The sequence below is a fragment of the Amblyomma americanum genome, chromosome 3, assembly GCF_052857255.1.
Source record: "Amblyomma americanum isolate KBUSLIRL-KWMA chromosome 3, ASM5285725v1, whole genome shotgun sequence".
NCBI classification, from domain to species: Eukaryota; Metazoa; Arthropoda; class Arachnida; order Ixodida; family Ixodidae; genus Amblyomma; species Amblyomma americanum.
In genome coordinates, this window is record NC_135499.1 from 65973954 (window position 1) to 66046042 (window position 72089).

A 72089-nucleotide genomic window follows, 5' to 3' on the forward strand; every position below is an offset into this window, starting at 1 on the left:
CGCGATTCTGAACTGATTCGAGGGTGTTTGAAAGGTTAGATTGATGAGGGTCCCAGACTGAGCATGCGTACTCCAACTTCGGCCGGACAAATGTGAGGTATGTTAACGTTTTAATAGAAGCAGAAGCGAGTCGCAAGTTCCTACGGAGGAAGCCAAGAGTGCGATTGGCTTCGTTTGTTATGTTTGTTATGTGCGCTGACCAATTAAGTGTGTTAGAAAATGTCATGCCGAGATATTTATACGATTGAACAGATGCTATTTCAGATGCACTAATTTCGTACTTGAAGGGTTGATAGTTTTGACGCCGATGGAAAGAAAGCAATGACGTTTTGTTAGTGTTTAAGGACATTAACCAAGCGTTGCACCAGGCTTCAACACGTTTAAGGTCGTCTTGAAGTAAGCGAGAGTCCGAGGTGTTATGGATGGGGCGGTAGATTACACAGTCGTCTGCAAATAGGCGGATATGAGAAGTGATATTATTAGGCAGGTCGTTAATATAGATTAGAAAAAGCAAAGGCCCAAGCACAGTGCCTTGGGGGACACCGGAAAGGACCGGGGAGCAAGATGACGAAAGTTTATTAGCATACACAAATTGTTTCCGGTTAGTGAGAAAATTGCGTATCCAATCTAATACAAGGAGGTTAATGTGTAAGCTTGAAAGTTTAAGTAGAAGTCTTTGATGGGGAACCATGTCAAATGCCTTTTCAAAATCCAAAAAGAGAGCGTCCACCGGAATGTTTAAATCGAGATTAGAGCTTATGTCGTTAATGAATAAAGCGAGTTGAGTATCACATGATAGCCCTTTGCGAAACCCATGCTGATTAGGATGAAAAAAAGTGACAGATATCAGGAATTTTACTATGTGAGAGTAAAGCACATGCTCCATTAGTTTTGAACAAACGCTAGTTAGTGAAATGGGACGATAACTAGAACATAAAGATGGAGGACCTTTTTTCGGGACTGGAACAACCTTGCCTACTCTCCAATCTTCCGGCACCACTCCTGATGACAATGATTGCTGGAAAATATGGCATAAAATCACACTGACAGTGTTTTTCGTATGTTTTAGTACCTTGGTGTTAATGCCATCGACACCTGCAGAAGATGAAAGCCTTAATGAGTCAATGATTTTCACAATACCGGGAGGATTAAAAGTGATCTCAGGCACAACAGTGTGATCGTAATGGGGAAAATCTGGAATTGTTAGCAGGTTCTTGTGTGAAAACAGAAGTGAATGCACGGTTTAGTTCTTCGGCTGTTTGACTTGCAGGAATCGGGCGATTGCAGTGATCGTGTAATTGTAATGGTTGCGAGCGTTTAGGGTTTATAGTGCTCCAAAATTTTTTAGGGTCATTTTTTAACATGGCTGGCAAAACTGATGAATAGAAAATACGCTTTGTTTTGTTAGCAAGTGACTCAAACTCCTTTTCCGCAGTGTAATACTTTTTCCATGAGCATTCGTTGTTAATTCGTTTAGCAGTGCGAAAGAGTCTTTTCTTTATGTTGTTGAGATGTTTCAGCGTGCGGTTGAACCATGGCGATGATTGTTTATCGGTTACAGTGATAGTGGGTATGTACGTCTTTATCAGCTCATGCATTTTATCCTTAAAAAGTAACCAGTTAGTCTCAGCGGAACGTTTAGAAAGGTCCTCAAGAAGCCAGACGGAAAATTCCTCAAGTGCAGTATTGATTGCGGAATAGTTTCCTTTGTCATATAATGTTATTGTTTTCATTATTGTTGTTGTACCCGGTAGATGGCAATGAAACGAACCGTGCATGATGGAATGGTCACTAAGACCTGGTAAAGATGTGAGCGAAGAGAGCTTATCGGAGTCAGAGGTAAGGATCAGATCGAGTGTATTAGACGAATTGCTGCTATGACGTGTTGGTTGGGCGACTACTTGCGTTAGTCCAAAGGTTAGACACGTGTTTACGAAGTCACTTTCAATGTTATTCTTTGATAGTGTTTTAGCGAGATTAGACCACGTAATAGCAGGAAAGTTAAAGTCTCCGAACAGCAGAATAGGTGACTGACGGTGCGTTGCAGTTACGCATTGAAGAACTGCGTGGAATTCGGCGACAAAAGAAGCGTTGGCGTCGGGGGGGGGCGATAACAGGCGCCGAATATTATAGGCGGGTAAGAGGCATTGGAAATAACAAATATAATTTTTAGGGGCGATGATATTTTTAATTCGATGCATTGGAGATTTCGGTGGGCTGCTATCAGTACGCCACCCCCACGCTTGTCGGTTCGATCCCGCCGGAAAATATTTAAGTCGGAAGAAAGCGAGAGAATTTCAGAGTCGGTGATTTATGATGTGAGCCACGTCTCGGTAAGAACAACAAGGTTAGACTCTGTTGTGTGAATTATATTGCTGAGAGGATCAAGTTTAGGCAAAAGGCTTCTGATATTAGTATATATAAAGGATAAGTAAGAACGGCTAGGTTTCAGACAAGTGTTTCCTACGTGTGTAAAGGGTGGGGGACAACCATCTGATTACTGCGGTCGAAAGTGTAAGTTTTCTTTCCGATGGTTACTTTGTCATGTCTGAGTTTGAATTTAGTTTCTTCCTGTGCCTTCGCGAATTCCACAAGGCGCTTTCTAGCGCCTTGTGGAATTCCTCAGAAATACTGTAACTTGTGCCTTTCAGTTTTTTGGCACATGAAAGAACCTTTTCTTTAACCTTAAAATGCGCAAATTTAACAATTATTGGTCGGTTTCGGTGCGCCCCAAACTTTCCCATCCTGTGAGCTCTCTCGATATCTAGGGGAGCAAGAGTGGTGTCGAACTGCTCGCTGCAGTGTTGGATAATAAGGGCCTCTGACTGCGCCCACGTTTCCCGTTCGTCATCTTTATGGCAAAAAAAAAAACAGGTTTGATCTGCGCGACCTGTCGTCCGAATCATCAAGTCTGCTTTTAATAGCAGCAACCTGCTCAGAGTTCTGTTCGGAGAGCGCCTGTACTTCGTTCACTTGTTTCTTTACAGCTGTTATCGATGAACAGTCGGCTTCAATTTTTGCCAGTCGGTTTTTAATTTCTTCAAATGCTTTGTCACTTTGGGAAAGCCTGACGCGGATAGCCTTCATTTCTGCGAGAAGTGAGGCTTGGCCGGCTCGGATTTCGTCCAGTGCTTCGAAAATGCCATTTTCACCGGAACGAAGGGTGGGGGGACCGGGGTTTAGCTCAATATCGCCTGATAAGATTAGTAACTGCTTTATGACATGGTAACAATCAGAGGCAATATGAATGCAACACATTGGACTTGGCAGCACCAGTAAACCAGCATACCGCGTGCGTCGCGCAAATAAGCAGTATTGAGAATTTACCTGCAGCAAGAACAAGCGTCGAAGGTGAGAAGCGGTCGTCATGGTTGGGGTGCTGCCAAGCCCATAGAGCGCGGCGGTGGCTAGTGTCGCGATTATACATCGGTCAGGTGGGGAGGAGGTTGATCGCTGGCGAATCATCATCGGAAGTAGCGGTGATAGACAGGGGGCGTTTCCATCCGGTGGTGGTGCCGGGCACTGCCGCAACGCTGTCGCTGACGTGGGGGTGGCGGGCGTGATGCAGTGCTGCCGCACATGTTGGGCACCGCGCCGTTCCGGCGTCCAGGCCGGCATCCATGAGGGCCTTCCGGCATCCTTCCAGTCGTCGCAGTGGGCGTCGCACCGTAAAAGGCAGATGGACACCTGCAGCAAGAACAAGCGTCGAAGGTGAGAAGCGGTCGTCATGGTTGGGGTGCTGCCAAGCCCATAGAGCGCGGCGGTGGCTAGTGTCGCGATTATACATCGGTCAGGTGGGGAGGAGTTTGATCGCTGGCGAATCATCATCGGAAGTAGCGGTGATAGACAGGGGGCGTTTCCATCCGGTGGTGGTGCCGGGCACTGGCGCAACGCTGTCGCTGACGTGGGGGTGGCGGGCGTGATGCAATGCTGCCGCACATGTTGGGCACCGCGCCGTTCCGGCGTCTAGGCCGGCATCCATGAGGGCCTTCCGGCATCCTTCCAGTCGTCGCAGTGGGCGTCGCACCGTAAAAGGCAGATGGACACCTGCAGCAAGAACAAGCGCCGAAGGTGAGAAGCGGTCGTCATGGTTGGGGTGCTGCCAAGCCCATAGAGCGCGGCGGTGGCTAGTGTCGCGTTTATACATCGGTCAGGTGGGGAGGAGGTTGATCGCTGGCGAATCATAATCGGAAGTAGCGGTGATAGACAGGGGGCGTTTCCATCCGGTGGTGGTGCCGGGCACTGGCGCAACGCTGTCGCTGACGTGGGGGTGGCGGGCGTGATGCAGTGCTGCCGCACATGTTGGGCACCGCGCCGTTCCGGCGTCCAGGCCGGCATCCATGAGGGCCTTCCGGCATCCTTCCAGTCGTCGCAGTGGGCGTCGCACCGTAAAAGTCAGATGGACACCTGCAGCAAGAACAAGCGTCGAAGGTGAGAAGCCGTCGTCATGGTTGGGGTGCTGCCAAGCCGAAAAAACATATTCGACCGAAAAAACCGAAAAACATATTCCGAAATATATACCGAAAAAACATATTCGACGTACGCACTTGTGTAGCAGTGCTTGCTACATACCCCTGCGCGCTTCGTCGGCCGCCACGGTGATTCATCTGTATTTTCCCGACGAACAGCAGCAACCCACTGTATCCTGCGAAGCTTGTGGCACTTTTCCGACGGGAAGCGGAAAAACCCTGAGCTTACTCACGCGTTCACGCTGTCTTTGGCTGCCGACCGAACAGCACGTTTCCGGCGTACCGTATGTCTTACTGTATACGAGAGCTTGCACCTACGCAGTCCAAGTTTTACCACAACAGTGTAGAGCACAACGTGACTGAGCTCGTTTGTTGCATCGTTGGGAAACGAAGCGCTGAACATACGCACACACGTAGCCAAGCAAGTGCAGCGTCTTATCCCCGCAAAACTGGCGTCGAACGTTAATCTTTTTTTTAATGTGTTATGCTTATCAGTGGGATAATAATACATAGATTAATAAATCGCTTAAATAAAATTACTTATAAAGCAGCAGAAAAAACAACCGCCGCTATGGTCGAGGATGGCGCTGGTGAACACTCTCAAGGCTCGTTTACACCCAGTAAACATAAATACCCACGAGAGCAGCAGATTGGACAGCCGTCGCCGTAGCTCAGTTGGTAAGAGCACCGGACGCGATATTCGGAGGTCGTGGGTCCGGATCCCACCGGCGGCATGGTTGTTTTTTCTGCTGCTTTATAAGTAATTTTCTTTAAGCGATTTATTAATCTAAGTATTATTATCCCACTGATAAGCATAACACATTAAGAAAAAGATTAACGCTCCTCTATGCACCTTTGATTTCGGTGACTGTTGGCTTCCTTCATAAATTTGTCAAACGGGCCCCTCATTTCCTTTAACTTGTCTGCGAATATATATATATATATATATATATATATATATATATATATATATATATATATATATATATATATATATATATATATATATATATATATATATATATCCGCCGCTATGGTCGAGGGTGGCGCTGGTGAATACTCTCAAGGTTCGCGTGCACTAAATAAACATAAATACCACATAAATAAACATAAATAAGCACAGCACATTAAAACAAAAAAATAACGTTCCCCTATGCGCCTTGGTTTCGGTGACTGTTGGCTTAATTCATAAGTGTGTGTGTATATATATATCCGCCACTGCTATCCGTCAACCGGAATGTTTCCCTCACCACGTTCGTGTACTTATAAGAGCTGTGCCTTTCGCCTGTATCATAAGGCCAGACCTTGGTCGAAATACTAGAATAATGATCGCTACTTTTTCCACCATGTGCCAACTCTATTCAAACGATATATATATATATATATATATATATATATATATATATATATATATATATATATATATATATATATATATATATATATATATACATAGGTCCCCTAGTCGCTCTCCTCTTTTTTACCTTCCTCTCTGGATACTTGTTCGCTCTTCTCTGTGGCAGTTCATTGTCTTTTGTGAATAAATTAATGTGCACAGAAGATTTGCGGTGTACGCATAGCTTATCTTCACCACTCGGCTGGTCCAGACCTGGCCCCCACGCGTTCAATCTCGAACTGGAAGTTCCCAGAACTAAATCTGCGGGCGTCTGAACGGGCCGACCGTGAGGTGATTACGCACGCTTGTGCCCAGCGATGACCAGCGGTCCCAAACAGTGCTTGTTTCTCTTGACACGGCGGCTATCGCTCTTCGTCAGCAGCCTCGAAACAGTGACACGAGCTTGGAGCGTGTTCCAGTGCGCTGTGGTCGGTGGTCGATAGTTGCCACAAGTGTCATGCGCTGGGCAGAAGAAAACAAAACAAACCGATACCTTCGTTAAGCTCCGGCTCCCTCCTGTTTTGTATCTATTTCTCCTTTTATTTTCTTCTCGGACAGACCCCTTAAATTTAAAAAGAGACATTTCCGCAACGCCACCGACGCAGGATTGCTTTTTGTGCCAAAGGAAGCTCCTTCCCAAGCGAAGGAGCTCTCTTCTTTATGGCTAAAATATATTCGGGCACTGAGGAGAGCGAATTCACCAGAGCTCGGGAATTTAGCGAACAGGCCTGTTTTAGAGAAAGGGGTGGCAAATGCATGACGCCTGCTCAGCCTGCGCATTGCAGCCCCTTTCTACAAGAACTCCTCTGCAATCAGAAACTGGAGAATCAGGCGCGAGATAAAGATGCTGAATTATCTGACATTTAAGGCACCGTAGCTAGCGGACAGAATAACATAGACCATGCTTCGGTGGTCCATATGTTCTCATGCGTTATATAGTGCAAATCAAGGGATATTTTAATTTACACAAATAAATGTTGCATGTGCGCCTGCGCATAAATTTTATAAAACCGTTTCATTTTACTTGCTCAACTCGAGGGCAGAGATTGAACAACGAAGCGTGCTCTCTCTCATTTTTTCTCTGATTGTACGTGCATTAGGAATTCGTCTTTACGATCTTTAGTAAGAAATAAAACATTGGAAGCACTTAAATTATACTATTAGGATTTTTGGTTCTTTTTGTGTGAGGACTCTCTCACTCTGTTTTCTTAAACTAAGCTTGCGCACATGCCTTTTTATCCAGGGGCGTTGAGCCACGTATTTCTTTGCGGATCAGGATAGCATCCTGTTGGGCTAGTTGGTGCTGCATGATGTGAAGAAGTCAGTGCAAAAACTAGACGAGGGACCGAAGAGAAACGCCGGTGAGTCTAATATGTCTTCTCTTCTGTCCCTCTCCTAGTTTTCGCGCTGTGCCGATATACATGTATGTCTGCGCTGTTTTCAGTAAAGATACATACGGCGACCTCCGTGCAGTCGTTTTTTCGGCGTCGGTCTGAGCTCTTTCGCGGCAGCTATAGGTTGTGCCAAAACTATGGCCCCCATTGCGTCATGGCGAAGCTCCGTCAAATGAATTACAACTTCCAGTCCGTTTCTGTGGCTTTGTTTGTGTAGGCACTGACCGGCCGCGTGAGATTTAAAATATTTATTTCTGATTCATCATCAGCCTTACTACACCCACTGCAGGGCAAAGGCCTCTCCCATGTCTCTCCAATTAACCCTATCCTTTGCCAGCTGCATCCACCCTTTGCCTGCAAACTTCTTAATCTCATCCGCCCATCTAACCTTCTGCCGCCCCCTGCTACGCTTACTTTCTCTTGGAACCCACTCCGTTACCCTTAAAGACCAGCGGTTATCTTGCCTTCGCATTACATGCCCTGCCCAAGCCCATTTCTTTGTCTTGATTTCGACTAGGATGTCATTAACCCGTGTTTGTTCCCTCACCCACTCTGCCCGCTTCCGATCTCTTAACGTTACACCTATCATTTTTCTTTCCATGGCTCGTTGCGTTGTCCTTAACTTAAGCTGAACTCTTTTCGTTAGCCTCCACGTTTCTGCCCCCTTGGTGAGTACCGGTAAGATTATGCTGTTGTACACTTTCCTCTTGAGGGAAATTGGTAAACTGCCACTCATGATCTGCGAGAATTTGCCATATGCGCTCCACCCCATTCTTATCCTTCTAGTTATCTCCCTCTCATGATCCGGATCAGCTGTCACTACCTGTCCTAAGTAGACGTATTCCGGCACAATTTCTAGGCTCTCGCTGCCAATTGTGAACTGTTGTTCCCTTGCTAGGCTGTTGAACATTACCTTGGTTTTCTGCATGTTAATTTTTAGACCCATCGATCTGCTCTGCCTGTCTAACTCGTTGATCATGATTTGCAGTTCACCTCCTGAGTGACTCAGCAAGGCAATGTGATCAGCAAATCTCAGATTATTTAGGTATTCTCCATTTATTCTTATTCCCAACTGTTCCCAATTCAGGCCTCGAAATACCTCCTGCAAACATGCGGTGAACAGCATTGGCGAGATCGTGTCTCCTTGCCTGACGCCCTTCCTTATTGGAATTTTATTGCTGACTTTATGGAGGACTATAGTAGCTGTGCAGTTGCTATATATATCTTCCAGTATTTTGACATAAGGCTCTTCTACTCCCTGATTACGCAATGCCTGTATGACTGCTGAGGTTTCCACTGAGTCGAATGCTTTCTCGTAATCAATGAAAGCTATATATAGAGGTTGGTTATATTCTGCGCATTTCTCTATCACCTGATTGATAGTGTGAATATGATCTATTGTGGAATATCCTTTACGAAAGCCTGCCTGATCATTTGGTTGATTAAAGTGTAACGTTGCCCTGACTCTATTAGCGACTACCTTAGTAAACACTTTGTAGGCAACGGATAGTAAGCTGATCGGCCTGTAATTTTTCAAGTCCTTGGCGTCTCCCTTCTTATGAATTAAGATGATGTTTGCATTCTTCCAAGCTTCTGGTACAGTCGAGGTCATAAGGCATTGCGTATACAGGGTGGCTAGCTTTTCTAGCACGATGTCCCCTCCGTCCTTCAACAGATCTGCTGTTACCTGATCCTCCCCAGCTGCTTTTCCCCTTTTCATTGCTTCTAAGGCTTTCTTTACTTCATCTTTCGTTACTGGCGGGATGACGCATTGCTGTGCACTGCTGTCTTTATCATTAGCGCTCTGATTACATTGGCTACTGTACAGGTCTGTGTAGAACTCTTCGGCTACGTTAACTATCTTATCCATATTGCTAATGACATTGCCCTGCTTGTCTCTTAATGCATACATCTGGTTTTTACCTAAGCCTAGTTTCCTGTTCACTGTTTTTAGGCTACCCCCGTTCTTTAATGCATGCTCGATTCTCTCCATATTAAACTTCCTTATGTCGGCTACCTTGCGCTTATTTATTAACTTTGATAGCTCCGTTATTTCTATTCTATCGGTAGTGTTAGATGCCTTCATGCTTTGGCGCTTCTTAATCAGATCTTTCGTCACCTGAGATAGCTTCCCTGTATCTTTTCGAACTGTCCTACCGCCTACTTCTACTGCGCACTCCGTAATTATTGATGTCAGGTTATCGTGCACTGAATGAACATCAAGATCATCTTCCTCAGTTAAAGCCGAGTATCTGTTTTGCAGCGCTATCCTAAACTCCTGTGCCTTCCCTCTTACGGCTAACTCGTTAATGGTCTTCTTCGCTAGCTTCTTCCGTTCTCTCTTCAAGTCTAAGCTAATTCTAGACCTTACCATTCTACGGTCGCTGCAACGCACCCTTCCGAGGACGGCCACATCCTGAATGATGCCAGGTTTAGCGCATAGTATGAAGTCGATTCCATTTTTAATCTCACCATTGGGGCTCTTCCAGGTCCACTTCCTGTTTTCTCGTTTGCGGAAGAAGGTATTCATGATCCGTAAATTATTTCTATCCGCGAATTCGACTAATAACTCTCCCCTGCTATTTCTAGAGCCTATCCTATAGTCACCTACCGCGTGGTCGTCAGCCTGCTTCTTGCCCACCTTCGCATTGAAGTCGCCCATCAGTACAGTGTACTGCGATTTTACTCTATTCATTGCTGATTCTACGTCCTCATAGAAGCTTTCAACGGTCTGGTCATCATGGCTGGATGTGGGTGCGTAGGCCTGCACCACTTTCAGCTTGTACCTCCTATTCAGCCTAATTACTATAACTGCTACCCTCTCGTTAATACTGTAGAACTCCTCTACGTTGCCAGCTATATCCTTATTAATGAGGAAACCCACACCTAGTTCTCGTCTATCCTCTAACCCGCGATAGCACAGTATGTGTCCGTCCTTTAGTACTGTATACGCCTCACCTGTCCTCCTAACTTCGCTAAGCCCTATCACATCCCATTTAATTCCCGCTAGTTCCTCGAACAGCACTGCTAGGCTAGCCTCACTAGCTAAAGTTCTCGCGTTAAACGTTGCCAGGTTCAGATTCCAATGGCGGCCTGTCCGGAGCCAGAGATTCTTAGCACCCTCCGCTGCGTCACAGGTCTGACCGCCGCCGTGGTCAGTTGCTCTGCAGCCGCTGGGGACTGAGGGCCGAGGGTTAATTGGTTTGATCATAGAAGGTTGTGGCCAAGTACTACACCAGGGTGGCCAAATCCTGCTCTGGTGAGAGAGTGCGTTGTCGGTTCTGGTCACCGAGTTAAGGCCGCACTCCAGGCCTGGTTATGCAATTCCATCGACACGCGGATTTTTTATTATTTTTTTTAAACCCGGTGGAGAATTACGCGGCACCAGGATTTGAACCCCGGTCCTCTTGCACGCGAGGCGGATGTTCTACCTCTACGCCATCGCAGCTGCCTTTATTTCTGATTAAGCTCACGCAACTTACAGAATAGTACGTTGAGCTGCTTTCAATTGCAGCAACTCTGCCAAAACGGTGTTGTATTTGCTGTACCGTGCGACAGAGAGCGGCGAAAGCAGTGGGCCGTTGCTATTCGCCAGCAGACAGCTGACGACAAGCTGTTGATGCTCACCGACCACTCTCGGCATTGCTCCGAACATTTCTTTAGTGGTACATATTTGAGTTTTTTGCCGAAGCAATGCATTTTGGTTAGATGGGTTCTGGCCTTTTCTTCCACTTCAGGAGCATTAAGTGTTGACCCGAACAACATCTGTCATGAGCCTCAGTTTCTTAATCGACTAGCGACGCCAGCACAGCTCGGGCGTTTCGCGTCTTGAAAAGGTTGGCACAAATGCGGTATTGGATCTCCATCACTGCAGCGTTTAGAAACGTTATACTCCTTTAAATACTGTTTTTGATCAGTCGCCTGCGTTAGAACCAGGCTGGTGCAGTTTGGAACCAGCATATGGGGATTATGCCGCCACTACCGGCAGCTGCAGGAACTCCAACACTAGGCACGGCGTGGTTAGCAGCAGACTGCTCAGCCAGCACTAGCAGTGTGGCAGTACCGGAACAGGGTACTGCAGAGGAAATTGGCGGCCCGCTCGAGGGTTTTTAGATTAACTGTGCTACTGGAGGCAGGCTGAGTTATCCATAGAAAAGGCCTTGCACTTTATTTCCAGTATTAGGCAACTTTAATTGGATCCAAAAGAAATTATTCATCTGGATATCAATGGCTTGTTGAGACCCTGATTAAATACGATTGATTTCTATACTAATTTAGAAATAAATTCATTTGAGTTAGAGCACATAGATGCACTGAACTCATATTTTTACAACACTGAAAACTTTTAGCTGCGCTTTTGACATAAGTTTCAAGTTCCCGTTGACATTTTGTGTGTGGCTGCATTATTAACTCTGTTTTCTGTTTTAACAACTGAGACCGGGGCTGCCCTTTGCACTATTTGCAACGAGGTAAGCTCTGAATGTGAGAAACTGAGAAAATGGCTATCTGCTTTGAGCAGAGCGAAACATGCGGCTAATGTAGCAAGAGGCCACGGATGGACACGTGGCGGCAATGACCGAGGCTAAGGTTACATATTACACCGGCATGTGTACGGTTTTTTCCTAATAAATGTGTTTCCGCACATTTATGTGCACAATGTGCCAGCTTCTACATTGCCATGGTATGAGCCTTAAAGCATAAAATCATACACAGATGATTCTAAATTAGAATATTATGCGTAAATGCAACTCTCATCTCGGCTTCGAACCAGTTAATGTCGTGGCGTTGCACACTATTGCTGAAAATAATTTTATTCCATCTTTTCTGCAGTGTAATAGGGCATTTATAGTTTCCCACTTCGTATCTGCTGCGGCAGGCCGGCCTCGTTGCGATATAACGGTGCCACAAAGAACTCAGCTATATACATCGTCATGCATGTGAGGGAAACATTTCCTACACAGGACCTGGCCTATCGTTTCTACTTGTCCCGCAGTGCTGTGACAGCACTTTTAAAGCTCTGGCGCAGACCTTCCGAGGCCTGACAGTTGTTCCTAGGGCTGACTGTAGCTCAGTCATGGCTGGTGGCTAAGGAACGACACTCCTTGCCCAAGCTGCAGTACATCAATAACTGCACAGAAGTTGCATGCACTGTGAAGGTACGGCCTTTTCACCAAGCACTTCCAAATTTTCAAGAGCGCTCTGTAACTGGTTTGCTGACTTAGTGGCTAGTACTGGAACAAGTTTTTTGCTTACAGGCCATTCAGACTGAACCCACAAAAAGAAGTGGGGAGCAGTTGCAAACAAAATTCAACAGTGATATTTCTTGTTTGTGTCAATCTGAGTGGTACAGTTCGGTCCTTACCTCGGTGTACGAAGGGAGAGTGACAGGCAAGCAGGTCGCACTAAAAAGTGGCAAGAGATTATTTTTGTGATCATTTCCATGCTTTAAAGAAACTTTAGTCATCAAAGTTAAAATTTAAACAGCAGCAGTTTATCCCCTTTATTTGTACAGCACATATCAACGTCGACATATCAGGCAGGTGGTATTGAATGGAATTATTTCTGTGAACCGAAACCTTTGAAAATTCTCGTTTTTGAACTTCGCATGAGCTGAACATTAACATGACGTAAATTAATAGCTTCATTTGGATTGTTTGTGTGACGCACTGCGTGCTTGTGAATGGGTGTATTGCTTAGACGAAGTTAGTTCGACATTCTCATTTCAAAGGTCTGCTGGACATGCTTCTATAAGAGACCACGCGCAGGCCGACAGGGGTTCCTTTCAGGAAAAGTAGAAAGCAGTTCTTAGAGATGGAGGTGACCAAGTCAAGGCGTGTATCCTCGTCGAGACCATCCTCGAGAAACCCAACTGGAAAAGTTGAAAATGCTATAGAGAACCTTCCCGTACAATATTGCCCTAATCTTTGAGGACGTCGTAACCATCACTGCTGGTCTGACAAAGACAGCCCCATCCCTAGCAGAAAAGATGTGTACCTTTTGTAAGACGGGGGTGTATTGAAAGGAGCTGGGAGGACGGGAGCAGCGCTGAAAACAGTCCGAGTTCAGACAGGTGGAGAACAGACATTCGTGGCGATAGAAATACGGCTTAAACGCAGAGCAATCTTCGTCTTGGTAAAGAGTGTGCGCCTTCTTCTTTACACTTTATTTATTTGGATTTGTACATACGTGTGGCGGCTAGAAACTGCACAGCATCGGCACACTAATCTTGCAAAAAAATTGGTACGGTTAAGCATAGCGGCTTCGCACATAATCAGCGTGAGCTGCTTGACATTAGCGGTCGAAATGACTTGAGTGGTACAAGTTTCCGGTACGGCCGCCTCAGGGTTTTCCGCAGCTATGCCGGGAGCACAGATGGCGGCTTTGCCCTGTTTTTCCTCACGCGGTTTTCGGGGGCCAGTGCTCTCACGCAGAGCACTGCACCTAAAACAGTGTTGCTGAAAGCGCCAGCAGTGCGGTGTGGCTGTCCAAGCAGCTCGGGTCAGGACCCCGGTCGACGGATTCGAAGGTCCCGGTGCGACCGAATACCAACCCTCTCCAACCTCAAGAAAGGTGGCCCTTCTCCGCTCTCCGGCGACTGGCCAAAGATGCAGCGGGGCAGAACGCATGTTCCGGAAAGGTTTCGTGGCGACGCAGCCACTCGCAGGCGGCCGCGTCACGGCGTCGTGGGACATAACAGTGGTCGGCAGGCAGAGCGCGCGCATTGGAAGCACCTCTCCTTCTCCCCCGCCCCCTGGGGAGGAGAGGTGTCCTCCGAAAAAGGGCTAAAGAGCTCCTGAGACAAAGTGTTTATGAAATATTACTTCTCACTTCCGCAACCAGCGGTTCCAATTTCCAGCCGTGCTAACAGTTAGAGAAACTTGCCTTTCGCCGTTCCCAATAAGACTTCAGACATGAAAAGGAAGGATTGTTGGGCCAGTTGGTTCATGATTCAATACTGAAAACGGCGCGAAAAACGGGACAAGGTAAAGAGAAGCAACACACACAGCACCAACATCAATAGCTTCAACTGCTTTGTTTGCTCTCGTTGTTTTTCTCGTTCCTGGCTTTCTGTGCCTCTTGTGGAGCGAGTACCGAAGCTCTGCTGCAGGATTTGGATCCAGTTGATCAAGAGTTCATGCGACAAGTTGCGAAGTGCAGCGCTTTCATAAAAAAGCTTGAATAAGGGTAACTCACTGGAAGCTCATATTTTGCCTATGCACAAGCGAGGAATAAGTTGGCAATTTTTCTGTATTTACACATAGAAGCATTTCTACCCTTTTCAGCTGAGGTGCCACCGTTGCCTTTGGACTTCTGCACGCGCAGTGGTGGGCTGCTCGTTATCCCTTAACTACGCTTGCTATTCCAAGCACACAGCACGGCAATGATTGCAGGCTTTGCTCTCTTTTGAGGAGGAGCAAGACAGGCATCGCATATTTTCAAGAATCAGCTACAAGCATTATGAAGCACCATTGCGCGAGATAGAGATCTTAAACTAAATAGTCGTGGCCCCTTCTTCCCTGCAGAATTAAACATGCAGCAAGTAGCGTCCGGAAATCAAGCACAGCAATTAATACTTCAGGTCGGATGCAATTACACACTTTTGGCATGCGATGTCCCACACCGCATGCTGATCGTGATACTTAAGTTTCAGTGCATGACTGTGCGTGGTTAATTTCATGTATATAGTGAATCTCTAGCTGTTTATACAGCCAGTGAAACGCTGTTACATAGCATTTCTATGCTTTGAACTGCAACCTTCTTTCCCTGTGCACTATAGTTCATAAATCAAGTTTGCCTGAAAGCTATGCAAAAATATGAACTATGTAGAGAGGGGGCTACGGCAGTTGTAGTTCGTTTCTGTAGTGTGGCTTGTCATAGTTTGTCCTCTCCTCTGTCATTGAATCGTTTGATTAAGTGTCAGAGGGGCGGAAAAAGAAACTAACAGAATTTCTTTTAAATCTCTAAATTCGCTTGCTGCTAAAGCTGACGTGCTATCGAAAGAGTATTGTATCTGAAGTTTAAGGCACCATTTCTTATGTATTCAGTCAGCGGGGATTTAATGACGGTTGCCCTGGTCTGCCTTCTTAAAGTTGTATTCCGGGTGCTTTATTTGGCATTGCATGAGGATGAAATTTCTTCCATGTGTGCGCCACAGCTTTCCGGATATTTTCAGCGTGTAAGTCATGATATTCGCCACATGGCGTACAATTTCTTCTTCCATTACAGCCCTCTCATTGCACACTGTTTTCAAAAAACCTTGTCCTCCGCACAAAATGGAGTGGTGTGTGACAGACTGCGACATTGTTCTTTCATTGGAGCTTTATTAGTAATCATACCATCAGTGCAGTTTCATAAGACTCCTTTGATGCTGGGATATAGTGACATGGCTGTTTATTTTGGTTCTAAGGAGTGTGTGAATATGACACATATGCGACTTGTAGATAGTCTTTCTTTGTTTTGAGTGATGTGAAGCTGCAGTGATGATTGACCCGTGTGTTAGGAAAGTGCTTTGTTATGGTTTAGGTTAGTCTACTTGGCTATGATTCAAATTGTAGATAAGTGTTCGTGCCTCGGTGTGATTTTAGTGTAGAACTTTTTTAATCAGGAACATTAGGCACTTAAAGAGTGTAGTGTGGAGAATGGTGCTAGTTTATTGCTCTGGTGGCGTGGTGAAGACTTGCGCTTGCGGTTCCGTCAGCAGTGGGATCCAAAAATGAAACGGCAGTTTTTTTGGAAATAAACGCTTAACTGGGAATCAGCTGTCAAGAGACAGTTGGCAAGGCTTGGCAGAGTAATAAAAAAGATACGGAAGAAGCCAAATTATACAAATAGCCAGAAGAGCAATATAAATATAAAAGAAAATTTGAGGAGGAGGAGGAGGAACAACTTTATTTACGTCATGGCCTAATGGCATCATGACCTAATGGCGCCGTGACGGGGGCCCAGGCGGCAACTCAGCGGAGGATCTGAGGCCTTTGTCGCTCAAGAGCCGCCGAGACCTGCTGGACGGCCCAGGTTTGCACGTCACGGTCAGAGCATTCCGCCGCAGCCGCGAGTCGCGGCCACAGAAAAAGTGGAATGTCCAACAGAAATAAAAAAACAATTGCTATAGAAAGATGTGTACGTAGCAGCGGTGCATAATTTTGTAGTCATGGTTAACGAGGCTGCAAGCTGGATTCATTGCCTCCCTCCCGAGACCACACGACTGCGCATGGACACCACCAGCTGCTGCTTTGTTCGTGTTGCGCACGGCACACCACTCGTCAATGCCTTTGGAATCGAGCGTGCTTAATTGGAGTGATATAGGAGAGGCCTTTGCTCTACGGTGGGTGAAGCAATGCTGATGCTGATAATAGCGATGGTGATGTCTTCTCGTGCATTGCCAGCTTTACGACGGGTCAACGCAGATGGAGCGTGTAACTTATGCAGATGTATAAGGTACCTTTCCTTCTTAAAGGGCAGTTATGTATCAATTTGACATCTTCGGCATCTACGACCACGCTGATGAGCTTAGAGAAGCTGGTTTTGCGGTTTTAGGAGATAATGGATATTACTGAGATGACTTTTATATTTGTGCCTGTGTATTCAGACCCTCTTATGAAGTACTTTGTTTTATACCCAGCTGCCTAGCTCACTCTACTTCTCTCGTGCAAAACGTTACGAACTCGGAAAGATCGGCAATTTGAACTGCATCACATATCTTAATCTTTTGCACACTCTGCTTATTTCTCTGTCAGTGACAGGCTAAAATATAGCTTCTTGTCAACGTTTTTAAGTTTCATACATCTGGGTGCTATTCACGTCACAAGTGCGAAAGGCGTCCCCTGATTGCTCCTGGAGCCACCGATTGGTTTCCGAAATTGCTCAACCTGACTCTAGATAAAACTGCTTGCATACAATGTGGTTCTATTCACATAAACATATGACCAATTTGATTATATTTCCTCACTGTATTCCTGAAAAATGTAAACACAGCATCATGGACTCAAGTTTCTTCTTGGCATTTGCGTAGAATACTTTGGTCTTCGAGGCGTGTTCTGAAACAGTGAAAAAACTTCGTGTTGATCGTTTGACGCTTGTGGCATCCCGGAAAATTTTTACCTACATCTATAATCTTTCTTCTTTTTACCTGAGGAAGTTATCTTAGCACTTTTAATGGTATTGAACCAAAGTAGTACGAGAGAATTTCGTTACGAGCAATTAAAGTCATGAAGCGATTTCGCTCCTTCTTGATCTCATTCTGCCCACATATAAATGCTACAAGGCGCTCCAATGCCTTGGTGCACATTAGTACAGTATTTAAGCTCTGTAGCTACGTGCACGGACAGCTTTTATTATTTATAATTGTTGATTAAACGGAAAAGTTTACCTGATGCCCAAATCTCTTAAATCAATGACCACGAGTACGGTATTAGGAAATCGTCTAGAGAGGAAGCTCTGTGCTGGCAGCGTGAAAAGTGGCCTTGTAATGGAGGACGCGGTTTTTGTGTCCGTTTGCTCGCATGAATAGAAATGAAAACAGGATATTTAGTATGTCATACTCACCGAAGCCAGGTACGTGCGGTACTTGGGAAAATGCTTTAAGCTGAAATTTTTGAGCATTTCAGGAAACCTGACCTTAAAATTGAATTTAGCACTGACACTGAACAAAATTGCCTCTCACGATAGGGTTAACAGGAAACAAAGGAAAGGCCTCTGTCCTTGAGTGGGCGTATTTAAGCTCATGAGAGCTATGGTGCAAGAGTTTCCAAAATTTATGGTCAGCTCGATCGCAGCGAACTGTAATAATGTAGTTGCCACGATTAAGCAATACTTACACTTTGTTTTATCAGATAGCCACGTTTCTCTTAGTAGAGTTACTTCAGGGCCGTTAATGAGTGCGTGGAGACTGTCCTTGCAGAGACTGCGAATTCTATAGTATAAATCGATCGCGTACGACGCTGGTCCTCTGGATTAAAAAAAAGACAAGCGTTGCAGGGAGCGGAAAAATGTTAGGTGGACGGATTAGATCAGAATGTTTGTGAGGGTAAGGTGGCTTCACCCCACTCACAGCCGTCTTAATTGGAGTGATATCGGAGAGGCCTTTGCTCTACGGTGGGCGAAGTAATGCTGATGATGATAATAATGATGGTGATATTTCCTCGTGCATTGCCAGCTTTACGACGGGTAAACGCGGTTGGAGCGTGTAGCCTTTGCAGATGTGCAGTTATCTTTTAGTGTTTAGTTTCTGGGTGGCGTCTTGTTAATGGCTTGATCAAGTGAATCCAAATGTAACATCTGCCACCTGCAAGAAGCTTCCTGTAGCCTAGGTTGTATTTACTATTGAGAGATTTCCCGTACTCATATAGATTAGGTAAAGCTTGGCGGGCAGCCACACAAAAATTATTGCTTATGCTGACGTCACTACCATGATAACCGGACCGCTTGGAAAGAAAACAATCGCTGTTACGTAACCTGGAAAACTGGCGATAAATGGCCATTTGCTTCGCGATGTGAATCGACCAGTTATATTAGCAAGCGCTGCCGCACCTGTCGTCAGATGGGGTCAAATGTCCGCAAAAAGAGAAAAAAAATGTCTCTGCGATCTTGCAGTGTTTCATAACTATAACAGTTTTTGCCAACAAGCTGAGACTACGTGGTGGGAGAGACAGAGAGAGAAAAAACTTTATTGGTGCCAAATATTGGTCGATTCAGCGGGACCCGGGTGTCTTGATGTTGAAGTTCCGAGTCTTCCAGGGGTGGTTCCCTTATTCCAGGGCCCCACTGAGTCTTGCTACCTCATACGCATGCTGGACCAGTCCTTTTTGGACCGCCAGCACGCTGCTGGTGAGCAGGCTCTCCCACTGTTCCGCATTGGGCTCTTTTAGTTTATGGAATGAATAATTGTTTTCACACTCCCATGTAATATGGTATAAAGTGGAGGTGGCTCCACACCACTTGCATGTGTCCGCGCACTGGTTCGGAAACATTTTGTGAAGTATATGTAAGTTATGAAAGCTTCTTGTTTGCAGTCTACGCCAACCGACTGCCTCGTATTGCGTTAATAGCTGGTGTGGTGGATGATACGCTATCCTCTGTCCTCTGTAGTGATTTAGGATTTCCGCGTACGATGGTTCCATCGTTGTGGTGGGCTCAGGGTCACTTGATGTATCTGCTCGTTTGGTAAGCTCGCGAGCTAGATCGTCGGCCCTCTGATTCCCAGTCACCCCGGTGTGCCCCGGCACCCAGAAAATTTTTTGCTGAATTTCTTTGTTCGGGGCTCCCGCATGGAGGATGATGCGTAGCGCTCCCTTGCTGATCCTACCATTAGTGTAGTGCCTGCATGCTTCTTTGGAGTCAGTGATTATTGTGAGCGATTTATTTCTGCGGTATCCTTCAGCTACTGCTAGCGCAACAGCAGCTTCTCCCCCCTCGGATACTTTGCAGCCGCTCTGTGATATACTGGTGACAAGGTCCCCTTGATGGTTTACCACCACCGATACTACTCTGTGTTCCTTCGTGTTTCTGTTCCATCGATGCAAAGCCGCATCTGCGTATACTACATTTGCTTTTCACCTAAGGGCTTTTCTACCCTTCCACCTTGGTGTGACGTGGAGTAACGTGGTGTGGTGGCACATTCGTGCGACAGTCCTACGCCTGGTTTTTTCTGCGCCTGGCTTTGCAAGCCACTGACAAGAAAGATATCGAAGAACATTAATACATTATTGTTTGCTGCCCATCTTTTGCCGGATGAGGTCGCCACGGGTCCTGTTGACCTGCAAGCTATAAAAGGGATCATCGAGGACGCGCCCATCACACCGGCAGCAGCGGCAGCGGCAAGCAGTTTGAACGATCAAAGCTCGCGCTTCAGTACTGTTGCAGGCGGCACGCTGGTGTGACGTGGAGTAACGTGGTGTGGTGGCACGTTCGTGTGACAGTTCTACGCCTGGTTCTTTCTGCGCCTGGCTTTGCAAGCCACTGAGAAGAAAGAGATCGAAGAACATTAATACATTAATGTTAGCTGCCCGTCTTTTGCCGGATGATGCCACCACGGGCCCTGTTTGCCTGCAGGCTATAGAAGGGATCATCGAGGACGCGCCCATCAAACCGGCAGCAGCGGCAGCAGCATGAAGTTTCAACACTCCAAGCTCGCGCTTCTTTTCTGTTGCAGGTCAGTAACTACATGATTGGGTAAATTTTTACCTTTGCTATTTGCTGCTGTTGCAGCTGGCACGGTGTGACATGTCTCCAGTAGAGCAATGCAAAGTGTGGGAAAATGGATGTACCGATCCCGTGAAATCAATAACATGCAGTGAATGTGGTTGCAGGTACCATACCGGAAGGTGTGCTGGCATTTCTGATGCCACAGTAAAATCTAAGGGTGAAGCGTATAAACAAGCATGGCGATGCACGACATGCCGGCGTTCTAAGCCTCGCTAACAGTAACAAAATGTGGTGAAAGTGCCTGAGGCGCAGGACGACGTACGCGTGTGGTTGAAAGTAATTAACAATAAGCTGGACCTGTTTCTACCACTGAAAGAAACAGTTGAGGGTCTAGAGGACGCAGTTAACTTCATGAGCGGACAATATGATCATCTCCTGGCACATACTGAAAAGAATGAGCGCGATGTCGCCGATATGAAGAGCAGACTGGGTATGCTTGAACCACGGGATGAGGTCACACAACTGAAAGCTGATGTTGACAATTTGGAATGGCAAAGCCGTAAGCTAAACCTGGAATTCCACGGAATTCAAGACATAGAGAACGAATATTTACTGGAAAAATAAACGTGCTAGCAGCTAAGGCCCAACTTCCACAACTCCTGCAAGATAACGTTGTAACGATCCACCGACTTCCAGCAAAGAAACACAAAACGCCAGGCATAATTTGCCGTTTTGCGAAAGATATAAAGCGAAGTGAATGGTGCCAGAACAGGAAAAAGCTGAGCAGTGTGCATGATCAGGTGTATTTGCAGGAAAATATAACAAAGCTAACACGTGCTCTTGTTTTCGCAGTGAAAAATTGGGCTAAGATCAATGGTTTCAAGTTGGTGTGGCACCACAATGGACGGGTCCTTGTGCGAAAAGCTGAGGGAGAGTCAGCGACGGTCGTTTCAAGTGTTTGTGACTTGGATAAGCTACAGTATGAACCACGGCATTTTTAACAGATGACTAAGCTGATAGTCATGGCTGGAGCCGATGGTGAACGTTACGTACTGCCACACGGACTTCAAAGGCACCTAGGTCAAGCATATATGAAACCTTTGAAATGTGTTCACCTCAACAAACGATCAGTAAAGCATAAAGAATCTGAACTTGGCCTCTTTTTTGAGCAACATGATAACTTGTTTGATGTGATAATGCTCACAGAAACATGGTACAGAGATGATACAAATGTTTTTAGTTTACCTTCCTACCAGACATTTTACGTATATAGGGCAACTGGTCGCGGTGGTGGAGTGTGCCTCTTGGTAAAAAATGATTTCCCATAATAATAATAATAATAATTGGTTTTTGGGGAAAGGAAATGGAGCAGTATCTGTCATATATCGTTGGACACCTGAACCGCGCCGTATGGCAAGGGATAAGGGAGGGAGTGAAAGAAGAAAGGAAGAAATAGTTGCCGTAGTGGAGGGCTCCGGAATAATTTCGACCACCTGGGGATCTTTAACGTGCACTGACATCGCACAGCACACGGGCGCTTCAGCGTTTTTCCTCCTTAAAAACGCAGCCGCCGCGGTCGGGTTCGAACCCGGGAACTCCGGCTCAATAGTCGAGCGCCCTAACCACTGAGCCACCGCGGCGGGTCTGTGAACTACTCGAAACTTTCTTTACAAGTGACTGTGAATTTATGGCACTGAAATTACAAAACACTGTACTTGCCATTGGTTATCGACCTCCGAATGGAGTGGTGACCCCGTTTTTAAATTACTTAAAAATTTTTTGAATTTTTAACAATTCTCACTTTGACCTCATTTTTGATGGCGACGTGAATATAAACATGTTAAGCAATGATTCATGAAAACAGAAACTGGATGGTCTGTTAAGGGCGAATGGTGTTACAATTGTCACAAATCTCCCAACAAGAGTGACACTAAATACTTCAACATTAATACATATTTTCGTTACAAATTTAACTCCGGAGAGAATCAGAGCAGGAGTAATTATGGTTAAGTTGAGTGATCATTTGCCTATTTTTTGTGCTGTACCAAAAAGGTCAACACAAAGAAAAAATCGCCTGCAAGTTTAATACAGCGTATTTCACAAGAAAACCTTTACACATTTCAGGAAAAAGATTCAATCGCATCGTGGGATAGTGTGTACAAAAAAAAAACAGATGCTAGCGCAGCTTACGAAGAACTGCTTAATAACCTCTGTATGCAGATATTTTCCTTTTGTGCGATTGCAAGTTAACACAAAAATCCGTAAACCATGGATAACCCCCGACCTGGAGGCGAAAATACGTGAGAAAAATACACTGTTTAGTAGGTTTATCAACAACAAGGATCCAGACGCATTGAAGAAGCTTAGAACTTACCGCAATCGTTTAGATAAAGAGCTGAAAAGAGCACGAAAACAGCATTTTAACAACTTATTCACTTCTCTTTCTGGATGCACACAGGCTCTGCGGAAGAACCTGCGTTGAGTATTAAACTATAATGTTAAGAATGACTCAGTTCGTAAAAGAACATACAATGGTACCGAGTTGTCAGGCAAAGCCTTAGCCAATTCCTTCAATAACCACATTGTGAATACTGCTGGTCAAATCACAGTGAATAATAATCTACACTATGTTCATTGCAATAGTAGTTAAGTTTTTCTTGATCCAGTTAGCGAAGCCAAAGTGACGGAAGTAATAAAAAGCCTTAAAAACAGCACAGCTATTGATATTGTTTGGATGCAAGTGAAACCTTTGAAACACGTAATCTGTTTTCTTGCTCCCTGAATAAGTTACGTGTTCAACTTCTGCCTTGAAAAAGCAGTATTTACACACCAAATGCGTTTCTCGCGCGAAGGTATTGTACAAGAAAGGCGATAAGAATGATATGGGGAATTATCGGCTTGTTTTCATATTACCTGTCCTATAAAAGGCATATGAAAAAATCGTTCGGAAGCAAGTTTCAAAATTTGAAGAGAAACATAACCTGATAGCTGATTGCCAGTATGGCTTCCGAAAGGAAGTTAGCATCGCGTCGGCACTTCTTGCCCAAAAAAAGTACACTTTAGACCATATTGAAGAAGAAAACGTAATATTAGGCATATTTATAGATTTTTCAAGGGCCTTTGACCCCATAAATCATCAGCTACTCATCGGGAAGCTAGAAAGAAATGTTTTATTAGGGTGTCGCTGCTTCGTTAATCTGATCATATTTATACAATAGGAAGCAAATTGTAGATATAAAAGGAGCTTGTTCGGACTCGCTGGCAGTTCATCGTGGCATGCCGCAAGGCAGTATTTTGGGGTCATTCCTTTTCAATCTCTACGTGAATGACATAGTAAGCGTTAGTCCAGCTACAAAATTCATCATTTACGCAGACGATACGTGTCTATTCTTTTCAGCAAATGATACTGATGAAGTAATTCGCCATGCCAATGAAAGCCTAGCTAAGCTAGAGAAATGGACTGAAGAAAACCTTTTAAGAATAAACATACAAAAAACAAAGGCAGTTTTATTTCACGCCAGAAATAAACCTATAACAACTAGCCAAACTGCCTTGCTCAAATCAAATGGTGCCTTGTTTTAAAATATTAGGTGTTATATTGCACGAGACCTTATCTTGGGATGCACATATTAATTCCTTAAGAATAAAACTGTCGCAAGTAGTCGGCCTCGTATACCGAAATGCAAGTGTACTACCGCGTAATGTAATGATGCTACTGTATAATGCCTTGTTTTGTTCAAGACTTAATTATTGCCATTTAGTTTGGGCCTCTACGACGCAAAACAATAAACACAAGATTCATGTTATGCAAACAAAGTTTCTACGTGCCGTTGCAAGTGTCCCCATGTGCTATCTCTCAGAACGATTATTTCTCATGTATAACGTGATGCCTGTTACGAAGACTTATGATTATCGTCTGTGCAAACAATACAAACAACAGATAAAAATGGAACTTGTTTCTTGCGCCAGATAGCCAACCTAAGAAATCATCCCAACACATACAACATAAAACACGCGAAAATTTGAAAGATGGGAAGTTGAAACATGTAGTACAACTTGTGGCTAGGAATGTCAAAAAAGCGGTTACCAAGACTTTTAAATACGTTGCATAAGAAGAAAATACAACCCAATATGATGACTGCGTAAGTGCTCCGTCAATTCTGCTCTCACAAAAAGAGATGTCCTATCTTTTATCGTTCAAGTGTGACGCTCGATGACTGTCATCTATATTTCACTACTCTGTGGTAATGCCTTGCAGGCATTATCGAGAGTATAAAATTCTGTTTCTTGTATGTAATAAAGATCAGTTGGAAGTGAGCGCTCGTGTTGTGTGTCTTATTCTACGTCCTTGTTTTTTGCGCTTTTACGTTAGGTAGGTAACATACCAACCCGAGAATATTAATTTCAAGAAACTTCGTCACCACTTTAGGAACTAAAACAATCATCAAAACAACAAAATAGTCTAGCAACATTCTATCTCAAACCATCACTTTCGTTTGATATGTCGTCTTTTATATCTCCGGCGATGAGATTTGTTGAAATTGTGTGCCCTCTTGTTACAGTCAGGTTTTGTGGAAATTTACTTTTTTGAATGTATTAACTTTTGCTTGCTGTTTCACACTTTGTTGTATATATTTGTTCATGACTGCTGACCGCTACGTGTAGTTGCCAGTTCGGGGGCCTGCGGCATTGTCAAGCTGCCTTAATGACAGCTTTTTCTGCAGGCTTCCGGCATCATGTGCGTTTGATGCAAATTATGTTATTATTATTATTATTATTATTATTATTATTATTAATATTGTTATTATTATTATTATTATTATTATTATTAGACTGCAAAGCCAAGGGGAGGGAAGCCACCGAGGCTACGTGCAACCCGTTGAGAGCAGATACCCATGGGAAATCCCAGCATGCGGCATAATGCGCCTTTACCCAAGATCGCCCAAAGGAAACCGCTACTTATTAGTGGTGACGGACCATTTCTCGAGATGGGTAGAATTGTACCCGCTGCGGAAACTGGACGCAAAAATAATCTCGGATAAGCTGTTAGACACATTCACTCGTTCTAGTTTCTCTGCACAACCTATCAGGGACAACGCGACTTATTTTACCGGCAGGGTATTCGCTGATTCCTGTGAGGCTTTAGGCCTCCAGCACAAAACAAAAACGGCGTCCTACGATCCTCAAGCCAACATCACTGAGAATGTCAATAGAAATCCTAAGAAGATGCTGGTGGCGTTCCCGGAACGTCATAAGGACTAGGATGCGCGGATCCAGGAAATGACCTTTGCCTCAAGGACAACGATCAACCGGTCCACTGTTTTTACGCCTGCAGTTATGCTTCTACAGATTGCGAACAACCGAAGAAAAATACCTACTCGAGTTTTGCACAGTCCTGCCTACCTAACAATGCTAAGACGGTTGAGAGCTGTAGAGCACTGGTAGCAGGACTTCTTATCTATTGAGTACTTAAGTAATGGGCAAATATTCGTACATAAGAGTTTCAAACTTGTAAAGACTGCCAAAACTGCGGGAACGCTCTAGAGAACGTATTGTTTAAGCTAGACCTTCGTTTTCTAGACCCTCTCCTAGGCCGTTTCGGCAAGGAACTTTTCTTTAAATACTAGCCATAATTTGGTGATACAGTGCCCCACATGGACGTTCCTTTGAATTATGGAATTGCGTACGGCGCCAGCTGTGTTATCGTCTCGTCTATCATTCGGTCACACGCTCTCTTTGTGAACCTCCCTCTGCCAGAAAATCAGTTGTGCTTTCCGCTTTCTCTGTCCGTTCCACACAGCTCGCGTACGTTTGCGTAATCTATATCACAGGCATGCGCAGGGTGCGTGTACTCACCCTAGCAACGAAGTAATAGGCACGCGTTGCGCAATGGTAGCTTTTTCTCATTTTAGTGCGGAATCACTGTTCCGATGGGTAAACCCCGACCAAGATCTCGCGGTGTCTGTATGTTTAGGTATGTGCGTTTGTGCCAAGTGACATAAAAATAAATATCCGCGGCAGGCATTCGAACCCGCGGTGGCATAAACAGATCAGCTTTGCTGACCACTGCGGGAAAGCACTGGGCTATGGCCGCTTTTTAATTTTATCATTTTTTTTGCAGCCGAACACGCCTTGTGTTAAAGTGGGATGCGTTCTCGCGCTATGCATTACACATTGTCTTCTTCATCAACTTATACTGCCATCCAACTAACATTCGAGCTTTGAGCTATGTGGTGGTAGTGACAGAGCGACGTGGTCTGCACACGTTGCCGTTGAGAATGTTGGGACAGAAACACTGCACTAGACCAATACGCGGTGGCGTTGACAGCACTGCTACATAAAGGCGGCACTGGAGCATTGGGCACCTGCGTACAATGGGTAATTTGGCATAGACGATGAAAAAGTTGAAGGCGCGTATTCCTGGCTCCCTGGGTCAGTGGACAGACACATCATCGTGCTTTCAGGTACTACGTGGCGGCGGCGTCCGTCTGAAAAAAGCTGTGGTTTCGCACAATATCTCGTGCTTAGCAATGCTAAATCACCAGGCATTTTTACCGGGCTTTCTTCCCTTTTCTGTGGCTGCTTCTATGTTCTTTGGCACTCCTCAATAAAGGGTACCCACGTGATAACGCGCGCCACCAAATATTTTGGTGGGTGGTCCAAGTGCTTTCGTCGTGATATCAGCAACTTTTTTTTCTATCTTCCCCTTGCCCTTACGTTCCAATCGCAGAAAAATGTTGCACTGTATTAAACCCGTAGTAATTAGGCACGCTCAGCCGGCATGCGCTTAAAACACAATGAAAGCTTTCAGGCCAGTTGGAACAGGAGGATATCGATTGCGTCAAGTGAGTGAGCTTATCTCTTATCAAGAAGTGTGGACACTCTTTCACTTGGAAAATGTGCGAGGTAGGGTGCGAGAAAAAGTGCGAGGTGGAGTGGAACTTGCGTTTACGCTTCCATGTATAAAGTACCCATTCATGAGGTAGAGGGATAAAACTTGGGCAGCGTTCATTACACCGGTCGTCACATCAAAGCCCGTCGGATGTGAGGAAATTCCCCGATTTCGAAATGGCGCTCAACACTTAAGATGGCGGGAAAAGTTGTATATAACGGCAGCGCGGCGGTACGAGCGGCAGTGGCATGCTGCTCTCTCTCGGTCGAGCGAAGACGTGTCACAGCTTATTGCGGAACAGCCCCATAACAAAGCGGGTTCCTTCGCTTACAAAAGAATAATGGCACTAGAGTCGCTTCCAAGTGGGACGACGACTGCAAGGGCACCTGAAGAGAATTCTGCACCCTCTACTGCACCTACAGGCGGGGGCAAAAATGTCGGGGATGGCCTAGGGTGCACGCTGTCGTTGAAGCACTAAGTCAAAGGCGACGCTTTAATGCTATCGTATTTCTTCCTAAGGACTCCTTGAGTGGCGCCGTAGTTTTTTCTTTGCTTCTGTTCTCCGCAGGTGGACCTTAGAAGATATGTTAATGGCGCAGATATCCATAAAGCCGTTCTTTATATGATACCCTTGTGCGCGCCCAACCGTGAGCACTGTTTTTTCTCATGTTTCTTGGAGCACGTGTTTGACCATGTGAATAACCCTGCCTACCCTAAAAATTAAAGCGCCTATTCAGCTCTTCTGTTTACTGCTTAGAAGCGTTTGAGAACGAACCTTTATAGCAGTGCTATTGTGGGTGTTTGTCGCAGATGCGTCAACTTTTGACTATGTCGGCCGCAAACCGATATCGAAGCGGAAAATACCATTAAATGGGCCTTCTAGCCAATGACATGACAAGATTATTATGAAATTGTCTTTAATGTTTAAATAAGTTCCTTGAACCTGCCAGCTCCCGCGATCGTGCGCTAGCTGATGCAGGAGATGAACCAGGACAATCCGTCGATTGCATAGGCTGGAGGGCTTCCTTTGAGGGGCAACAGACTGTTTGTCTGCCACTGCCGCAGCCGCTGCAGTGTAGCTCGAGAGTCGTAGTTTTAAGTGCAATGCGGTATTCTGGAATTTAAATGCCTGATAATTATGTCAGTGCCGTTATGAACACTACCGGCGCGTAGTTATAGCCTCGATCGCTACGCCTTCAATATTACACCTATATTTTGGGGAAGCGAGAAAACAAATTTTCGCGATATCATTTCATGACGCGAAGCCTGCGATCTTTACTGAAGGGAACGCTGAACGTTCAGTACTACATCAGTGAGCGTACTATGCTTCTGGACTTTAAACCGGAAATGCTTTCCCACGCAACGGCCGATGAGGAAACGCTTCAACTATTCGGTTATTTGGGTGTCTTGTTTCCACCGCACATTTAAGAACAAAGCTTGCGGCCCAGATATTCTTCAATTTATTTCTGTTCAAGTGCACCTTAACGTCAAGGTCTATGGCGCAGATATCAAAAAAACTTTTGTTGGTCCACAGAAACAAAAGCAGACAAGCGCGCTGAGAGCTCCGGTTAAAAGCACCATCAAGTAAGCTTGAACGGAAGAAAAAGAGAAGCAAAAATGTACTCACGGAGAAACTTGTCTTGAGAAGTTCACCCTAAGAAGGAAGTTAATATTTTATTGGTGCGCATATCGAGGGATTGCGTTGTTCTGTCTAAAAAAAAAACAATAATCTATTCATTTTTTAAACGTCACGCTTTGATCCACACCGCTCCATGAGCCAGATATACGCCGAAATTTTGTGACTAATTGGAACAAGACACGTCCAGACTCGAAACTTCACATCTGCTTATAAATTTTCTCGGAATTATTACGCGCAAGTAACAAACATAGCAAATTAAAAATGTCCGTCGGAATGCAGGAATTTATGCAATTTAAGGAAATGTCATTGGCCGGGTGTCATACCTGCAGGGCTCTGAATGTGAATAATGCATGCTTCCACAACGCCTGTTTTGGCGGACGAAAGAAAGCGGTCGGTTCTGCGCTGGTTTTAAATTTACAAGAATTTCCTGAATTCACTAGAAAAGAAAAGAGGCTAAAGTTCTCCTTGCGCACCCAGTATTCTGCGGCTTGATAGCTAAGCGGTAATCGTGGTTGTAGACCTAAATTTTTCTCGTCCCCTCTTAGGAACACAAAATCAATGCACAATGTTCGACACCATTGGGCGTTCTTCCTCTTTGAATGTTGAATGCATTTACTAGTAAAACATCCGTGGGTTCAAATTAATTTCGCAGTTATTTTTATCTAATTATTCATAAATACTTGGGACCGCTGTTAAGAAATTACTAAGCAGCCGATGTACCATGGAATACTTGTCTGGCTGAATCAAAAAATGTATTTATTGCCATGAGCTTCATTTGAACCCCCACAACCTGCATAGCTGTGAAACACAGAACTCGTACTATTTCTGTAGCCATTATTTGCTATATGAAATCTTTTCCCCAACATAGTTCAATTTGAAAGAGTCAGATGTCGGAAAGAGTGGCGTTAGATTTGAGAAGATTACTTTCTCTGCAACTAGAAAACTGTTAAAAACTATAAAAACTAGTTTGCTTTTGCTTTGTAAATTTATTGACTTAAAAGCTTTCTCTGTGCATTGCCCTTTACACGTTTGTTTTATTCAGGGGCTCTGCATAAAGAAAAAAAAATTCAGAGATAATTTAAAAGTGCTTTTTTAAGTTTAGTATCGGTACACACACAAGATACTCTGCAATAGACCATATATACAGAATCAGTCAGGAGATCGCGAAAGGCGCAGGATATAACCAATTCCTATATATAGCCTTCAATGATTACGAGAAAGCATTTGACTTAATGGAAACCTCAGCACTCATACAGGGAATACGGAGTCAGGGTGTAGAAGTGTCTTATGTGAAAATACTGCAAGATATTAGTAAACGAGTGCACAACTGCCATAGTCCTCCACAAAGTCAGCAATGAAATTCAGCCAAGGAAGGCTGTCAGGCAGGGAGACTCGATCTCGCCAATGCTATTCATCGCCTTTTTACAGGAGGTATTTCGAGGCATGGATTGGGAACAGTTGGAGATAAAAGTTAAGCCATTAAGGACCATCGCACTTTAAAAAGTACTGTTAAATTTGGAAAGATTTCAAAACCAAAGACTGAGTGTTGCTTTTCAAGCGGGTCATGCTTTTTTCGCCGGAGGGTACGCCGACTACCTTTAACTATATATGAAGGTGCGTTCCCTGCCCTTCAGAATGTCCTCTCTCCACAGAGCAAGTTCAGGATAGTCGTTTTGCGCCAAGTACAGCGCTGGTCGCTTGCTTATGTTTTCTTGTGAGTTTATGTACATGTTATGCTAGTCTTAAGTATACAGCAGCCCGAAAGACAACAGCAAATAGGGGTGCTTTGAATTTCCCCCATCTTTCACTTCATTTGCGCTATGATGAAGTATATGCTGCTGTAGTTTTTGTAGAATGCTGGGTCTTCCTAAGGCCACAAAGGCGACTATCTATTCCAGGTCGTTGATCTTACGGTTGCTTCCAATTTTTTTAAAGAAACAAATCTGTCTCCCAAGGAGGCCTGAGAGCTTGTTTTACTTGTCGCTAGCTACCCTGATTACCACGTTGATGTAGTGTTATTAGTTATAATAAAGTTTAGGTTATAAGAACTGCATGTGGTGCAGTGTAAACGGTTATTATTCATATGACAAACACACCGTGGAAAGTTCTCGAGTTCAGTAAAGAAATTTCTAGAAGCGCGCGTTCTATCGTTGGCTGAGGTGGTTTATTAATTAATTAATTAATTAATTAATTAATTTATTTATTTATTTATTTATTTATTTATTTATTTATTTATTTATTTATTTATTTATTTATTTATTTATTTATTTATTATCTATTACAGTACCCTCAGGGCCCGCAGGGCGTTATAGAGGGGGTGGGTGAAAAAAAGAAAAAATGCATAGTAAAAAGTACAGGTTAAAGGCCAAAAAAGGCAAAAATCTTGATGCCAATGTTTGTTCGATGATATACTTGGTGATAAGTGGTTTGAAGGATGACCGGTCTTCAGTGCATGCGATATGGGGTGGAAGGTGGCTCCACTCAGTGGTAGTCTTCGGTAGGAAAGAATTAAAAAGCACATTCGTTTCGCAGGTTGGGATGGCAACTTTATGCGGATGATCAACACGTGATGATACGTATGATGATATAGAAGAGAAAAAATCTCCTGTTTTAGTATCTTGTTATGAAAGAAAATGCTGTAGAAAAGACTGGGGCGTGACATATTTCTACGAACTGCGAGATCAGTCACACCAAGTTTAGATTTCTTTAAAGAAACAATAGCCGTGCAAGAATAATTGGAAAAAATGAAGCGAGCTGACAGATTCTGAACAGATTGTATAGCATCGATTAAGGTGATTTGTGCGGGGTCCCATATTTACGATGCGTATTCTAGCTTTGGCCGTATTAGTGTTTGATGCAAAAGTAATTTCATATGGGATTGAGTATGAAAGAAGTTTGTGTATGAAACCAAGGGCACGGCTTGCATTGTTAATAACATAATCTATGTGTATGACTCAGGAAAAGTTGTTAGTGATGTGAACACCCAGATATTTATAAGGCAATACGTTCTCTAATTAAACTGCATCAATCTTGTAATCGAACGTTTTAGAAGGGTTAAATTGGCGTGAGACGGACATAATTTTGCACTTTGATGGATTGAGAACTATAGACCATCTTTGATACCAAATTAAGACATTATTAAGATCGGACTGAAGGAGGGAACTGTCGTAAACATTATGTATCACACGAAAAAGAATGCAGTCGTCAGCAAAAAGGTTAAGGGAAGAGTTAATGCCAATCGGAAGGTCATTTATATATATCAAGAAGAGTAATAATAATAGACCCAGAACCCGGACCCAGAAGGACCCAGAACCGAACCTTGGGGAACAACAGATGTTATGGCACATGGGTATGATAGAAAGTCGTTAGCTGATACAAACTGGGTGCGGTTAGTCAAAAAACATTCAATCCACTTAAGACGGCTAGGGTCAATGTTCAGGGAAGTCATTTAAGAAGGAGTAAGTGATGCGATACCTTATCGAAGTCAAGAAAGATGCAGTCGGTTAGTCAACCACTATTCTAAAGACAACGCTACGATATTAGTGAAAGAAAAAAGATGAGTCACGCAAGAAATTTCTTTCCGGAACCCGCGCTTTGAGGAGCTTATGAAAGAGCTACTTTCCAAAAAAGAGGTGAGGTCAGAATATAAAATACGCTCCAGAAGTTTAAAAGGAATGCTTGTTAATGAAATATGTCTGTAGTAAAGGAGAGAATTCTGATTACCTTGCTTGAAGAGTGGAACCACCCTCGCTACCTTCCATTCACCTGGCATTGTGGCGTGTTCGACAGACTGGGTGAAAAGGTGCGCTAAATATATGCTGGAGTATGCAGAAGTGTTCTTCAAAAGCTCGGAATTAATGCTGTCGACACCGCAACTGGATGATAACTTGAGGCTCTGGATTAACGTCACAATGGCAGCAAAATAGATGACAATGGGGTTCATCAGAAAGAAATCGTACTTAAGCACTTGTGGAGCGACATCGAAGGAACAACCGGAAAATGATTTTGCAAAGGCAAGGTTTAAGGCAGTACAACATTCTTCACTTGGCACTGCATTCCCAGCACTAGCAGAAAGTTGAATGACTGTTCGTTCTTTGGGCCTGATAATGTTCCAGAACTTAGATGGTTTAGTAGAAAGGAGTGATGGCAGTGTGGTATTTAGGAACAAGCGCTTGGCTTCTTTGATAGCTAGTCGGCAAGTCGGCAAGAGAACACCACCGTATGCCGACCAACGGTCCGCAGCGTTTACACGTTTTGCAAGGCGAAAGAAGCGATCTTATTGAAAACTCGTTTCATGGCGACGGCGAATCACTGTGATCGGGATTTTTTTTTAATTTGGCGCATTGGGACGTACTTACCGACTAGCAACGAGACTGTATTCTGAAACAAAGCTAAATTTTGGTCAACAGGTCTCTCTCGAAGAAGGTAGGCATGCAGTTATCTATGAAGAGTGCTAGTTCCCTGTTAATTGATGTGTATTCACCCCTGGAATAGTCTCTAATTGTCCTGATGCTACTGACATTTTGAGTAGTAAGCGCCGTTATTTCGACGTGAATAAGACAATGATCACACAAAACGGGCATGTAGGTTACACGGTGTAGAAGATCAGGTGCAGTGGTAAGAATTAAGTCTAATAGGTTAGATGTACCAGAACCAAACCTTGTAGGCTCTGAAACAAGCTGTGTAAGGTTAAACTGCATGCATATGTTCAAAAAGGATTGGCTGACTGCGGAAGTATCTCTGACAATTTGAAACAGACCGGACCAATCTATTTGGGGAAAATTAAAATCTCCTAACAGAAATAAAGGCAGCGAAGTGGATTGTATGACCGAAACATTCAATACATCGTGTAAGTCATCACAAAAAGATAGTGCCGCATTCGGCGGCCAATAGCACACACAGAATAATGCACCTTGGTAGTGAATGTTTATGCGGACACAAAGCATTTCAAGGGCAGTAGGGACAATGACTATGTCTGATACGAGGTAGTCAGCAACAGCAATCAGTACACTACCTCCGTGTTTTGCAGCCCTGTCTTGGCGGTAGATGGTGTAATATTTTTCACAGCCAAGCAATCCTGCAATGTGTATAGCGTTTTAAAGCCAAGTTTTCGTTAACACCACCACATCGGCAGCGCATGCATCAATTACAGACGGTAGATCATGGCGTTTGTTCACAACACTCCCGAGGTTTGTGAAGACAAACGATAGATTCCGACGAGCGAATTTAGGAGCACGTTTTTGGGTTAGGATAAAGATGTATCGGAGTCGGTGCGGGTAGTGCCAGACGAAGAGCCGGCTGGACTCCTGTCACTGAATGGCCCCATTTCGCACACACTGTCGGTGTCCTAAGTTAAACCTAAGTTAAACGCAGTATTCATTCAGAACAGAGCAGATTTTTTTTTGTTCGGATTCGGCCCATTTCTGTTGACAACTGTCGTGGATACCGTGGGATATTAGGTTCTATCGGCGTGAAAGATCTTCAAATTCGTTCAGTCTCCGATAAAGTGCTTGGACATGAGCAACACTTTCCACCTGCGGCGCCTTAGATGTGCGAGCAATGTTTTCCACTGCAGTGAGACGACAATATCTGCAGTCTGCAGCCTCATTGAATTTTGGGCCGCCTTAACTTCATTAGATGCGGTCATAACTTCGTCGTGTCTAGAATCAATTTTATCATGTAAATGTTTTATTAGTGACAATAATTCACTGTATTGCTGGGAAGACTCCTCCTTAGAGGGTCCAGGATTCAACTCACTATCACCGGACAGTATTAACAACTTCGCGACGTGAATGCAATCACAAGTCAAAGCGAGCAACACTTGTAAGAATGGAAGTATTAGAAAAAAAATATCGTTAGATTTTTTGCAAAATAGTTCAGGATTTGAACTTAACTGCACCATGAAACGAAATGGCGTTTGATGCATGTTCGCTGTTGCCGTACTTCCATGCCCACTAAGAGGAATCCAGGGGCACCCACTTCTTAAGAGATGATGCATCAGTCGATGCCGATGTCTTGTCCAAGGTGGGTTCCAGTAAGTAGTCTTCAAAAGGGGGGGGGGGGGGGGGGGCGTTCCCTCGCAGCGAAGCGGTCCGGCTGGCGGTGAGTCGGAAAGCTGGAGGCTGTCATCCGGCGTCAGCAGCAATGGACGTAACGGCGCAGTCGTGGAGCCGAGACGATGACTGCACGGGGCAAGCAGCCTCAAGATCTGCATCAAGAAACGAAATAATGTTTGATGCATGTTCGCTGTTGCCGTACTTCCATGCCCACTAAGAGGGTTCCAGTTGCGCCGATTTCTTAAGTAGTGTGCCGGAGATGATGCATCAATCGATGCCGATATCTTGCCCAAGGTGGGTTGCAGTAAGTAGTCTTCAAAAGGGGGGCCGTTCCCTCGCAGCGAAGCGGTCCGGCTGGCGGTGAGTCGGAAAGCTGGAGGCTGTCATCCGGCGTTAGCAGCAATGGACGTAACGGCGCAGTGGTGGAGCCGAGACGATGACTGCACGGGGCAAGCAGCCTCAAGATCTGCATCAAGAAACGAAATGGCGTTTGATGCATGTTCGCTGTCGCCGTACTTCCATGCCCACTAAGAGGATTCCAGGGGCGCCGACTTCTTAAGTAGTGTGCCGGAGATGATGCATCAGTCGATGCCGATGTATTGTCCAAGGTCGGTTGCAGTAAGTAGTCTTCAAAAGGGGGGGGGGGGGGGGGGTTCCCTCGCAGCGAAGCTGGAGGCTGTCATCCGGCGTTAGCAGCAATGGACGTAACGGCGCAGTCGTGGAGCCGAGACGATGACTGCACGGGGCAAGCAGCCTCAAGATCTGCATCAAGAAACGAAATGGCGTTTGATGCATGTTCGCTGTCGCCGTACTTCCATGCCCACTAAGAGGATTCCAGGGGCGCCGACTTCTTAAGTAGTGTGCCGGAGATGATGCATCAGTCGATGCCGATGTATTGTCCAAGGTCGGTTGCAGTAAGTAGTCTTCAAAAGGGGGGGGGGGTGTTCCCTCGCAGCGAAGCTGGAGGCTGTCATCCGGCGTTAGCAGCAATGGACGTAACGGCGCAGTCGTGGAGCCGAGACGATGACTGCACGGGGCAAGCAGCCTCAAGATCTGCATCAAGAAACGAAATAATGTTTGATGCATGTTCGCTGTTGCCGTACTTCCATGCCCACTAAGAGGGTTCCAGTTGCGCCGATTTCTTAAGTAGTGTGCCGGAGATGATGCATCAATCGATGCCGATATCTTGCCCAAGGTGGGTTGCAGTAAGTAGTCTTCAAAAGGAGGGCCGTTCCCTCGCAGCGAAGCGGTCCGGCTGGCGGTGAGTCGGAAAGCTGGAGGCTGTCATCCGGCGTTAGCAGCAATGGACGTAACGGCGCAGTGGTGGAGCCGAGACGATGACTGCACGGGGCAAGCAGCCTCAAGATCTGCATCAAGAAACGAAATGGCGTTTGATGCATGTTCGCTGTCGCCGTACTTCCATGCCCACTAAGAGGATTCCAGGGGCGCCGACTTCTTAAGTAGTGTGCCGGAGATGATGCATCAGTCGATGCCGATGTATTGTCCAAGGTCGGTTGCAGTAAGTAGTCTTCAAAAGGGGGGGGGGGGGGGTGTTCCCTCGCAGCGAAGCTGGAGGCTGTCATCCGGCGTTAGCAGCAATGGACGTAACGGCGCAGTCGTGGAGCCGAGACGATGACTGCACGGGGCAAGCAGCCTCAAGATCTGCATCAAGAAACGAAATAGTGCTTGATGCATGTTCGCTGTTGCCGTACTTCCATGCCCACTAAGGGCCCTGTCACACTAGCCCGACACGCCGCCGACGCCGACCCGACAAAGACATCAAAGATCGGCCAACCCGGTCGGCAGACCTTGTCTGTGGCAGACCAAGCTGTCACACTAGGCCGACAACGACACCAACTCGTCCGACGACCAGATGTCTTCGTAGTGTGACATGCTTTGACGCCCGCGACGCCGACAAAACCGGTCTACCGACCGTGTCGTCGCGAGATCGGTCGCCGAGCAAAAACATTCACGAGACACGAACACGATTTCGCTATAGTACTGTTTGTTTATGTTCATAACAAGCTCTGGGATAGATGAATGTCCAAAAAGGTATAATTACTGAGGATCGTTGGCCAATGCCAAGGTGCTGGTTGAAGTGATAGCTACGATACAAGCAAATTTCATCCTATCGCCGCCTGCTGCTGCTGCTGCTGCTGCTGCTTCGTGCGGCTCGCCTGACGTCTGCTAGATCCGCTGCTGAAGCCATCGCGGAAATCGAGCATAACTTTATTTTATTATGGGACAGGTTGGTGTGACTATAGGAGTTCCTTTATTACTGCGCTGGCTAGTTCGAAAGCTCCCTGAGCTGCGGCATCGATGCGAAACCAGCTAGGCTTAGCGACGAGTACGGCAGCCGGGAAGCAGCGCAGTTCGTCGCCCTGGCGCTCCCGCAGGCGTCGCCGTTGCCGAAAGCGCGGCTGTTGCGCAGGCATGGTGTCGTTGCTCGAATATAGCATGTGGCCTTTCTGATAGCATGGCTGTTTCGTTTTTTTTTCTTGTGCGAACGTGAAGTAAACCGAGCCTGCTTTCGCCGGCAGGACAGCATGGATCCCGTCCGCCGCCGTAATAAAAATCAGCTTAAGATTGTTTTTGACGTAAGCAATAAACGCTGAGACTGAAAAATGTGACAAATGTATCATTTCTGAGGATCTTTGATCAACACCGAGTTGCTGGTAAAAGCAACAACTTTGATAAGAGCAAAATATCTCGCCAGAATCGCCCCGCAAGCTGCCGCTGGCCCGCCGTTCCCTAGTAGCACAAATTGTTGCTGAAACATTGTACCAATATTACCTTTTTAGGTTGCACCAACGTGGCTAGCGTCCTCCTTTGGCCATGTCAAGACAACATACATACAGAAACATTGCTGCGACGTTGTCTACAACATTGCATCCATATTTAGGATATGTACAACAACATTGCAGCAAAGTTTCATCCACATTCACAAAACATTAAAATCAAACATTATTCACGCCGCCACAACATTCAGGGGACATGCTTGTGCAGCACACATGCAGTTCATACTAGACGAAGTTCCATAAAATATGCTGCACTAAAAGACAAGACTAAAGGAGGGCATGTAGAAACATTGTAGCTGCAGTTTAGTATTCTTTTTTATGGCAGTTCTTTTTACATAATGCAGTGTTCTCAGTAAAATGGCAGGAAGCAGTAAAATGATAGCTAGTTTAAAAAGGTGCTTGGGCTATAAGAGACGCCATAGTTGAGTTCCCTGCATAATTTCAACCACCTGAAGTTCTTTAATGTGCACTGACATTGCGCAGTACATAGGACATTGCATTTTGCCTCCATCGGAATGTGGCTCTTGTAGTTCGGATTGAGCCCACATCTTCGGGATCAGCATCCAAGTGCCCTAACCACAGCTGCAGGGTGGTATGTAAAGTACACTTTGCTGGAAAAAAATATTTTTATCATGAACAAGTTTTTCCTGTCAGTTATGAAATATAAAACGCATGAATAATGCTTTTCTGATCTCAACCACACTTTCATACAAAGTGGGACAAGCAAGGTGTAATTGTAGCAGAGAAAGGTTTGGTTTGTGGGGGTTTAACATCCCAAAGCATCTCGAGCTATGAGAGAGGCCGCATGAAGGGCTTCAGAAATTTCAACCACCTGGGGTTCTTTAACGCGCACTGACACCGCACAGCACACAGGCCTCTGGAATTTCGCTTCCATCGAAAAGCGGCCGCCGCAGCCAGGAATCGATCCCGCATCCTTGGGCACAGTAGTCGAGCGCCTAACCACTGCACCACCCCGGCGGGGCTGTAGCAGAGAAAGACTGACATACAAACAAAAATATTTATTACTAAAAAAAAATGTTTGGCACTTAACAAATACAAAGATCAGAACAATACCAACAAACTGTGTCATTGAAAGTTAAAAGCTGGTGAAGAACACAAGGAAAAAGATGACGTCACAGTAAAACTAAAGCTCTCATTTAGTTGCATGAGAAGTGCTGGTAAAACAATGCATACACCAAGTAATGAAATGCAAAATTCAAGGTGACACTGGCTGACAGAACCATTACAAATACAGGTTACGGTAAACAAACCATGCATTGAAGCTGGCAAAATGTAGCTTGGTAGCAATTTGCCATGTTGTAGACATATGCCTAATACAGCTCCAATCACAATGCTACATTCACTAGGAAACAAAGCATGGCAAAATTTCTCAACACCAAGTGTGAGTCCGAGAAGCTACTGGCATTTCAAAATACTGATAACAAGAACAGTATAAGCAATGATCAATTCAAACAGAAAGCAATGAAATTGCTGAAGCATGAAATTCTGACTGCTTTACTACAGTGAGTTTGATGGTGATGTAGTGTAGGAAGCACGAGTGCAGGGGACGGGGCCAGTAGAGCCAGACAACTACATCACTGCACCGTCGTCGGGCGGTGTTTCGGACCAATAAAAATGATGAGGACCCTTTTTTTACCTGCCAGCCAGCATGTCACTATCCTACACAAAGAGCTCCCCAACAGTTATCTCATTCCAGACGCTACTGGCAGATAGCTTGGCAATGCAGCTTTGCAAGGCTCTATCGGCCACTGAGTGGCATACACCACTTTTGTTCTTGACAGTATGTTAAAATGTTCAATGTGCAAAGTCATCAGACAAAATATTACTGTTTTAACTGCCCAGGTTCCTAAAAAAGTGAAAAAAAAGAAAGATACAAGCTTGGTTTAAAAGAAAAGCAATAAAAAGCACACAAACAGCATAGTATAAAGGGGTAATAATAAATAAATATTGCAATGATACCAGTTCACTACACCGGTTAAATATTGCTTCTAAAGACTAGAGGCAGCGACTAGCAGCACATACAAAGAGAACAATTAAGATTCTTCTTTTATGAAAAGAATACAAGCTTGCCTGCACGTGGCAGAGCAGACAGAAACAACGGATTAGTATGCGAATAGTGCAGCGTGAAATAGAAACAGTAAACATTAACTGCAACAACACTGATTCACCACAACAATGAAATATTGCTGGCAGGAACTAAAGGTAGTGATAGCAAGTAGGCACATTGATAAAAAATCTAAACAAAGCTGGCTTAAACAATGAACAGCATACAGACAGCACAGCATGAAGTGGTAATAACAAATAAATGCTGTAATGATACCAGTTGACCACACCAGGTAAATATTGCTGCCAGGGACTCGAGGCAGTGAGCACACTTAGAAAACTTGTGATCAATGTTTCATGAATAAAAAGATGCAAGCCTGCTTCCAGAAAGCACAGTGAAGCAGAAACAATAAACAGTACATGAACAGTAATAACAAATCTTATCGGCAATAACAGTTTCATCACACCAGTTATATAGTGCTGCTAAGGAATAGAGGTAGCAACATTGCCTGCATAAACCTTAACATTGATGTACTGCTCTTCATTCCACTGGTTCCATGTCAGCTTCAGCCCTTACCAATCTGGCGATCTCCCTGAAACATAAAGGAAACAAGCTGCTTCTTGAAAGAAATGATGCTTTCTGTGACACCAAGAATTAACACGTATACCTCATTTTAAGCTCTGAAAGGTAACCAGAGAAAACTAGCTTTATCATTAAGCACTTGAGGTGCAACATATACCACAATATATATAGTAGCCTATGAAAGTCACCATAAATTTACTTTTCTGACCATGCTGCAAAACGTGGATTCAAATGTAAACAGCAAGAGCATGTTTACATTTTCTTTACAACTAAATATGCCCTGTTAAATACCATTGACAGAATGTACTGTTGGTAATGCCACAGAAAGAAATACAAGAAATGCTCAGTGTATTTGCGGCCTTTAGGAAGTATGCACACACCCTTCAGTCTGGTGCATGGCTTAAATGAGCTTGCAGCTTGGGTTCTTTTGGTCCAACATGAATGCCGCAAAGAGGTGACAGCAAGAGAAAAGAAAACACGAATAGCCTCTATTTGTTGTTTGAACGAGAACAACATACACTCTGTCATTCTTTTAAACAGCCTGTCATGAAACGTCTGCTTCGCGAAAAGTTTGTCTTAATATAAAACAGCATGACTTCTCGACTTATCTATTACTTATGCAGACCATTCACAAGCAATTACTTCTTCATGCTGTGTGGCAAGTGGGTAAGCAGCATATAGTGGAAGCTCATTAATTAGCCAGTGCCATGACAAGCAATGCGGCGGCTGCCTCCTCTCTGCTCCGCATGACCTTCAAGACATGCAACTACAGTAAAAGCTCATTATTTCAACCCCCATTAATTCAAATATCTGAGTAATTCAAATTGTCAGCACTGCCCCACAGCCAACACCCATCTACTATGTCTCAAATGCTTGCCAATTCAGGCATTACAGGTCTCGCAATGATTAATCCCAATGGGATCCCAAAAGCAGGTCACATTTAGGTATTATTCACACAGAACTGATTGTGAAAATGGCTTTTTTCAATCATGAACTGCATTCTGCAGAGATGACTATGCATCTCTGAGATATGCACAACAGCAAGAGTGACAAATGGATGGCCTTAATTATGACCCAAAGTATGCCAAACACTTAATTTCGGCTTCACTTTTAAAAGCTTCGGCTGCTGGCTGCGCATCAGCAAGCCAACCAAGCCTAGCTGCATGCCATTTTGGATGCTCACCGACAGCCATGTTGGTGGCATTGATTATTTCCATTGCTTCCACCCGCATGGTTCTTTCATTACACCGACACTGTGTGTTTAAGTGCCAGCCAGATGCTGTGCAGTCAAGCCTCCTCAAACTAGGTGAAGCTCCTTTGAGACTTGCACCATTTTAGAGCAGTTTTGCACTCATGCTCTCCATAGTGTGCGCACGACACAGCATAAATGCAAATGCAAAAAATTGCTATTGTCATGCTGTTCTCCAGCAGGTGACGATTTCCAAGTCTTTTACCAAATAAATATATTTTGATGCAAGCAGTTCTTGTAAATTTTTTTAGCTTATTGGATAATTCAAACTTCTAATAAGTCAGATATTTTTTTCCAGCCTCTTAAGTTTAAATTATTAAACCTTACTGCATACAAATGATTATAAGGTGAAGGCAATAAGCCCTAGAACTATTCTTAAGAAAAAGCAACGACAGAGAGGCAGAATTTGTGAAACCATACAGTGTGGTAGAACACTAAAGAAATGTGCAAACGCCAGCATTTATCTTAATTTGCTGTAAGGAGCTATGAAAAAGAAAAAAAACTGAAAAAAATTTCATACCGCTTTTTGCATCTAGAAGGAGCATACCGCAGCCATTCTGCTACGCACATCTGAATCTGGCAGTCCGTTGCTTTCGGAAATGAGCTTCGAAGTGTCTCTGCAAGAAATAGCACAATTTAATTGCTTCCAGAGACCTCTGGAGTACTTGCACTCCATTACAAATACTTGCACAGGTGAGTATTACAATGGTCCAATTTTGGCCACTTTCAAAAGAAAACATACTATTCAGAAATGTAAAGCGTTAAGAAACAGTCAGAAACAAACAATTTATTTTACTCTAATATCAAAGCTACTTACTGAGTGCTCAGAATGGTGTTTTCTGTCCACAATATGCCTATACTGCTCAATGGCAGCAAAACATACTGTGTGCAATTTTTTTTCATGAAAGTTTTTCATCAATAACACGCCTATTTTGGAACACTATAAGGTGAACCTGGTTTTGCGTGCTTGTAGCAAATATAACAGCAACTGTACATGCACTTAGGTAGAAAGTTTGTGATCATTCTGGTAAAGCAGTGGCAGCCAACATGAGGCGAGTGCATTTGCTAAAAGGAAGACAGTGTGCAGTGTGACATCCCTACATACAGAACTAATTTGCATGCCTCATGTGAAGTGCCCTGCACATTTCTAGCATGATTTTTGGCAGATGCAATAAAGCAACATAAACAGCATGTAGACATGCTCTAGGCACGTTTGTTTCACACGAAAAAAGATTCCTTATATTTTTTTTGGATACATGAAAGACCAGACGACCTAGACCCCAAGGCTGCTATCATTAAATGCAGGTAAGCCCTATGAGAACACATTCTAACTTCATTTGTTTGCTCTTTTTATACTAGCAAGCTGCAATGTACAGACTCATTCTTCACAACAAGATGCCACAGATTAGATAACAGAGCTATGTAAACAACTCACAAGGTTTTGTGCCAGTAATAACTGACATGCCAAATAGTTTTGTGTACAGATGCATGAGTAGACTGTGGTTGTTAAAATTCTGAGCCGACAGACTGGCAAATATTAAACATTTGCCCAGAGCACATAAATAAAAGTAGAGCAAAGAGTACTTGTTACGACAAGAAGCAGCTGAAGGCCAATAAATGACCGCTTCCCTTTTCTTCCGGTCAGCGAGAAGTCTCGTGCCAAGCTGTCACAAATGCACTTTTTCATAACCTGACGTAAGCCATCTTTAAGTGATGATCCCCCTATGAGTGAGAGGTGTGCCACCTTAAAATAGAAACGTGCACAATGGTGAAATAGTGACAACAAAAAGAAAGGGTACTTAAGAATTGCGAAAAAACCTAAAGGCTAATGACTCTAGCACTATGCTTCTACGGAATGGAAGGTTGGATGAGTTGGAAGCTGCTCATGATGAAAAAGGGGGGGGGGGCCGCAAACAAAACGGAGACAAGGAAAGAAGACAACAGGACGAGCGCCCTGTTGTCTCCTTTCCTTGTCTCCGTTTTGTTTGCGGCCCCCCCCCCCCCCCCCTTTTTATCATGGACCATGCTTCTAAAACCGAGGAAGCTTGCAATAAACTATTGCAGTATAGAACTACTGACTACACATTCAAGTTCAAATGCCACTGTGACTTTGCAATACTTAACAGTTGTTCATCTGAGTTATAAATGGTTAGGAACATCATTTACAAGTGATTTCAATGCTGCACTCACTAGGTCAGATCTCTTTTTTGCAACACAGAGGTGCTGCTCAAGTTGTTCAAGGCTTGAGTGCGTTGAAAGAGGAAGCAAGTCGAGAACAGTGCTATCCACGGGTTCTGCTGCTGCTGTCGATGGCTGCAAATGCAGCACGATGGTGTTCTGTAGGTTCTTAAGTATTTTCAGCTGCTCATTCATCAAGACTCATTTCCTTCAGCATTCTGATGGTCTTCAGCTGCAATGCTAAAAGATGTGAACAACAAATCTCCATTAGAAAAACAGAACATTACCATCACTGGAAGCTCATTAATATTTGCTAAGCGAATTTCTAAAGTGCTCAGAATGCCTGTAAAGTGTTAAGGAACACAAACACTGCAGTGACAAATCATGAAAATTAGGGGCTGCCTGATCATTATCATTAAGCAAACATTCTTTGTTGACAAGCACATTGTAACTTTAAAGCAATGCCCTGACACATACTACGTCAAAAATATGCCACTGCAGATGTAAGTTTATTATGTATTAAGTTACATCTGTTTATCTACTGTGCTCTCAAGACTGCCTTGAAATGAACCTCCATGATGCTATCATTCTGCATATATGCAATTGTGATAAACACTCCTGCTGCTAAGGCAAGCAAGTTATCAGATTTGCAATGGTATTATGATCATATGATGTGCACATTATCACATAATTTATGAATAATGACTGCAGCACTCACAGTTTCTATGTGATTTGCCTTGCTGGGGTGCTTGACTGTCTTCGGTAGGTTGCTGCAAGATGGTCGCAGGAGACCGTCTGATTGAAGAAGCTGTAGCCGCTAGTGGAGATAAGGCATGCTCCTTGGATTTAGCTATTTTCGGCGGCGGTGGCTGCGGAACAAAAATAGGGCTTGGATGTGGCAAGTCTGCAAAAGGCACATCATAAGTATTTCCTTCACTGTCACTTTCATCCGAAGAAATCAGGCGTTGCACTGGCCTCCTCTTCCTTTTCTGCCGCACATTTTCAGGTTCAGAACCCAGGTCAGATGTCAGCGTAGCTTGTAATTCCTTCTTTCTTGCCAGATCGTAGTTATCTAGTAAACATTAAACAGTGCAAAATCAAAATATCACCAAATGCTTTGTCATCTTGCAAAGAATACAAAAAACCTAGATACTAAAAAATACTGGCTTAAATGACAGTACAGTAAGTAGCCTTTACTTGTCAACTTTCAGAGTAATATAAACTGAAAGCTAAATGACTAAATACCAAAACTCATAATATAGAAAAAAAAGCAGGTAACCTATAATCAGTTCTACACACGCTTTTAGCGGGGAAGTGGAAGGGAAATGAGGGGCTCGTTATGAAACATGAATGAAACAAACCAACAGTTGGCAAGGCCAAGGAAAGCGTAGGGGATTTCTTTTTAAATTTTGGTTTTTGCTATAGACCAGAATTAGTGCTGTAATCATTTTGGAAACAAAGGTAATTAACCACAAAGTAGAAGGAAAAACAACACGCCAGTGGTGGGAACCAAACCCACGACCTCCGAATATCACGTTGAGTGCTCTTCCAACTGAGCCACATCAACGGCTCTTGCTACTCTTTAGGGTATTAATGTTGCCTGTAAACAAACCTCGAGAGTGTTCACCAGCACCACCCTTCTTTCAGTTCCCTGCTAATAGCTAACGAGGGTCTCGATTCTGGCAGTCTTGAAGCCATAGGCAGCATAAGAGGGTTCTCGCACAGTTTCCGCCCTCTCTGTCGATCACGCTCTACATGAAGCTGGCAGTAACACAAGACGTTCCATGTCCACTGCTAAGGAGAAGGGTGGCACTGCTAACACTCTCAAGGTTTGTTTACAGGCAGCATTAATACCCAAACAAGTAGCAGGTTGGACAGTCGTTGATGTAGCTCTCGGAAAAGCAACGGACACGATATTCACAGGTCGTGCGTTCGGTTCCCACTATAGGCGTGTTGTTTTTCCTTGTACTTTGTAGTTAATCACCTTTCTTTCCAAAATGATTAAAGCACTAATTCTGGTCTATAGCAAGAACCAAAATTTAAAAAAAAACCTGCGCTTTCCTTGGCCTCACCAACTGCGGGGTTCTTTCATTCTACACAGGTTGACACACATAGCTATGTACAAGCTACAGAATTGTGACACTACAGCCTATGCTACCCAGATTTGCACTGATCAGCAGCTGTACACACAGAATTACTAAAATTGTATATTTCTGTGAAGCCTACCTGAGAATATTTCAGGCTAGGCTACAGGCATAAAAATAATCCCATTTTGAGTGTGTAACTAACATACGTATGATGCTTACAAGTATTTCAAATAGTGCTTACCACAAGTCCACAACACTCTACATCTGTACTTCTTCCAATGGTCAGATGGCTTTTCATTGCTCTGTACTGCCTCATTTATTCTGCGCGAATTTTTGTGAGGCGGCCACGCAACAGTATTTTCGGCAATTATCCATGAAGATGGAACGACAGAAACTTCCTCCTGATCTTGGAAATGTACAACGCTGAACAATTTAGAACCTGAAAGCACACATTAAAAAACACAAATCTTGAAACCCCCAAACCAAAAGTACAAATAACATGCTAAAACACCAAATGTTATCAAGAAAGCTGCAATTCTTGCACGCTGATGGAGCTTTAAAATACATTTGTAATAAGTGTCTACCCCTTCCTGATATCCTCTTCAGATTTAGGCACTTTTGCATGCGTGCAGAAGAGGGAAAACTGCATATGAATTTGGTCCATTTGGGAGGCACACACACTTATGCTGAATGTCATCCACATTCCAAACTGAAATATTCCGCGAAAGTCCTTTTGCAGAGACAATCATCAATTCTGATGATGGAAGAGGGTTCAGAAAAAGGTTGCCTAAAGTTGTGAAAAAATGTCCACAGATGTAAATACTTCCTGACGAGCACAAAAAGTTAGTTATTAAAACAATGTGACCATTTTTCAAGCGAACGCAGTTGTCACGTTTGCCGAGTTTCAACACTGTGTCCTTCGTTTCCAGCATGGAGTACTGTATGCCTTCAAATCCTGGAGGCACAGCTGATCCATCACAGTGCTGTCCAGACAGTTTAACTGGCACATCCAGTGAACATGAGCTTGCTTGGCTCACACTCCTCCTCTCACTGAGGCGTCGAATAACTTGCTGAAGAGCACGCGCATGTGATTTCAGCAGCAGTTTGACTTGATAGAGGAAGTTCTCAAAAGGAAAGGCTGAAAACTCATCCAGAGGGCCAAACCTTCGAACATCATCAGTGATATGCAAAAGAGAGTGAAGATTGTAGACATAAATGCCTTTGTCATACAATGACCCAGCTTCAGTAACGAATTCATGAAGAAGACGTTCGGCAGTATTTGCATGAACCATGCTGTGCTTTGGGCAGACAAGAATGGTAATGGCAATGCTGAGTTTCATGAAGTGCTTGAAGTATTTTTCTTCCAAATTTCCTTTCAGTGCAACAGGACCATAGTATATCAGAAAATTCCTGAATTCTACCGCTTTCCACTGCTCTAAAAAGCGAAGTCCTCGTGGTCTTCTTTTCATATTGCTAGGAGCAAAGGAAGCAAAATTTTCCAGCCTCCCAGAAACACTCAGCTTCGATGCATGGTTCATCTTAGAAAAGCAAGGCCTCGTAGATGTCCAGTGCTGCACAAGCAGCCTTTTCATGACGCCTAGACATACCATGTGCATGTAATCCAGTGGAAATTGGCTAACAAGGCCAATTCCCAGGCACTGAAGAGGGGACTGACCCCGGTGATGATCACTGTGCACCTGGTTCTTAAAGCTTTCGTCTGTGCGCAAAGGGCTGTCATGTTCAGTGAAAATGACCTTCCTGTCCAACTCGGAGTATGTGCCCTTTTGCACACACTTTTCACAGCCAAAGTATGCTGCATGCCCTTTTATGCATTTGATATAAGCTCTTGCAGGGGCATCACAGATGAAAGCATGGAGCCTCACTGTAAATGACCTGCCACAGTACACAAGTCCACTCTCTAGCAGCCCCATCATTTCACTAACGAAGTCCTTCAAATATAAGTTCAAGTCCTCAGGTTTGCCATCTCCCTCAAAGAGTGCAGCAATGAAAGGAGAATGGTTTGAACTTTCTCTGACCAGTACAAGTATAGGCCAGAACTGTCGCCGAGAGCTGCGAGAAATAGGGAGGCCGTCTACATTTACAACTAAGGACAGTGTGTCCAACCCTTCCGGAACATGATTGGAAATATGGTCAATCAGGTTGGGCGTCACTCCAAAGTAGTGGTACTGGCCGCCACACATGGACACAAGCTCCGTCTTCCTCTGCGTCTTCAAGAGTGTTCTGGCATCCAGCGGTAGTTCAGGATGGTAAGCACTGAGAATTTTCAGCAGTGAATTTAGGTGCGAGGCAGGTACGTTATTCTCGAGGGCCCATGTTCGCAGATCGCGCTCGAGAGACGGTGAGGTATCGGAAGGCAATACGCTAGACGCATTTGTGTCCTGACTGCTGCCAACGTGAGATGACACACTCTCCGCTTCAGATGTGTCGAGCTCAGCAAAGCTCATGTCCGAGGAGTCATAGCGGCCGCCGACCGTGCTCGCGCCAAAGTCGCTGCATGCAGCGAATTGGTCAGCTGAAGGTGCTGAATTCTGCAGAGAACTTCCACTTGAACCTCCAGGTCTTACCTGTACTTCAGAGTCTACAAAACCTTCCGTAATGTCGCTAACTGACCCACTGCTATCAGTAACTTCACCCTGATCGCTCTCGTCGGCATTTTCCAGCTCTTTCTCGATGGCACTAGCTATTCTCCGTCGCCTCTGTCGGTTGCTGACATCGCTGAATGAGTTCTTGACTCTCTTCATTTTGACAGTGAACAATATTCCTGACCATAACGCGTTAGTACAGAAAAATGAGTGCACGCTATTTCGCGACACTAAAACACCGACGTACCATAACACGTTAGCACAGAAAAATGTGCCTCCGCTTTGCTACACTGAAGCAATGAAAGTTCCCACCACTGGTACAATGAAGGTGAATAAATATCAGCAAAGGCACTCACCGTTACAGTTATTCGCCGGCACACTTCCACCGCGGACAGACATGATGTCGTTTGGCGGCATAGAGCTATTTAGGCGGGAAACATGGCGGGAAATCACTATTGATGATGTCGCTTGTGATTAGACTGACTAGCTAGTCGTTTTTTTCATTGATCTCCACTCAGTGCTTTTTTCCAGTGGTTTTTTTATGCAAACGCAGAAAGTATATCTTAAAAAAATATGACACAATTAAGTCTAGGTGCTTAGAAATGCATCGAAGTAACAAAATCTTTTTGTTAAGTCAATAACTTTTAGAAAAAAAAAGAACAGGTTCCGGTTTCGAGTGATTGATATGGCTTCCGCGAATTTCTTGACGAGTTTACCAAACAAACCTCCGTTCTCAGTGCAAGAAAGCAGGGTGTGAAGAAAAGTGCCTTTCGCAGTGTGCATGCAACTTGACGGCACATTATATATATATATACACACACACGCACAATCACGGAGTGCAGGCATGGATTCTAATGTTGTTTACGTGTGTAATGGCGCAACGTTGCTCTGCGATGTTGTTCGAACGATGACAGATGGTATGTTATGCTTACCAACTTCTGATAATGTGACTGCAACATTGGCAGATAGTGTGTTATTTTAACCAACTTATGGACACATTGCTACAACGTTGTAGTATGTTGCACAACATTAGAAAACATTGGGAGTATTGTTGCAACGTTGAGGCGACATTTTGTGCTACTAGGGTTGTGGTCCGGCTCGCCTGTCGCCCGCAGCGGTCCGCTAGCTCCGCAGCCGAAGGTGTCGCGGAAATTGACCATAATTTTAGTTCATGGTGCGATTATACTGTTAACAGCCAAGCGATATTAAGAGATATAGCGCAGGCTACTTGCGAAGCGGCGTCCGCTGCGCCAGGCAGCAGCACAGTTCGTCGCCTGGCGGGACCGCGGGCGGTGCCGTTGCCGAAAGCTCGCTACTAGCGCAAGCATGCTTCGTCGCTGCTCGTGTATAGCAGGCGGTCTTTCTGATAATATGGCTATTTTGTCTTTTCTGGTGCGAACTTCAACACCAAGCCAAGCAGTAATCAGACCGCTGCGGGTGGCAAAGCGTACACTTTGAGCTCGAGTGCTTGAGTCAAGCGGCGCAGCGATGCTTGCTGCTCCGTGTGTCCTTGCTTGCAGTGGGGCTGCAATTTGCAAGCAGCGACCGGTGCAGCGCGCCTGCCGAGTTTTCGCACATGGGTCGCCTACTTTTCTTCTGTCGCGACTGCCACACTACGGAGTGCTTATCAGCACCTCTGAAGGCAGGGAGTTACTCTGTTCTCTATGGCGTCGTGAGTATGGCAGTAGCTTCGCATTCCAGAGGTTCCTAGTTCGAATACGCGTGGCCTGAATTTTTTTCTTTTTATTATTTTAGCCTTAAATAACCCCTCCCGTCCTGTTTACCCGCGAGCGACTGAATTTATTTTACGAGCCATGCCTTTCTGACCCAGCAATAAGTGCCGCTCAGTACTGGGCTGCCCTCAACCTAGGTTCATAATCAAGATTGTTAAAGAGTTTGTTTTACTATGGTGGGATTTATTTAAAAGAGTGCAAAATGAAGTGTCCCGGCCCATGAATTTCGCATAGCAGGAAATGACAAAAGAGTGAGAACGAGAAAGGGCCAAGTCGGCGGGAGGTCTCGCACGCTGTCTCGCTAGTGTGACATGGGAGTTGGCGGACCATCGGCCAACTGCCGTCTTGTGGGAGATATGGCGCCGACGCCGACAGTCGGCCGACTGTTATAGTCGGCGCAGTGTGACATAGAGCCAGACATCACTACGACATGGTTTTGGCAGACCAAATCGGCCGACTGTTGGCCTAGTGTGACAGGCCCTTAAGAGGATTCCAGGGGCGCCGACTTCTTAAGTAGTGTGCCGGAGATGATGCATCAGTCGATGCCGATGTCCTGTCCAAGGTGGGTGTCAGTAAGTAGTCTTCAAAAGGGGGGGCCGTTCCCTCGCAGCGAAGCGGTCCGGCTGGCGGTGAGTCGGAAAGCTGGAGGCTGTCATCCGGCGTCAGCAGCAATGGACGTAACGGCGCAGTCGTGGCGCCGAGTCGATGACTGCACGGGGCTAGCAGGATCAAGATCTGCACCAAGAAACGAAACGGCGTTTGATGCATGTTCCCTGTCGCCGTGCTTCCATGCCCACGCTTACTGTCCATTTCGTCTTTTTTGGTAATTTTTTACCAGTCAAGAGATTTGAATGCACCGCCGGATGGAATTTCGAGCTACAATAAACATTCGCCAAAACTGGCTTGGGAACTGTCCACTCGGCCCAAAGAAAGAAATGAAATAGAAACGGCGAGAATAAATTGGCACTTGTTTGAATCGCGTAAGTTACGTGTTTTTACTGAAGTTTAAGGACAACCGCGTAGTCGCTATGAGCAGCAAATATGGCAGCACTGGGCCTCCATGTTTTCAAAAGCGCTGGCCGCATACAGCGCACGAAAAATGCACTTTTGGCCGCCAAGTGTTTCTTTTTTCTTTTTGCAATACTCGCATGGCAGGGGTCGAATTTCCAGTTCAAGCTGTCAACTGCTATTAGATCGGCATCAAGGTGAAATGTGGTGGTGGCTATTGTCGACACGAAAGCTCAAGTTTTAAAATCTGGACGCCTGGAGAAGGTACCATATTGCTAGAGACGAGCATGGTGAACATTTTTGCTTTATTAGAAGTGTTGTTCGTCATTTGTACGTCTGGACATAGAGCAACCAGCCAGCCGTTCGCAGACATTGTAACTCACTCATTAGATGCTGCTTTGAAAAACGTGGAAATTTCGAGCTCAAATTAGAGAAAACAGCGGCGCCATTAGAGCCAGAAAAGATTCATGAGGGCCTGAGAGAAGTGTTACATCACCCTATGAAAAAATCCGGGATATTTAAAGAAATCACGCCGAGAAGTAGAACTAGAGCGAAGTAGCCGCTTGTGCTATGGGGAAGACCCAGCGTACTATAAAAAGTACACCTCCGTAACTTCGAAACCAATAAAGGAATTTTGACGAAATTTCAGAAATCTGTTTTGCATTATAGGGCAGGGTTATGTGCGACAAATAAAAAAAATCCCGCCGTTAGATTATTCTTCGTCCCCGATCGGTTAATGGAAAATACCTAAGTAATCTGCAATTTGTTGAGAACATTGCCTTGCTATGTAACTCAGGAAATGAACTGCAGAGCGGAACGGTTGGTCTAAAAATTAACACATCCGGATCCGGATCATGGGATCATGGGATCCGGATCTGGGATCCGTATCTCATGATCCGGATTTTAGATCCGCATCCTGAGGGGGAAATAATTAGAAGAATTGGTTGGAGCGCATATGGCAGGCTCTCAGGCCATGATTTGCAGTTCACCAATATTCATCAAGAGAAGAGTATATTTGTAGTAATTTGTGAATTAAAATAATAAAAAAAGGAAGGAAACTATTTTTGCTAGCCCCGGCATTTGCCATCGACACCGAAGCACCTGAGCTGGGGCAGCGGGAATAAAGGATAGCAGGCAGAATGGAGAAATGAAATGAAAGAGGTGAGGCGATAGATAGAAATTATAGATAGAAAGGCACAAAACGCAAACAGGCTATACGCAAATAATATGCATGTTGGACGCGTGTTAAGTTCATAATGAAGAGAGAAAGCACACGCGCACAACGCTATGTACACTAAAAGCATATAGCAGCTGTATCTTGCCCATACACACCTATGGGGCAGAAACTTGGAGGCTAACGAAAAGGGTTCAGCTTAAGTTAAGGACAACGCAGCGAGCTACGAAAAGTAAAATGTTAGTTGGAACGTTAAGAGACCGGGAACGGGCATAGTGGGAGAGCGAACGCGGGTTGATGACATCCTAGTCCATATCAAGAGGAAGAAATGGGCTTGCAAGGGCGCGTAGTGCGAAGGTAAGATAACCGATGGTCCTTGAGAGTAACGGAATATATTTCAAGAGAAAGTAAGCGTAGCAAGGAAGCGGCAGAAAGTTAAGTGGCCAGATGAGATTAAGAAATTGTCGGGGTTACGGTGGCCGCAGGTGGCACAGGGCAGTGTTAATTGCAGAGACATTTGCTTTTGCCGTGCAGTGGGCGTAGTCAGGCTGATGATGGCGATGATGACACACACAAGCGCTTCCCATCAATAACGGCACACTGTTCTTCCTCATGTGGAATGCTGCTGCCATGCTAAGCACCTCTATTGTGTTAGCTCGGTGTAAAAATTGAAGGACGACGACGACGAGGAAAGGCAAGGAGGTTAACCGGAAGAATAACCGGTTTTCTGCCCTGCACGGGGGGAAAGGGGTGAGGGGATAAAAAGATGAAGGATTGGTAATGCTATGCCACCTACGGGCAAAAGGCGCTTGGAAAACTGCTCAGTGTTTCGTAGGCACACGTAACTCAGACTTGAGAATGAGCACTATATGCCAGCAAGCGACTAATAAGGATGGCTCCCTTCTGAATCTAACTGAGCACTTCATTATAGCTAAGGACACTTCAGCAGTAGCAAGTACCCATTTCCTGAAGCGCTCTACGAAGATATTAAGGACACGGCTCTTTTCGCCCAAATCGGTCAAAAATTGCTTTTTTTTGGGCTTTTCATTTTCCCGGTCCTGAGGTCATTGCGCAGGTATCTACGAATTTTTATTGAAAAATATCGCCTAATTCATGTGTTACAGCGTTCCAAAGACGGTAAGGCGCGCGCGCGGCCCTCTAAACTGAGGTCGAATCGCACCAAACTTTGATCGCCCGCAATTGAGAAATACGCGCTTCGCGGTATCATTTTGGCTTCGTTTGAAAGGTCGCGATTCAGGCTACTCACATATTCCGGTTGGCAACCATGAGCAAACTCTCGAAGCGTTAAACAAACAAAATTCTGCAGAACGCGCGCTGCGGTTGTTTTTTTTTTTTTCAAATCACGCGACCAAAATAGGGACTTTTGGTTGGCTGGCGGCGTCGACCGCTTGCAACCCGGCGCCATTTTGAGTTGGTCGCGCTGTCCAACTGACAAGGAGATGGCCATGGCCAAGCGAGGTGTGCGAAGCATCTCGATTCGAGCAAGTCTTACGCCTGGAGGCACTGCAAGGGAGCGAAAGGGAGAGGTCCGAAGGTCGCTGGGTGCGCTGCATTATCGCATTCCGGTGTCTACGAGTAAGCGAGAAAGCGCCGCCTCTCCAGTGAATGCGCCGTGTCCGGCGGTGCTTACGTCGACAGCGAGTGGTGAACACAGCAGATATCCTCAGGGAGCGAAAGGTAGAGTTCCGAAAAGGGCTGGGTCGATGGTTGGGTACGCAGCATCGTCGCATCCCGTTATCTACAATTAGCGACGAGCGCCGACGCTTCGCGATGGCCCGATGGCGCCGTAGCCTGGGGCGCTCGCCGCGACAGAGTGGACTCAAAACGGATCTCAGGGCAATTCCTGTCGCGTACAGGCAGCCTTACCGTGACTGTTCAGATGGAGAAGCCATATCTAAGCGGCTTTCGTTGGCAGCCAGCAACGGCGCGATAGCTCGAGCTTTGCGGTAAAGCTGGTGGCGTGGAGCCTGCGGCGGTAGCGAAACAGCGCTGCGCAACGCGCAGAATAGGAAACCTTAAAGAAATAAAGTTGCTTCTATATGTTCTGAAGTGCAAGATGAGCAAATTATCGTTTGCTAGGGCCTTACTGCGATCCCAACGCCTTTGTGAGATACAATCACGCGCCGCAACTTCGGGAAGATCGCTGTGCAAAGGCACCCGTCTTGCATTCCAGTCTCCGTAATGTGCCGTCTGTTCGCGGGCAATTTCTTTGTTTAAAACACAATTATGTCGACGGGAAAAAGTGCTTCTACATCAGAAACCAGTCAGAACTCACTTTAGTGCTTTCTATTTAGCCTTGCTGCCATAGAAATATTCCAAAGACGTTTTTGCCTGATTTCTGAAAAGTACACTTGTGACACAATAATATTTTTGATCAGCGATATCTCCAGCTTTATATCAGCTATTATTACATTTCTTTTTGTGCTAGAAAGATACTTGGACAGGTTTTGCATTAATGCCAACTATAAACCGCTGCTTCTTTAGAACAATTTCCAAATAACTTCTTTGTCACAGTCGCCAAATGACCTCTTTCTTTGTCAAGTTTCACCAGCTGTAACTTTTGTCAAAATTGTTCTAGAATGCTGATTTATGCCTTATTGCAGTCCTTGGTGAATAAGGATAATTTGTGAAAGAAAATAGACTCCACAAGTTATTATGTTTATTAAGTACGCTTCCTCCAAACATAAGACACTCTTTTCATGACAATTCTATAACTGCCTGCTACAAGAGGAAGCCGTTTGCAGTTTTGGAGTCAGCAGACGAAAATACGCAGTGAAAATTTGATGAAAATCTGTCCATAAAAAAAATAGTTCTAAGAGCGGTGTCCCCCCTAAAGGAAGGGAGCTATTTTCGAAGACTGTCATAATAAAGCACCCACAAACTCTACGCCGGCATCGCACTGCCTCCTAAGCAGCTCGGCCAAGTTGTCACCCTGGCTGTAGATGATATCCGCCGTCTTTCCTTTGAGCTGTGAGGAAAATAATGCATTACAAGCTTCGGAGGCAGCGACAGAACATTAAGAAATAGCTTATGCATTATATCTCCACAGCGTGCTTATGGTTGTCGGAAAGAGGAATACTCAGTCTTATTAATTGATAGTAGCTCTGAGTTAATGCTTTCTCCCATTCACTTAAGCATTTCCTTGATCTAGTCGTTGTTCAGCCCTGCTAAGCGAAAAAAGGTCAAAATAATAAAATGTGCTATCTGGTTGCATCGAGCTACGAGTATGTGATGCTGCCTTTTGCTGAAACAGCCAACGACCGCCGGGGTTCCTATATCACTGCGACTCAGTGGCCAATGCGTGTGTACCTGTCAGTATTTAATTCTCGAAGCGAAAGAATGAATCTGACCCTGCGCAGATTACGGTTTAATTGCAAAACTTGGATACATGAATGCAATGTCGAGAGAAAAAGTTCTGAATCGTCTTGGATCAAAAAAAAAGGTAAAGCTAATTACGAATCGTTTCCTCTCCAAAACCTAAGAAAAGTTGGTGCATTAAGGTTAGTCGATATCTGTACACCACCAAAACTACCTTATATTCTGGACAAATGAACCCGCTCGCGTAATGAACGCATCCCCTAGTCAGGCTGCCAAAAAATCTTTTTTTTTCTTCTCGCGTAATAGCCGCACCTCTTCCTTTTAGCATGCAGCCTGCCGATAATGATAGCGAATGCTAGCAAACGCCCTATTACATTTAAAGCCGCAGCAACCATGCAATATCGTAAAGCGCTCTATGTAGTATTTCTGGACTCCTATACCTCACCCTATATGACGAATAATTAATAAGGATGTTATCCGAGCATTTCGAGAACCAGTAGAAACCATGCGTGGTAACAAAGTGTTTCAGAATTTCCAGAATTGTCCGCAAGAGTTATAGTGTCGTCATCTTTTTGGATAATGACGCACCAGAATTTCTTGCTGTCATAGTAGGACGGGAGCGTGGGACATGAAATATTTTCTGTGACGTTCTTCAGCGCTGATACATAATTAGCTGCGAACTAAGTTGTAACCACTCCAACGAGCCTCACTTGAAAAAAGCTTGTCTTACGTTTACAATCACTTCTTTTTATTTCATAGGCGTCTCTTAGCGACAAACCAAGGAGTGGACGGTATGTTGTTTACAACACGAAGAGTACTGTACTAGTTTGTTAGGTAAGAAACTTTTCCTACAAGCGTAGTCCAGTTCGTTTCTACTGTTCGATTGCCAAACTCCTCCAGTAAAACGTCTAGTAAGTAACACAAATCTTTTGACATAATTAGGGTGTGATACATTTAAGTGAAAAGAAAGAAAAGAGGTGTGTGTGTGTGAGTGTATGTGTGTGTGTGTGCGTGCGTGTGTGTGTGTGTGTGTGTATGCGTGTGCGTGTGCGTGTGTGTGTGTGTGGGGGGGGGGGTATGGGGATTTAACGTCCCAAAGCGACTCAGGCTATGAGAGACGCCGTAGTGCAGGGCTCCGGAAATTTCGACCACCTGGGATTCTTGAACTTGCATTGACATCGCACACTACACGGGCCTCTAGAATTTCGCCTCCATCGAAATTCGACCGCCGCGGCCGTAATCGAGCCCGTGTCTTTCGGGCCAGCAGCCAAGCGCCATAACCATTCAGCCACCGCGGCGGCTTAGGGTAACAGGAAGAAACGACGTCAATAACATCAAGAATTGAGTAACGAAGTTTTGTATATATTTAGGGGACCGGTTGCAGAAGAAAATATTTTTTTTTATTATTTGAAACGACGCATGCCCGAAGAGTCTCTAAAGGGGTGTTCACGTAAGTGCATGTAAAAGCAGAACTCCTCCTCATGTCGTCCAACGCGACTAGGTCTAGGTTGATACTGCGATATCAGCGCAGCAGGTGCAGACGCCTGAGTTAGGGCAGTCATGTTTAACATACGCCGTATGTTACTAAAAAGAAAAGGACTTATTGTGAAGTTCAAAAATTTCACAACGATTTGGCGCTGTTTGTCTGGCGAGTACTGTCATAGGTGATAAACGTTTTGAAAGATGGAGTCTGGTAGGGTGTCCACTGCGCCAGTTGAAACTGCTTTCATTTTCTGTTCCGACTGTTCCCCCAGTTCGCGGCAGTCGTCTATTTCATAAAATTAATGGTGCAGCGCCTTGATCGATCTGCAAGCTCCGAAGCCGTGACTGCAAGCATGCAGAATTAACTGGCAGTGTTTGAACTGAGGTTTGGATGGTTGCTATTTCGTGGTCATTCTTGTCGAGGGAGTTTGTTTTATCTTCCAGGTCATCTGTTTGATAATTTGCTGAATATGATCTAGAGCACTGAAATAAAGCTGACGAGTGGGTTTTGCTTTCTTTTAGGCAGTCATATCGGGTGAAGCAAATAATAATTCACCCAGTATATTTTTTGTCCCGTTGTTTGTTTTTATTTTTTAGGGTTTAATATCCGAATGCGTTTCAGGCTATCAAGGACGTCATAGCGGAAGGCTCCGGAAAATTTCGACCACCTAGGGTTCTTTAACATGCACTCACATCGCACAGCACATGGGTCGCCTCCATCGAAATCCAACCGCCGCGGCCGGGATGGAGCCCGCGTCTTTCGGGTCAGCAGCCGAACACCGTAACCACTAAGCTACCGCAGCGGCTGTGCCCCGTTCTTAAACCTTCACATTAAAAAAAAATAATTTCCCTAGCGTACTGAAGTCTACTCCAAGTTTTCGAAAATTTTTGAGTAAAACCGTGCATTAAGTCAGTAAGTACGGTATCAACCCGACGTCTTCACAACAGCGCAAAAGGCATGAAATCTTCGTACGTTGCACGTTTTAAAATATGTACCCGAAAAAGTGTGAGCCTTAGTCCAGAGTTATTGCACCTAGCGCACAGTGTAAACGATTTCAGATCCGCCGTCGGGAATTCCCGATGCAAGGGCTCATATTAATTGCCCCGGTTACTTGGACACAAATTGTTGCAGCCATAGTCTGTTGCGCCCCAAGCACGAGTTTCCGTACAGGTTCGCCCGTATCTAACTCAGGTTTTCACTGGTCGCGCTGTGTGGCGTTGTACACAGCGCTTATTTCAGTGCGAAAGCGCTACTTCATGGGGTCAAACCCAGCCAAGAATCTTGCGACGTCCCAGACCTTGAGGGTGCATATATGAAATATATACATACGCGACTGGGTTTCGAACCTGCCGCGGCACGAACAGGGCAGCTTCGCTGGCCACTGCACGAAAGCACTTTATATGCTATCGCCGCAGCTGATCCTGCCTCGTGTTTTGTGCAACACACTCTCACGCTGTGCATTGCACATTGTTGTCTTCAACATCCATGTACGGCGCGAAGGGATGAGACCAACTTAACCTCGATCTGAGCTTAGCCGACGACCCAGCAACGCAATGAGCCAAGCAGGATAAACACATGCTTTCGCCCGTCTACTCGGTTTAACTGCCTTAAAAGCCCACCATTTTTTTACGGAATCAGCTGCATCGGCGGCGGCCGCGTCACTCATTCTACCATTATTCGTCGACGGCGATTTAGATGAGCACGATGATGCGGTGGCTCAGCGGTTAGGCCGCTCGGGTAATGAGCCGGACAACTCGGGAAAGCAAAATGTGGCTGTGTGCTGTTCGATGTCAGCTCGCGTTGAAGAATCCCAGCTGGTCTAAACTAATCCGGAGTCCAACACTACGCAGTTCCTCATAGGCCATGTGTTGCTTCCGGACGTTAAACCCAACAATTTACAATTTACATCTTTGATGCGCAGCCTTACAAGCACACACCTAAGCATCCAACGGCTTCCTGGCGGCTCGGCAGCGGTCGCCGACGGTCTAGGCGCGGCCTATAAACCTCGCACGAAGACACCGGCTGCCGGTTGCGGCGTTCGCGCTCACCGGTGGCATCTGTGCTGATCCGCGTAGGTTCGGCAGCGTACACGTAAAGACCATCCCTGAGCGGAATGTTGCAGTGTCGCTGCTATTTTTTGTTTGATACGCGCTCCCAAGGTTTGCGTAGTTCTGTTAGAAATCAGATGGTTCGGAGCAACGAGAGCAGCCGCTGCGGCCTCTTGCTTTTCCTTCGGTTGCTATTGCTGCGCCTCGCAGAGCAGATAGCGCGAGGCGCTACCTCTGTTGTCGTTGGGTGCCCGGAAATTCCACCTAGATTGCCTGGGGAACGCACTTTTCCGTGATCACGTGAGCACCCACACAGGCCGTGTCGTCAGGACATGTAAAGCGGCCTGACGGAGTTACGCATTGGCGCGTAACACAATTCCTCTCATAAAGATTTCACTCTGCAACTGTCAGGGTGATAATGGTGAAAGTATTTATGGAAGTACAGTTAGAGGATGGGGAAGAGGAGAGTGGTGTCCTTAGTCCGGGGCTCCTTTGGCGGAAGTGCTGCCCTTGCTCGTTCGATGAGCTGACGCTGACGTACTTCGTCCGAGCTAGACAGTGCCAGTTTGACTTTATTTATTGCCAGCTACAGAGAACAGTGGGCTTAAGAAAAAAAAATGCTGCAGCTTAAAAGGGCAACGTCAGTGTCCCTGATATATTGGGGAAAAGCGGAAGGTATGTGTTATTTTTTTATCACCTGAACGCTTATTGGCTTCTTCAGTTGTATTTACCGTGTAAGCAGGGGCCATTTGCCTTTTTTCGTACTTGAAAACTTCTTTCGCTCATCAATGCAACCAATTATATCCTTTTACCAGCAGCAGTGCATTCAACTGCCTAATAATGATTAGTAAATAATATAAAGAAAAGCCAGATGCAGGGGAAAAAAACTGAGGACCCTGGCTGCTTTCTCCTAGCGCCCGAGGTCTGGTAACTGTGGCTCAGGGGTCTTCTCCCCGCTAATAGCAATAAAAGCTTAGCATAGCTTTTGTGCGCATCGTTGACCTCATGCGGTTGACGCACAGACAGCGCGCACTCTAAGATGTCGGAAAAAAATTAATATTTAGATTCATATAGTGTTGCAAGAAATTAAATTACTTACTAAGCAATAAAATGCGTTCAGGAGATCATTGAAGTTATTGTTGTCTTTACTGAAATCATAAGTGAGAAAAATTGGAAATCAATGAAAGATTTATGAGTTGTCCAGCAGTTGCAAAGCTTTAGGGCTCTTCGAAGACTGTGAAATGATAAGTGAGAAAAATTGGAAATCAATGAAAGATTTATGAGTTGTCCAGCAGTTGCAAAGCTTTAGGGCTCTTCGAAGACTGTGTGGAGAAAGTTTAGACGGAAAGTTTATTTGCCTTGATTTTTTAATAGGACCTAGAACCTTCCTCTAGAAAGGAGTAGCAGCATCTACATCCACGGACAGAGCATATGGACCAGGCTCCGACGTTCAGCATCTTCTGACGCCTTACGTATCAGTAACTAGTAGATTTTTGATGCATATCCAAGTGATATATACTTTAGCTTGCGCATAAAAGCAGCAAACATCTCTATTTTTCTTATGCAACGCGACAGAAAAGCTGAAACACAGAGAAGTGTTCCACACTATTCTGTCCGCGACTCTACAGGCATTAGTAAATCACGCGTTTCTTTTGCAATGGGAGGTCGGTATTGCATCTTCAGATCTGCAACCTCCTAAAATCCTCCCGGCCCTGAGCCAAAAAGAAATAAAAAGTAAGTGGTTGAGCGATGTTAAGGGCATTTTGTCGTTTGATAACGAATTTTCGTCGAAAGTAACATAATCCATCTAAAGAATTTGGTTTTTGGCATTGCAGAGCTCATGATTTACTCTAGAAGCATCACAAAAGTGGAGATTATAACGAGGCAAAAGAGCTTAAATTTCCATTCATGGCCGGGAAGTGGCCTCAAACACCAAGTAATAGGTTGCCGGTGGTGTTGGTCCGGTGATTTCCAGAAACTGGATGCACCGCTTGAAGGCTTCGCGATGATTTGACTTGCAGGCGAAGCGATTTAGTGAGAAACGAACTTTTATACAGGCTATTTACAGATGGGTACAAACAAACGTCAGTACACGTCCACAACTATCCGCGGCCGGCCTAGCCGACCGCCTGCACAGAGGCGACGGGCGCCGCGTCCCAACAGTCAAACTGACGCGCCTTGCACCAGCTCTCAACGGACGCTCCCTCCGCGCTCGGCCAGACCGAGCGCCTGCCCGCTAGGAGTAGCTAGAGACCAAAGCACACGGGCGCGGCTCCCTTCGCGGGTACACCCCGAAGATGCCCGCCCCCTTTCCACACGTAAAAATAAACTCTAACTGCGGCTCATCAGTTTTGACGAATAGGAAAGCTCAGAACTGATGTCAGCGTTTTCTCTTACCCCCGAGTTCCTCACTAGGTGGTCTCGCAATCCTTCGCAAAGGGGACAGGGGTCCAAGGTCGAGGCCGGCAGATAGCCCCGCCGTCCGGAGCGGCGAAGGAAACCGCAAGGACGAATGGGGAGACTAACCAAAAAGGCATGAGTCCCCTTCTAACGGCGTGCACCAAAGCAAAACAAAATAAAAAAAACGGACGCGCAGCCCAGGTCACTGCCTTCTCGCGGAATATTCGCAACACATGTACAAAAAGATGCGACAGCGCGCCGAACCCTACAGACCACCACTATTATGTTGGCCGAATGGAAATTCTTGCGAAGTTGCGTTACAGCGATCTCGCTCAAGCGAATCTTCGTACAAGCAGTGTCTACTAAAATGGCGTCGGATGGTGAATATATTTTCAGCGCAGTGGATGTGAAGGCTAAATGCAGTAAGCGGAAGGAATATTGTGACGTACATGAAACATGCCCCAGAATAACTCCTTGCCCATTTGTATCGTTTCGATGTATCGACTAATGCATCCAACTTCTTTTTAAATAATAGCTTAGTAGTACAGATGCTAAAATACGAAGAAATAAACTGTTTAATAGGATCTCCACATAGAGCGACGCCAAGAAGCAGACAGACAAGATGGACTGAATGAATAGCCTGATTAATGAACACGTCCGAGCAGCATGGCTCATAGAACTGCGCTGTCTACAACAAAGCCCAAATATGGTTCCAAATGTCATCGTGACAGGTTAGATACGCAAACAAAATCTAACAGTGGTGCCGAAATGTTTGAAAGTCAGAAAAAATGTAGGCTTGCTTACCGCACAGTCCATGGGGGCACACTTGACAACGAAGGCCCCAGCCACGATAAGTGAACAGATGAAAAGCACCTTCAGGTCTTAATGACTGAAAATCTACGACTGAGCAACGAGAAGATGAGGATTGCAAAGAGCAAGCCCTCATCAATAACCGCACTCCGACATCCTTTATATAAGCGCACACTCTCTGTCCCAGTGGCCCTGGGGCAAGATGAAAAACATCAAGCAACCCTTATGATGTATTTCACAATGTTTTGCAATATTTAGCACCCTTGCTAAAGTAAAGAAAGAACAAGGCTGTTGTCTGTCCAGAGACGCCGGAGCGTCATGTAACAGGAAACTTTGGCACGCCTTTTGATCATCGGCCGGTTTCATTGGGCCTTCCTGGTATTCCCCTCTGTTTTTGTCGTGATCTAGTCACGCCCTTTTGGATCGATGTCATTCGCGCGGAGATGCAAATCTAGCTCGTGACCATTGCGCATTGAGCCGCTTCTCTTCACCTCTCTCCTGCCGCTATAACATTCCTGGAGCGGACGACTTCGCACCTGCGGGTTCGCGAGCAGCGGTTGTCAGAGCATCGGGCACCGCTCCTCTCCGCCTGCACGCCTACACTCCCTCTGCCTTGAGTGCGCTCAGGGACTCGCTGTTGCGTATACGTTTACCAAGAGATTACATACACTACTCTCAATAGACTGCCGACCACAAGAACGATAAGTCATGTGATATACGTAAAGACTTGGCGCCAAGGTCGCGTGACTTTTCAATGTGTCAGCTCATCCATTTCGATCAAAACACAGCGGATGTGCGCCGAGAAAGAAAAGCAGAAAAAAGGAATACAAGAGGTAAAAAATGTTACCTAGCTTTCAGAAACAGGGTCAAGATCACCTACGAATGTCTGTTGCTTGCTCAATGTTGCTTTACTAGTCAGTTGAGGTTTTCGCTCTCATCAATCCGCTGCCAAATACAACACTGCCGTCAAAGGAGGAGCATATCACAAAGCAGTTTCACTTATTTACCGGCTAGATCGAAGTGTCCTCTAGGTCAAATTAGATTGCGAACTCTACTCCGGAGGGCATACGGGAAGTCGCTTCCTGTGTTAAAAACTCAACAAGACCCATGTAAACATAGAGCGGAAAAAACGCAGAAGTTTGCTACACACATATCGGATTAAAGATTTTCAGGACATTTTGCTCTTCATGCTTGTATGTAAAATGATGTAGCGCAATAATTAGGAGTTATAGTTTTGTAACAACTTAGATCGAAAGATTGTGTTTCGCGCTGATATGTGAAACATCGTACTTAGTTGCTACAAATACGAGGCACATTTTCCTTCTGTTGCCAAAAGCACACCTTGTTGACTACTCTCAACCTGAGCTAGATTTCCACCGTAGTCTCCTCGTTCTCGTAGTATACGCATATGCACCGATATCCAAATAAATACTGTAGTGATTCACGTTATTATCACATTACCCAAGATTCCTTGTATTTTTATGAGGAGCATATTAAGACCTCCCAACCTCAGTGGGTTTATTTTGCTGAGTCACTTATATTTCAGGACCGCCGACAAGTATTTTTTCTTCCTGAAACCAAGCTCACCATTCATAAGCGGGCACTTAGGCACTACCGCAGAATATTTAGCACAGGGATTTGCAATATCAAGAAACACCGCCCGATTTCCAAAGGCTCTGATGATCCCCCACGTGTCTTGGCTTCCATGTATGCCGGAGTAAAATGCTGGCTTAAAAGCACATGCAGGCACACAGCCCCCCAAAAGCCCAAATTGAATTATGACCGGCTGTAAGAACCAACTGCGGTAAGTGGATAGTTGCAATGCACTATTACACCCAAAAGAAAGGTAAAGAAAGGGCGGGGATAGAAGATGTAAGAGCCTGAAGGAACTAAAAAGCGCCCAAAGGAACCCAAATTTTTAACAGAGCCAAGATTTGGGAACCACTGTTATTAACGTGTTTTTTTTTGTAGAAAGGGGGCGCTATAGATAGCTTTTTGACTCCTTGAACGTAGTCCAGTACATATTTCTCTGTTTTTAAAATCAATTCAGTTCAAGTTATTGTTATTTGAGGGTACATCTTCTGCTATATAATGTCGAATTTATCCATAGTCGAAGGCTAGATTCGGATCTAGCTGACCTAAGCATGAAGAGCGGGGCGGAAATGAGCACGCACGAACGCAAGAATCCAAACAAGGAAAGGCACAAAAATATTACACATCTCATGCAATCAATAAAATAAAGATGTTACCAAGCTTTTCTTCATAGCATGGACAATATTGCATATTTGACGCTGTTATGCAAAGGTAACATTTTCACAACTATTAGGGATCAGAATAATACACTTTCAAGAACAATAACAATAACAATAGAATACGAAATATGATATACATTGCACCAGATGTGTTAACAAATATATTGACTTAACTTGTGACCGTGTATATTTATTTTACTCATTGCATTAAAACGCAATGGTGGACAAACATGTGCAAAATATTTTTTGTATCCTACTATGTTTGATTTATAAAAGGCAGGCAGAACACCCTGGGGAAGGTTGTTCATGCCTTCACAAGAGTGTGCCGCGGGCGCCACTGGCCATAGTGATTGGAATTAGGAATTTCTCTTCGGAAGCAGCACGTGAAATTCCTTGAGGGCAAGTAAACATAGTAGACGGAAAGTGTGTTTGGTTATGTAATATTTTATATGCAGTAGTAAAATGCTGCGGTAATCACGCAGTTAAAGTAGGAGCATTGTTTTGGAGTTTATGAACAGTGCTCGTTATGGTGTGCCAGCTGCTCTCGAGTTAATAAACAGTAGAGCTCTCTTCTGTAATATCATGAAAGCTTCCAGATAAGTTCCATATGTGAGTCCCCAAGCCTCAATGTAGTATGCGATGTGTGACTGAAATATGCAAACGTAAATTGTCCTTACCGTTGTCATGTCAAACTATTTTTGTGCTTTCAACAGAACGAAGCATGAATATGACAGTTTTTTGCGGAGGTTGTCTAAATGTGGTTAAGCTTAATTCACTGCCGAGTGTAATGCCTGGGTAAAAAGTTGTTTATACTTGTTGCAATTCCTTCCTGCCTATCTGTATATTACTAGGTTACATATCCCTGCGCTTACAAGCTGATTTAAAGATGATGTATTTCATTTTTGCCAATATTTAAAGATAATCTGTTTGACAGAAACCATTCACTAAACTTCTGAAGCTCCCTGCTTATAGTGAGTTCCGCCAGAGTTTCACTTTGTGAGGTTACTAATTTAGCTGTATCGTCAGCGTTCATTACTGCAAGGGCACTTGCTAAACAAACCGGCATGTCTTTTATATAAAGAGTAAAAAGCAAAGGGCCCCGAACTGAGCCTTGTTGTACCCATATACTTATACGCAGAAGGCTGGAAACTTCACCGTCTACAATTACGCACTGTCTACGATCACAAAAATAGCTCTTTAAAAATTCAAACACTATATCCCTGAATTCAAATATCTCAAATTTCTGACAGAAGATATAATGATCTACACTATCAAATGCTTTCTTAATATCTAAAAATACATAAATTGTAATGTTGTGGCTGTCAAGACCCGTGTTAATAGTTTCGCACACAGATAATATAGCAGTAGGCGTTGATATGTTACTTCGAAAACCATGTTGGTTAGGGTAAAGAAGGTTATTCTTATCTAGGAACTTCTTGATACGACGAGCTAGTAATTTCTCAATAGAGAGTGTTAACGCAACTGAGAATAGAGATCACTCTAAGTTTCACAGTTCATCAGGGTCGCCACCTTTAAATCAACAACTTTGGCCACATTTAATGCGTCAGGGTAGGTAGCAGAGTGAAATGCTTTATTGATCACTGAGGCCAAAGTTCGGCCAAGAGTGTGGATGTTGTACATAATAAGTGACATAGAAATTTCATCGATGCCCGTCGCCTTTCCTGACTCAATTTGTTTCTCAGTATTTATGACCTCGTCAACTGTTACATCTTCGCTAACGAAGATTTAACAAACAAAGGTGTAAGACCTAAGATGTAACACGTAAGGTCTTGTTTGCCTCCATCGCTAAATTGTACCCAAAGAGTCTGTTCAGAACACAATTTGGACGGGAAATAGCGCAGCACGCTGTCTTCTAGCAGAAATGACGACCTGATAACTCTGCCATTGCCTCGTAAGTCTTGTGGCTCGCATAGGTCATAACTGTCCTTGTACTTAGCTCATTTTTGATTCAGAACGAATTCTTTGCAACGATTTGCTCTCCTTAAATTGGCTCAATTGGAACTAGCGCTGACATTGGTAGTACCCAATTAGGCGCATTTATAACTGCCACAAATCCCTCACAGTTTCGATTTAGGGATTGGGCTAGCAATGAAAAAAAAATCGGCTCAGTTTCTTTATTTCTTTCAAGCTTCCCTTTTCTAGCGTGGTTTATACCAACATAAATCGCTTAGTAATGCGCCGTGACGTAGCGCCGCAAGTATCCTGCGATGAAGTTAACAGTTAAATTTAGCACGTGGCCCATGTCAGAGGTAGTTCAGTTAAAGATAATTAAAGTACGAAAGTGGTGTTTTACGCGCTTGTGAATATCAATATGTGTACACTGAACAAAGCTTATGCAAGCTTTGATTTGAATCATCAAAGCATTCCAGCGGAACGAGCACTCTTTGTGTGCGTGAAAGTTTCCAGCTAGCAGGTTTTAAAATCCAGACTCACACCTCTATCTTTCACCTAGAAAGAGAGTACTAATAAATCAAGAAGCGTTCTGTTTATTAGTTGAGGAGCACCTGCGCCAGTCCCTGTTCGCGCGGTTTTCCCCACATGAAAGAAGGTTATCAATATCGTATGTCCCTTGCTCTGTACAAGAAAGGTATTAGCCTTACAGTAATCATGCCTGCAAAGTCTACTTCTGTGTTTCGCAGTTGAAGCGAAGTGTACCTCCCAACCCAGTCCAATAAAGTTAGCAGCACCAAACAACTCAAAGTATCCTCTCGGGTGGTGGACCTAAAGAGAACACAACGCGAATGACTCTGCTCACTGGTGCATTCGGTCTCCGTGAACTGCGCAGCAATGTCTCCCCCGAGTCAGGAAAAAGCATCTGTCTCTGGCACCCTCGCATTTTTTTTTCTCTACTGTAGCACAATGAGTGCATTTCTGCGGGGGCCCGTACCATAAAACAAATCAAATGTTTGCAAGGACGTCACATCAGAACAAACAATTGGGGAGAAAGAACAAATTAAAAGTGGCCGCCGTGCACCACTGTGCGCAGCAGAATGAGCAAAACGTATTTCTCTTGAACGCGCTTTTGCTGGCTGGATGACAAAGCGGGAAGGGAAACGGATCGTGGTGCTGCGACCGCCGAACCGACGTCTTGCTTGCTTGGCTGTGCGCTCCTCCCCTCCCCCTCCGTTTCTCGGCCGTTGCTGCGCTTGCAGCGGCACTGGGCATGGACGCCACCGCGTTGCGCATGTATGTTGGAAATTACATATATGTAAATCAAGGCCTATCATCCACTATTGACACTTCTGAGATGCCAGTACGATTTTAGGATCTCGCACATCAATTCTCGTTCAGTGAGCGAGCCCTTGCGTGGTTTTTACAGAGGTTTTGCTGGCGCATGCAGCGCATGTCGGCAACAAAATAAAGCATTACGTCGTCTGAAATTTCGCCAAACTCGAAATGAACTAACACCTTCTTAATGCAAGACATGAACGTTTCCTCCTCGCGCTCAATTAAGGTCATAGATAGTACCCGGTGTCTCCGACGCTCATCTGGCGAGCCAACGCCATCGGCATAGATGAGCGCACTCGCAATCTCAACTCGAGAGTGAGGCCAGCTAGCTGAAAATGGCTTCCGTGGACGGCTGTCGCGTCTCGCAATAAAAAATTCCCTCGAGGCGTTTGCTTTACCGTGACACAAGACGTATACGCAGGGCTGCTATACACTATGCCCCGACTTCTGCGCTTGGCCGAGTTTTTCCCCGAATTTGTGCGACGGAAGGCTGAAAACGAAGATAGTGCTGGACGCGCAAAAGCAGCAGTAAACAAAGTGTCGAAATGAAGCCACATATGTCAACGCAGGCGCAGACTACTTGTGCCCCGTCCACGTTTCCAATACACTGGACGGCGCAATGTAGAGCGCTAGCGGTTCTTATTGTTATGAATGCAATATTGAAAATCGTAATATCGAGACATATCCACTATCGATCTGCAGACTTGCCGGCAGCCGTTAGCCACGTCTCTTCTGGGTGCGTCAAAGGCGTGTCTTGTGTTTCGGGCATTATATGGCTATCAACCGTCCAATACGAACAAGCCCTTTCGCGTCTTACGATTACAGCACGGCCATGCCAACTACAGAGCACCGCTTTGTCACTTCACCATCCGTGGCTAACGACTCGCAACAAGTGGCAGTGGTGTGCCGACAGCATTTTGGTGTGTGCTACGTGGTTAAAATGTCAATTATAGTGCTTTTATGCGATTGAAGTCCGAGATATGAAATGAACGAACGTTGACGCGTTATATTTTTTGTTCTTCTTTGCATCTCTTTTATTTAGATGCTCAAGATGATTGGTGTCAGTCAGAATGGCTTTTGTGCAGCCAACAAGCACGCTGGGTGTGGCCCAACAGTAGCGTGCACGCGCATAGGAATTACACGCCAGGCCTAAGGCATGAAATGTGGTTTTCATCGACAGGCGGACACGGGATAAACTCGTGCATGGCGAAAGCCCCAGAACTCGAGAACTCGGGACTGTCACGGCAGTGGAAGCAGCAGCTTGGGCCCATCGCTGCGAGCGGCGGTAAATACCAATGGAAAAGTACTGGCCTTATTTCCGCCTGCCGAAAACGTCGGTGCCCTGGCTGTGCGGCAAGCTAGGCGACGACCCACGTATGTGCAGACTGCGTGGCGGGCCTCAGTCGCTGATAGCCGAAGAGCAGGTCCTCTGTGCCCTCTGCAGGACTACGGTTTTAAAGGGAAGCGTCTGCTCAGACCGATACAGCGGTGACTCACTTTTCTTAAGACTGTGACCGAGCGTGCTTATGTTAAGGAACGTTTCCATTTTTGCAACATTACAAACGTCGTGAGGTTTCACAGACGTCGTAAGGCGACGTCACGTGCATTGAAGCAGAGTCTAAAGCACGCCTGATCAAGTAACCAACGAGATTATCGTGCGTAGGCTAGGAAAACTACGACAAGAGGAGCAGCCATGCACGTTCTCTGGCTAAAAAGCTTGAGAAATCCATGGAAAGGGAATCAAAGCAACATTTATCGCAGCGATGAATTATTTAGATATTGAAAATAATTAGCCATTCACCGCAAATTATGTAATTCATCTTTAACTAGAAATAAATTTGGGCTCTAAAAACGATATAGGCACAAATTAAATATCGGTTTGTTTAGGGCTGCTGATCTTGCTATTTAGAAGAACTTTTGTTGGGCTAGATGTTGCATGCTGTAACAAAAGAACTGTAGCGCAACCAAGACGAATACAAGACAGAGGCACACAGGACTAGCGCTAAGTCCGGTGTGCCTCTGTCTTGTGTTCGTCTTGGTTGCGCTACAGTTTTTTTGTTACGATTTACGATCTTGCTATCTTTACTCTGGAAGTTTATTTTGTGATGAAGGTATGTGCTAAGGCACAGTTGTTTTGCCCAATAATTCTACAGTCCTAGAAAAGGATGCACAAGGGTATACCTACCTGGAAAACAGCTAGGAAGTGCCATTTAGATGATTTGACCTGGCATTAATTGCTCAAATCTTCTGTCATTCTGCATATCGCTGTTTTGCGTAACGTTGAAAGTTCAGCGTTACCGCTGAAAGGTGTAATATGTAGCTCAGAAGTATTTAGTTCAGGCGGTATAGCCCTAACCCATACTATCAATCCCACATGAGGAAATTGGCTCTAATCAGTTTAGTTAATCCTACGCAACCTTAATTTTCTTGACCTTTGTAAAGTATTCAAATCAACAACCCCTAAGCTCAGGATCTTGTCCCAGAAGTGCTAAGAAGCGGCGAATAGTACTAAGCGCGATGAGCAGAGCCCAACAGGCATATTGTGCCATTTAGGATTGGACTGCTGAAGTTAAAACATGCATGCGAACTTCACGGTGGAGGATTGCCAAATTCCCACCGATATATTTTCGTGGCATTGATGCAGAATGCAAAAGTGCTCGCCTTTGACAAAATACCAAACTTCAGTGCAGCTCTGCTCAAACAAAATAAAACGCAACGAGGTGCACAGAACCGGACATTTCAGTTCAATGTCAATTTTCAATTCAATTAATTTAGTTCTTTCATTAACGAAGCAAAGCAAGAATAAGAAAAAAAGCTGCTAAGAAGCAGCTTGACAACGTTCTTACCCTGTCTCCTGGCAACGGATTGTTCATGCCTACAGTAGTACTAAAGCATTTAATGGAACATTTTTGCAGCAATGAACATACAGTGAGAATAATGTTATCCAATAGGAAGCGACGTGGATTAAAAAAAGGTACAATGCCATGCAGTACAGAGAATATACGATATAAAGCGATAGGGATCGCAAACAAATAGTGCCTTCAGAGAATAATGAAATTAACACGTATTAATTCGTGACCTTAAAGGCCAAGGGCAATGGCTGATGACGTACGCCTTCAAGAGCATGGTCACGGATCCCCGTTCAAAACACGGGCCGAAAGAATGGACTAGGCGAGAGGTGTACGCACATAGACGCACATTTAATACACCCTACGTGACAAGAACACTAGCTCATAAAACTAGCAAACCTAACACAAACCACAAAGACTACCAATACACACGACCCGGGAACACCCAGTCTACTAGCGTTCGGCGTTCATGCTCACGGTTCGGTGCTGATGAAGCTTTCCCTGGGCAGAAGACCGTTTGCCAATTGATATTTGAATGGCGCGCGACTCCTCTTTCTTTTCACCTTTTCCCCGACTCTTTCGAAGCAGGTTTTCAAGCTCGCGTCTTCTGTTTCCCTAATTGAAATTTCGCCCGCTATTACGCTCAGACACATCGTAACGGGATTAGGGAGCGGACGCTGCGTTGCTCGGGCTGTCATTTAAGCGGAGGCTGCGTTGCTCGGGATGTCGCTTGAGCTCTTGTCTCCACTGCCGACGAGAAACTGACTGCACCCGTCTGAGCTGTCGCGGGCCTTTCCTCCTTTGGATGTTCTTCAACGTCGAGCATCCTCCACTCGGGATCGGGGCCCTCAACACTTCTTGCGCCCGTAATATTCTTGAACCCTTCTTGCACTTTAATCCTGGCTTCAGGAAGGTACCTCACTGCGCTATCTACAAGTGTGACGGCCGGCGCTTGCCCTGTAAGGTCCTCGTCCTTCACCGGGATTCTGCGAACCAAATCTGTGTTGGCTCCGCTGTCTCTAAGCACCAATATAGGACGGTGCCCTATTTGCCCAACCATCACCGGCATTGCTGCTTTTGACTTGGGTGTTCCAATCACCGCCTCGTTTACCAGCGGCGTTTGCTCTCCTTTGAGCTGTGGACCTTCGGGTGGCGTGACAAGTTCTACACTAGAGTCGACAACGCATGCAGCT

At 44.9% G+C, this 72089-nt stretch overlaps 1 long non-coding RNA gene and 1 pseudogene across 2 annotated transcripts; both read right to left on the bottom strand.

Annotated features, from left to right (window-relative positions):
- Positions 1-40232: 40232 nt before the first annotated feature.
- LOC144124637 (uncharacterized) lies at positions 40233-42340 on the bottom strand. The gene is made up of 2 exons (XR_013313244.1): positions 42204-42340; positions 40233-40444 (listed from the first exon to the last, which is right to left on the bottom strand). It is a non-coding gene; the product is annotated as an uncharacterized LOC144124637 (long non-coding RNA).
- Positions 42341-43038: 698 nt separating this feature from the next.
- On the bottom strand, positions 43039-48980 carry LOC144126347 (uncharacterized; annotated as a pseudogene). The gene is made up of 6 exons (XR_013313481.1): positions 48908-48980; positions 46190-46387; positions 44580-44933; positions 43874-44101; positions 43268-43427; positions 43039-43046 (listed from the first exon to the last, which is right to left on the bottom strand). The product of XR_013313481.1 is annotated as an uncharacterized LOC144126347 (transcript).
- Between the last annotated feature and the right edge of the window lie 23109 nt (positions 48981-72089).